The following is a 72,089-nucleotide window of genomic DNA, read 5'->3' as shown; positions in this document are numbered from 1 at the left end:
TCACCATTTTAGCTCGCAGATCAGGCAACGGCGAAGAAGTGTCTTTGCCAGGATCAATACTTTGCATTTTCAGACTCACCTGATTTGAGTTCCCCGAAGTGAAACTGCTGCCAGTGTGATCTCTTCCTTGACTGCTTCTCCCTCGCAGTGGAAATGGAAATTCCTGTGTTGCTCCACCCAGAAATCCCTGATGAGTTTCCTTACAGCAGGCCATGCTCTAGTCATTACAGGATTCAGCGCCAGGAGATTCATTCCGATGGTGGCTGGTTGGCTGTGTGTCCTGGAGCACGGTAAATGACCTCCCTGCTGAAAAAGGGGAGACTACCCACATTGCTGATATTCTTTCATAGCCTTGGTGAAAATGGACTCTATAAACACAAAGGTATTGTCATTAATATTAGCCTTTATTCTTGAAGGAGTCCATTTTCCAAGAGAAGAAAAAGAAAATAGGTATCCTGCAAGAATGGGATGTTAAGAGTAAGAAACCAAATTTTTATGCCATCTTCATTGTTAGTATTTTTCTAACCCCAGTAAGCCTCCTATCTAAAATAAGAAAATATGATTTTGAAAATGAAATGAATGATTGGTAGAATAGTTTAAGGTGAAAAATATGTATGGGATATATTAAAGTTCCAGCAAATTTAAAAGAAATAGGCAGGAAGGAAGGAAAATTATTGCATGAATCATACTCCCTTGGGTAACAGTGTCAGCAGACTTGAAATCATCATGTTGCATAGGACAAACAGATGAGCAAATTGATGAGTAACTGACAAAAACTTTTTTTTTTTTTTTTTCAGAACACTGAACTAGCAAACAGCTCTTTTTATATAATAAAGATGTGAGGTAATCACTACCATCTCTCTGAAAGTCAGAGCTATAAAGAAGAATATAAAAGAGCAGATGGTATGTTGTGATGATGCCCAAACAAATGCAAGCAGCCTTACTACTGCAAGAATTTTTCTTTATGGACCAATTTAATCACAGTGAATGGATTTTGCCCTTATTTCTTTATCGCAGGTATTTCTTGCATGGTTGAGCCTGTTAGTTCTTTACACCGTGTGACTCAAATTTCTTAAGTAGAAGGGTTTGAATTTAAGCTGATCTATTGCTGGGCTTAAGTTCGTTCCTCTGTTAGACAGGTGGGGTGAGAGCCAGCACATAAGCAGTTTGGGTAATCCAGGAGTATTGACTTAGGCCCTAAGAATTTTTAAACTTTTTTAAACTTTATTTTGTTTATATCTATCTTGGTGCGATCTCCCAAGTTCATTTTTTTTTAGTTCCTTCTTTGTTAGGCAGGGAGGTAATGGATCAGCTGTGTTTCAGCCTGCAAGCTTTTATGATTGCTCTCCTACCTTGAGATGATGCCAGCAATTGCCTTCCTCAAGCAGCACTTCAGTTAGCCCTGGAAAGTGTTTGCACAGGACTAGCAGTACGTTACTTCGGTATTACAATTCTAATGTGAAAAACTAACCATATCCAGAAAAAAAAAAATAATGGTATTGCCAAAGCATTGGCATACAAAGATATCTACAAGAAACAAGATGGACCATGAGGAGAAAGAGAGGACAGCAGAAACCAGTGGGGAGCCGGAAGGGATACTCCTGTTTTTTTCTCTGACTTCTGATACAGTATGTGCTCAGATAATCCTTCCTATTGCTCATCTTATTCAACATATGAACTTTAGTTATGATTTCCCAAACAGTGGTGTGGAAACAAAAGATAAAAGGTTCCCAAATTGGGTGTGAGAGCAGTTGCAGCCTAGCTACAATGTGATAGTCCGCTGTCAGTGGTAGAGATGGAAGTGCAAATGGTATAGTGAGAGGAAGATAGAAGACAAATCTGTGTGGCAAGTGCTCCAAATAAAAAAGACAAATTGGTAGTTATGTCTGACCTGCTTTACTTCACAAAACCTTCCAACTCCTTATGTCAATACATGGAAAAGACTGTAATCCTCATTCTCAAAGAATATGACTATTAAAATAGTATCTGCCTCAACACTTAAATACAGAGATGTATTCAGTGTTCTTTTCAAAGACTGCACTCTCAAAGGTACCTCATTTGCAATAGTACCTGGCTTTTATATAGCTTGTGGAATGTCTGAAATCCATTTGCCTTCACTAAGATGTACTGTAAACTATTTATTAACGTTTATTAAAAGCACAAAATACTGAAATAATGCCAAGTAATATCACAAAATACATTTATGGATGTAACTTTATTTTCTATTAAAAAGGCTATTAGACAAATACAAATAAGACAAATACAGCCTTTCCTTTTATGACATTAAAGGCAGAGTATGTGTGGTATAACGCTCTTAGAGAAACAGAAATTGGAAGAGGGACATTATAAACCCTCTTTCACATTTTAAATCTTTGTACTGTCATTTGTGAAACATAAATTCTTAGCTTAATATTCTTGAATGAAACAGCTGCAGAGAGTCTATTTTTTAAGTACATCTACATGATCCATTGCAGCTCACGTGGACATTCTCAGCTGGGTTTCAATGAGCTACCCCTTTGCTGATAGCGAGGGAACCACACGAGCGTGTCAAATTAGCACCGAGTGGCTGGCAAGCACTCAGCTCTGGGCTGTCACAGAACAAATTGTGGCAGAAGCATTTATTCAACGTCTACTAGCTTGAACTTCTCAATGGCTGCTTTCTCCACTTAAATGATTTTTTTAATTTGATACTGGAAGACACAAAAAGATGACAAGTCCCTCCAGATGAAAATACTTCAGTTCTGTCCGAGGTATTTCAGCCCTCAATGTGTTCAAGAATTTTTCTGTTTTCAAATAAGAAATCAACTCAAACCCTTTGGGACACTGACAGTTTCAGTGTAAAGAAGTTCTGTTTTCTCTGCCGAAAGCTGGGAAATGAAGTCTACTCCATGAAGTTTATTGAATTCTGCATTTAGGATGTCCAAACATACTCAGTGCCATTTTCTTTCTTCTAGCAGACATTTCCGTCACACTTTAGTCTCTGGGATAAATGTTTATAAAAAGGTATCTTATCTTGGATTCCTATTTTGACATCAGTTTGAAAAGTTCCTTATAATCTATCCCATTGTAAGGAAGAATAGGAAACCCTATCAGGGATTCCAGCAATGCTTCCCTTTCTTACCCTCCCTCGAGGCAGCAGAATCATCCAGACGAATGACAACTAACATCCATGAATTGACACCTGGACAGAATGCATCCAGCTTTGAAGTAAGAGGCGTTGTCCTCACACTCTTTGTCACTGTTTGTAGTTTAGGAAAGTGGTTGTGGCTTAGCCCTTCTGTAGGTGTGAACTCCACCTTCTGCCAGTGGCCGACGCTTCTGGTTCTGCCCATAGGCTCCAAGCAAACCGAAGATGCAGGAGAGGACCTTCTCATTGAAGAAATCTAGTAAACTCATATCGCTCTCCACTCTTGATCTCAGGATTTTATGCCCTGCCATCCTAGTTTCCTGGAGTGATTAACTTTTCCCCTTATTATAGTTTACTATACTTCATTTATAAATAAATTAGAAACCAAACCACAGGTACACACTGTGGATTGGACACCACTTGGGCTGTGCAATACTGTCATTATTCGACATTAGAATCCTGCTTGTCTTTTAGTTGTATAGGTTGTTTCCTAATTTTGCAAAAGGATAAAAATAACTGATTTATAAAGACAGAATATGTTATTCCTGTTCTAAGAGTTAATAGGAAAGATGAATAAAATAAGGGCTCTGCTGGATCAGACCAAATCCATTCCAGTGCTGTGTCTCTGACAGTGGCCAATAGCAGTTACTTTGTGAAGTGTGTAAGAACAAAAAAACTCATACATCCCCAGCATCCTGCCAGGCACCAGCTGGTGGGTTTTGCTGTGGGACACCCTGATAAGAACATTGGTACTTACTGATAAGTAACCTTTGATTCACACACTTTCCCCAAGATTTTTTTTTTTTTTAACTCATTAAAAAATTTAGTAACAAATAATAAAAAATTGATTTAAACTGATGTTTTGGGTGTTTTGGGGCTGGGTTGGATTGGGATTTTTTTTTAGGAATGAGCCCTTTTCAGTAACATTTTTGTTGATAGAAGTTTCTCAAGTCTAAGCTGAAACTGCTGATCATCATGATCAGACAGAAACTGGTAGAGGGAGCCTCATGATAACTCACAGCTCAAAGAGTGGGACCCTCATTTAGAAAGTGATATAACTAGATTCATACTCCTCACCTGGATCAGACACGAGCTTGAGACACCCCGGGGGAATGCACGTACCAGCAGCCCCTTAGATCTTCTTGGACATCCTGTTTGTATTATCTCCTGTCAAGGGCTACTTTAGCCCCATAGAGAGAACTCCATTATTAGACAACGAGAAATCCTGGTTCAAAGTCTACGCTTTGAATGCCTTGACAAGGTGTACTTGCAGTCATGCCTGTTGGTTCTCTCCAACCTCAGTGAACACTCCAGCCATCAAAATACCCTGGAATGAAGCTCCCTATTGTTTTTTATCTTGACTTTGAATGTAAATTAAGGATACATTTTTTGGAAATGGTTTTAGGAACAGTTGAATAAATCTGAAGTTACCCTTTAGGTATCATACTCAAAATAGGTAGACAGTTTTTTTATTGGATCACTAAAGAAATGGGAAGAGAAATCACTTCAAAATATGCTTAAAAATTAGTAGCATTAGTTTCAATGTTCATAATACTTAGGCAATTTGAAACAAGGAGTCAAGAGATACAGTAGGAACAATTCCATGCTTGAGCTCTGCTATTTTTTAAGATTGCCATACAACTTTCAAGAAAAAAATATGGTGCTGCAAAAGCTTATGTGCCTGCATAATTTTCTTAAATAATTTTCTTTCTTGCCTGATTATAATTATTCACATGCATCGTATTTTGTAAGATGATGTCTGTCAATGTGTACGGTAACTTTTAACCACATGCATATGTCAAGGAAGGACTGTTGCTAGTCTTTTTGTAACAGCTTAAATGATCATTATTCTTGGTGGTGCTGACAGCTTTTTCCTGCTTAACTGTTGAAAATATTTTGGTATTATATGGTGGCTTTTCTCCAGGTTTACAGTATATTGTTTTCTTGTTGCAAGAGGGAAAATTTACATTAACCTTCATATATGGTACTTGACATTTATAGTACAAGTGGGATTGATTACTTTAACATATGAGAAAACTGCAGCCTTAAAATATACAGACTATGAGACAATAACATCAAGTCCCAATACATTATTTACTTTGCACTACTAAATGCTCCACTGCTGGTCAGTTTCAATATTCTTGATTCTGAAATTTGTACCATGAGAACATAAATTAAGTCTTAATGTGCAGGCATTTCTGAATGCATTTGCTGTGTTATTGTTTCAGCTGTGTCAGTCCCACTGTGCAATTTTGCCTGAAACTCGGGGAAAGACATTGATAGTAAAGGTGTTACGAAAAATGAATACATTTTTAAGGTTTGGAATTTTGGATAAGTATATGGCAGTTTTGAAAAATTCTGAGCTGCTTTTCTCAACCAAAATTATGTCTGAAATTAGCCAGATTATTTTTCTGGAAAGAAAAGAAAACTGGTTTGGGATTTTGTGTAATATTTTACCTCTTAGAACTGCACAAACTTTGATGTTATTTCCAAAAGCATGAAAGAACAGAGCTGTATAGTATACATCAAAAATTTTTTGTTTTTTTTTAAATTGTAAAATCAACATGAGAATCCATTTTTTTAATTTGAGAACCTGTGCATGCATTACCTCAGAAGTTCTTATTTCTTTCAATTATAAAAAAATATGGCACTTCAACTAATAATTTCTAGGTCAAAGCTATGCCTAAAATTCTCTTACAGTTTGAGGGCAAAACCTGACACAGACTTCAGCTGTGATTCTCAGGAGGGACATTCCTTAGGTAGTGAAGTGAGCACCTCAATGAAGCATAAGATTTCCCCCATCTGTTCTCTTACTATTTATGCATTTCCCTTGTCCCGCCACCCCCCATCTCCTCCCACCCCCAAATTCTGACAGTAAAATTCAAGTAACTTTCGTCTTAACAACAACCTCTAGCAATAAGCAGTTTTTTGTTTTTTCTTTGAAAATCAAAGGGAATCAAATAAGAAAATTGTAAGAAGGTAGCTAACTGGAGTTTCATGTTGTCATGTTAGAAATACAAATGTTCTGGCTTTAAAAAGTCAGAGAACTAAATATCTTGAAATGAGATGACAGAGCAAGGCACAGCAACGCTATGAAATACAGCACCATCGAAGGCAGGGTAAGAAAGCCACTTGCTCCAGGATGCCCTCTAAGTGGGTGGAGCGTGGGAGGCCATGTCTTCAGGTCCTATCAGATACTGCTCCTGCCCTTCCTGCTGGCCAGCAGGAGGAGTTGCACACCCACAGTGTGTGGATGCCTGGTGGGCCACAAGCCCTTGAGGAATCCAAGTGGAAAAGGGGTGCTAAAATACCTCACTACTGCCAATATACCATTCATGCTTGCTTAAGAAAGCTGTGAAAATGACTGTTGAGCTGCCTGAATAATATTGCTGTACGGCTGATTGTGCTTTGACAAAAGCTTTATTAAATCCTAATGAATTGCTCTTTTATGTGACTTTTCTTCCACTAACCTGGGAAACATCTCACAGAGATTAGTAAACATTATTACCTTTTATACACAAAGAGAACATGTACCAAGTTTAAAGATGTACGAGTTCTCTTTAGGGAGAGAGAGAGGAAGGTGAGGAAGCTGCTTTGCTCAGTTACCAGAAAGCTCTCGCTCCCCATCTGCAGGTGGCCATTAGCATGGGAAGCAAAGGGTCATTTACCTTTTCCTGAGCATATTAGTTAACATTCAACCTATCTTGGAGTAAAGAAACATACCACGCTATATAATTAAATTAATTTTAAGTCACTGAAAAAATGTGTTACAAAGATATTAACTGTGACTGCAAAAAAAACCCTCATCTAAATTATTTTCCTGGTTAATAATTGGTGGTAGGTTACTTACAACCGTAAGTTTAAACATACATGATTAATTAAATATATATATATATCACATTTGACATTTTTGTATTTAGTATGGAATTGTTAAAGTTTAATAAGAGATTAAAAGATGCAATTTACATCTTCACTTCTAACTGTTTATTCTTTGAGAACTGAAAGGATAACAATATTTAATGGGTTTTCATTTAATTTAATTTTATTTGCACAGTTATTGGAGAACCACTTTGCCATACTTGATTTCATTGCATGAAATCATCAAATCCTGATTACAATGATGTCATAAGTATCTCATCTATATTCAGTGTGTCCAATTTCGCCTTTTCTTCCAAAATCAGCTTTAACTGTACAATTAAGCCAGACTCCTTGTACATGACACTTACACCAAGGTTGCCATTGTTAGACAGTCTAAGCACTGTTTTCCACATAACACCTTTAAAGCTTTTACAAAATATTGTTTCCTTGTCATGCAACCTTTTGGGCATAAGGTGTCAAGATTTTCTGCACAATTCTAAAATTAATCACCTAACAATTAACAACACATCTCAACCAGTACAACTATCTAGGAGCAACTATTATGCAGAACTACAAAAAAAGTCACAAGTTTTGTATTTTCTACTCTCTCCCCCCTTTTTTTTAAAAAAAAAAAACAAACAAAAAACCATGTTCCTTCTGGGTCTCTATGAGATATATCTTCTTGTTCTATTTTTGTATGATCTTCAAAAAGCTGTCATCTCTACTACATATCACTGTCGATTTTATGTAAACACATCCATTTTGATAACTTCAACATGTCATAATCTTTTAGAGACAGACGCAGAAAAAGTATAATGAAGAGTATTGTATGATATTAATTACATATAACTGACGTGCATTTAACCTTTTTATTCCAGAGCATTATTCAAATAAGTCTGTGCCAGTTTTAGGAAACCTTTGCCTTTTAAGACATTTTTTCTTTAATTATCCATGACAGTATTATAATACTCACAGTATGTTTCATTTCTTTTTTTAGTGGAAGTGCGTCCTACATAAAAGGTGGCAGCTTGGGTAAGTGGGTAAAATTCCGATTGATAAAATATGTATTGGATTTCCTGAATTTGCAATTACATATTTCTAAAATTCCTGGAACTAAAGAGGAAATAAAAATTTGGGCAATTGCTCAAAAATACCAAATGAGCCCTTCTGGAATGTAGCACTGGATGAATACTAAAATTACATCTTTGTGAATTGTCCGTAAATCAATATTTCTAGTAGGATAAAATTAGTTTATTTTAGATTCTAATTTGAGATTATTAGTACGGATCCAGTGTCTGTATTTCTTTATAGTGAACACACATACTTAAAATAGGTGTCTTCAATCAATTAGACCCTAGAGATTCTACACTTATATGTAAATTCTCTGTTTTCTGTTGTTTTAAAGAAGACTATATTCATTTAATTTACTTGAAATCTTACATCTCTTCTGACTTAAGTCCAGGTATGGATCCTAACAGCCAGTTCAAAACAACAAAAATGAAAAGGAAAGAACAGTATCCTACTTAATATGTCTCTTTTTCAGTGGTCAAATTCGTCTCCCAATGTCTTAATGAATCTGCTCATCTCTCGCAGTCCTACTTTGAGTCATTGATCTGGCCTGGCTTGCCTGCAGGATCACGCAAAAGAGCTATGTGGACAAAAGCTGGTTTGTTACCAGCACAGGTGAAAAATGAAGTAAACATGTAAAATATGAATGTTGGAAAACTAAAATGAGATTTTCCCTCCCTTTCTATTTTCTTTTAATAAAGTCTCATTTTTACAACTTATTGGTAATGCCTCATTCTAATTATAACATGTTCTTTTGTCTTCAGTTACAGAAGCCTATTTCTTTTCTAATGTTTCCTATCTGTGTAATTTGACCAGTTAGCTCCTGATAGTATGAAATAAAAACTTATGGTTTTCTTGCTATTTCCCTGACAAACTTTGTCTACTCTTCCAGAAATCTTATAGACCTGACCTTTTAAAGAAGGTATTACTCTACTACTATTACACTGAGCACATTATTTCTTCTTGTGGTCTTATCGGGAGGAACACAAAGATGCAAGAAGCTGAAACTGATAATGATCCTGTAAGAAAGCAAAAATTCCCCGCTAATCTCACTAAAGAGAACGGGAATAAAAATCTCGTGGGTTTGCCTCTGTTGGTTCTGGGTTTTTTTACTTAATGCATCTGTGTCTCTTCATGATAAGTGCTATTTCATTTTTTTTGAGAGTGAAATGTCACGTTAAAACTTGCTGATTTAGGCAACATTTCTCAATGTAATTGCAATCACAATTTTCTTCCATCACAATTATGTATTTAATTGAAGCAGAGCTCAAAAACTTTGGGAATGCTTTTTGGATAACAGTAGTGAAATTATGCAAATGCCTGAGATAATCACAAGATTTCATTCAAACATCCTTGCTGAAAAATGGCCCATCTCCTTCTTAGCCAGAGAGTACTCAATGGCTGCTTCTGTAGCATCTTTGTTGTACTGTACTAGGGAGCGAGCCTTTCCCCTGAGCTAATCGGTTCAGACTTGCTGGTGTTCGTGTTGGCTTTACCAAATGGACACCAGAACAAACTGTCCTCTCAACAGGTTCCAAGTTTTCTTGCAAAAGTGAGGTTCGGATTGGAGCCTGGATGCAACCTTGCATGTATGTGGAGCACACGATCAGGGACTGACCCCTAGAATAAATCACAGCACCCTGAAGCATCTGGTGAGCTGTTTCAGAATTCTGTTCTTGCTATAGAGCAACCTGCTCATCTTCCCAAAACAACGGTTGCAGAGATGATCTGAGGATGCATAAAAGAAGGCAAGAAACAGTTTCATTGACTGTAATCTGGTTTTATTGACCTGGACTTTGTGGCGGTATTTCCACTGGCTTCAGTGCATCCACACTTCTACTTACTGCACTTAACTAGAGCTCCAGCTATGAGGTTTCAACTCTTCTCACAATATAGAGGGGATCAGCTGAAGGTTTATAATTATGCAAATTGCCTGAATGAAAGCAAAACATGCCAAGTGGGAAGAATATGAACCATACAGGCAAACTAGGCTAATTTAAGCTAATTTAATTCACAGCATTATCAGGAATGCCACATAACAAACAAGATCTCATACAGGCAGCCTCTCTTCAAGTAGAGAATTAGAGCATGTAAGAGCCACACGCAAGTTACAAACAGTCTGCTTGTCACCTTGGACTACACTGAGAGAGGTGGTGTTTTGGAGGCATGAGCGTTTTAAAGAAAACTGTATTCAGACATGACCAATACAATAAGGGAATGAAACATTAATACTGTTGCAAGACTCTAAATGTTTTAAGTATCTGTGCCTAGCAAAATCATTTCCTCTAGAAAATAGCGTCACTAGGGGGTAATCAAATCACTCTTGCAGGTGGTAAATCTGTGGAAGTATCACCTCTACTGAGGTCCAGGGGACAATACACCATTGTCACTTCTGGTTAACAAGCCTGGAAAAGCAGGGAGGCTACAATGTACACTGAGAGACAGCCCTGATCAGGACACACTTATTTTGGAAAAAAAGATGTGAAAAGATGGTCGAGTGGACCCATTCAGCATCTATATAGCTGTAAACTGTAGCTCATATTTTGTATGTTGCCCTCTGCTTTTTCTTCACAGATTTTAATTGTAACATTGTTTTACTTCAGAAAAGCTGGCTGATCATGTGTTAACTGTGACACTGTCCCTGAGCAAAAGAAAAGCTGTGCTAGTCAGTGAATTTAAACTCACATACACCATAAAGTACAATTCAAAGGGACTGTGGAAGTTGAATGCAGGCTGTTCCACATACACTCCTGGACAGAATATTTGTTAAAAGTGAATTGACTGAGATTTTTCCCATAGGTTGATGTTCATCTTGATGCTCATGTCTCAAACAGGATGGTTGGTTGCAGAAGGAAGGAGATTTAAACCATTTTCTATTGGAAAAGTTTTATCTGAAAATTTTCTAGATTGTTAGATAATTCTAGTAAGCTGCAGGTATACTGATCTGGGAGAGACAATCCATGTAAGAGTCAATACATTCTTCCAAGAACTTGGCGTCAGTCCTCTGCTGGGCAGAGCCAAATGAGTGAACAAGTCATTAAAAAGGGAAAGAGCTTTGAATAATTAAAAAAAAAAAAAGGTCCAGGTGAATTCCACAGAGCTGTACACTTAATTGGTGTAGACTCTCATACCACAGCACACAGAGAGTTATTAGGGTGAGCAGCTGAAGGATCAAGCCTCAGTGAAGAACAAAACCCTAGCGTCAGCATCTATCAAACTGTGCGAGCCGAGAATAGCAATGTCTGAAACCATTAAAAAATAACTGCGTGCCAGGACTCTCCAGCAGAAGAAACGCTATGACAAGACCGCCAGCCCTCATTGTGAGCAGGAGAGCGTGGTTGCAAGCAGATCCCCTCTGGCAGCCCACCAAGTGACACCTGTAGCATCCTACCTCAGGTAATACCACTGAATGTCACTCTGTCGTCCCTTCTAATAACCACGCTGTGTATAGAGCCATATTAGCCTGTTACTGCCTCCAGTTCAAGGTTTAACAGAAAGCGCATCCTTACTGTGTGCACGGACTGGGCCAGGAGGAGAACCTTGGCCCCAGGAGGAGCACCTTGTCCCCAGACTCGGTGGCAGAGGCTGAGACAGGAGCACAGGGCTCAGAGATGGCTCCTTCCTCTGCCAGCATTGCTGGTGTCCAGCCATGGTTCACAGCTTCTGGCGGGCATCCCCCTGGGCTGCACAGAGCACTGCTGAGATGCACTTGTTACTCCTCTGTGGGTGCATTTAACTCAGCATACTTGAAACAAACTCAAGGCTTCATCACAAATGTGCTCTCACACCACTGAGAGAGCTGCTGAGGCTTTATGTTCTGCAGTGCTGGGTGTCAGTTCTATGCTACATGAGTAGATGAGAGAATAAAGTTTGCTGGGTCTGGTTGAGGGCACCACCAGCCCTGACAGTCCCTGCCTGGCGCCGCCATGGCCTTTCTCCACCCTACCCACAGCTCAGCACCCCTATCAGCCCCTGCCCCAGTAGCACCACAGCAGAGCCAGTCTTCGGCTCCCCAAATCCTGGTCCCAACAAGCCAGGCCCACTCATGGGCCTATGTCCCATCCTGTCCTCAACCTGTCCCCAGGGAGGTGGCCAATGCCTGGGCCTGGGGCTGCCCTGGTGTTCCCCCCTGCCCCGCACTTCTCTGCTTTGTCCAGCTGCATCACTTAGGTACTAGAAGAATTACCTGTTCCTACAAACCTTGCTTTCCTCATGCCCCTAGTGAAACCTAGCTGTAACAATTTTGCTGGTAACTCATTCTCACGTAACAGTTTTGTCCTCTTCCAAATCAGTTCAAACACCCCTCTGTTGGCCACCACTTGTAACAGCATCCTCCGATCTTGCCTTTCAGGAGGACTGGACCACAAGAGCTGGATCCAAAAGCTTGAATTAATGGCCTGATTTAACTAGCTTATAGCCACAGTCATAAACCTGCATTAGTAGTCTAGAGACAGAAAAAAAAAAAAAAAGGACAGACTATGTTCAGTACGACAAGGAATGAAAAGTGTCTACATAAAATTACTAAGTCAGAGAGTGAAGTCGATTTCCCACCCTCACATCCACAATCATGTTCATAAAATGAGGCCATGAGGCAAACCAAACACAGCTGGCGAATCCAGCTCAGTCCTGGAATTGGAACTTGAACACTCCGGAGAAAAGTATTGAGAGAGCTCGAGAGCTGATGAGAGAGTCACTGATGTTCAGAAATGCAGCGCTGAAACTTCTCAGCAAGAACAAGAATGATCTCCTCAGCTTTCAAGATGTTCAAGTAATCTGCCCTGATCATCCTGCCATCAGTTAATAAACATCTATTTGTGTGCTAACAAGCACCTTGGGCACAAAAATACTAGCTTAGTAGTTTTATAAGAAACAATAGATACCGACATTTACCAAGTAGCCAAATTATTGCTGTTTTGCAGCTTTAATATATATATATGTTATTTAATTTACATAGAATGATAGGAAAACATGGATTGGAAGGGAGCTCTGGATGTCATATAGTTCAACCTCCTACTCAAAGCAGTGTTAGAACAAAATTAAATCCATCTGCTCTGGGCTTGCCTAGTTGAGTTTTGAAAATCTGTAAGGTTGGAGATTTCACAGTATCTTTAGGGGACTTATTTCAGTGATTAACCCTCTTGTTGTAAGATTTCTCTTCTGAAGTCCTGCAGGAGGTCTTCAACAGTTTCTTCAGAAGAAGAAAACTGGAAAAACACAGGAAAAATAAAAGTATTAATTAAAATAAGTATTTCAAGTACATGTTTACTTCCTGTTCATTTTCAAAGGGTAAGAAAACCAAACAAACTCCAAGAATAATAAATGAACAAACAAATTAAATGTTCTGAATCAGTTCTAGCAGTCATTTTATTTGACTGCAAAAAAAAAAAAAAAAGGTTTGCTTATTTTTTCCTGTAAGAAAAAAAGAATTATATTTAAATTATCCAATATTGAAAATCAGTTATTCATGCAATCATCTATACCATTTTGATAGTACTTATATTAACCACAGAACAGTTATGTTGCCTTCTGTGTCTAGGCCCATATCCTGGATTGAGTAATCCTATTAATAATATATAAGTTTTTTATGAGTGTTTTTTTTTTAATACTTCAACTTTGTAGTTCAGACTTACTGAACTGCTTAGGGATCAGCAGAAGCAGGATCATGTTTTTCATATTCATTTTGCAATCATAAGAAACTGAATTAGTAAATCAAAGAATTGGAACAGTTGCAAAGTATAAGAAAACAGCAGACAATGATGTTCAATAAGGGTGAGAGTGAACATATCTTGAAAGATGATATTAGAATTCAAAATTATCTTGACAAACTGGGAAAACAGTCTTAAAACACTGTGATATTTAACTAAATAAAATTGAAACTCCACTTCGACAATCTATTTCAGTAATACAGAATGGAGAACTGGCAAGCTAGCAGTTTTATATGGGAAATATTTAGAGATCATAATGGCCAATACAATGAATGTAAACCCAGTGATATCTTCCTCTAGAGCTACAGGTGAACAGCCTGTAACATATAAAGACAGTCATAGCCTGCATGACATATAAAATAGTCTTTCCTCCCACTTCAAAACTGTTTCCTCTGTTGGAGTGTTGTGCAGGTTTGGAGCTCTGCTCTTCATGAAATATACGGAGGAGTTACTGAGTGGAAGAATGAGAAATCTGAGGCAAGACATGAAAACACTCTTCAGATCTATGAAAGGCTGCTGAAGAGAGAAATGAATGAGCTGTTCTCCCCTTTGGAGTTAGAACAGGCTTAAATTGCAATATAGTTTAGATTAGGCTTAGTAAAAAAATTGTCTAAAATCTTACCTTTCTAGAAAGTGATGCTATTCTGGCAACTTCTACCAGACGCCATATTAGAACCTGTTAAATCTTTCCACTTTTATAGCAGACATTGCAGTATTTTAATTTCTGAAATAAAATCCATTTGTTTCCACGGTCTGATGATTTCGGTCCATACGTCATTTCATTCCTAAGGAGGCTGTGAGTACTCTGATTACTCTGTTTTTATTAGCAATGTGCTATGTGAGACTGTGTAAGTAAACATACGTTGTCTACTCTACACAAAGCAATATAATTTTTCAAACTTCAGAATAAAAACAGGTTAAAATATCACTTTAACACTCCCGGTTTGAAACTGTATTAGTTTTCAGCTTCAACGTTCAGATTTATCATACCTCCAATCCTTTCTAAATCAGAAATATATTGTAATATATTTACATTTTATTACATACTTGCATATGTGTGGATTTAAGGCTCAGAGAAGTTACTAATCTACAAGTAACTTCTGAAAATCGTAACTCTCTCTAATGCTAACTGCAACTAGGACTGACTTAAACTTGTGTGCCTAAGAGTGATATTAACACATCTACCTATTGTACACATATTTTGGAAGATCTAGCAAATGCTGATGCAGTGGAAAATGAGGTGTAAATTACAGTGGGAACTGCAAGAAAGGATCAGCTACCTTCTAGAGATTTCTAAAGGTCTGTGATAAGAAGAGCCTTGCAATGTACCCTTGAAGGCTGCCTCTCTCTGTTCACCAGAGCTGTGGTGTGCCGTATCTAATCAAGCAGTGAGTCAGTGGCATGAGGTTAGTGGAATGCACCACTTGGATATTATTACTAAAATCACTCAGCTTCTTTGTTGGGGCGTGAGTCATCATAGTTACAGATCGTGGCATCTTACAAATTTCTCATTGCTTATTCTTCAAACCCATCAGTTAAATTTGTGGTATGATTGTGATTTTTGTGTTAGAGGGCCATACTACGCTAAAGGGACCCCAAAGCAAAAAAAGTAGAAGAAAACAAAATGTAACCTCACCATATAAAAACCTCACCATTGCTTTTTCCTAGCAAAAAAGTTTCTGAAGTGCATCTGCCTCCTAAAACAAAAGCATAATCTTCACTGCCAATATGACATCAGCAGTGTTGGAAACACATGCTTCCAAACAATAGAAAAGGGAAAAAGAAAACAATTCTCTCCATCCCTACCCAATCTCATAGGAAGACTAAAAATCAACATTCTGTCACTGAGAGTGTGCAGGGTTGCTGAGAAGTCTGCCAAAACCTACTCAGTCAAATCAGTCAACACTTCCCTCTCACAGTGACATTTACAGCAAATCCATGAATTCAGAGGAAAACAGTTATATGAAAATTGTTTTCCATAGCATCCCAAAAAACATCTAGTCCATGGAAGGCTGGAAGTAGAGTTGTAATGGCCAGACCTCTTAACTGCTAAGTGATCAATTTAAAATCATCCCATATTAATGAACTGTTCTGATAACAAAACCTGCTATGTGTCCCATATTAATTGGCTTCTTAAATTAATTGAGTAAAAATCACCCAGAGCATGCAAAACAGACTTATTCTCTACCGAAACTTATTTTTATGAAAAAAATTGCTGTTACACCAGCAATTTCTGATTTTAAACTTACATACACTGGATAAAACCAAAATAAGTTGCAATAGTTTCCATGGAAATAATAAAACCGAGTAGAGTAGGTAAATAAAACAGGATACCTGTCTTGTACTCCCTATATAAAAGACAATAGATATAGCTCTTCCTCCCTGTTCTCAACTGTAATATGTTAGTGGAGATGACATGACTGTGAAATATGATCAGTTAAAAGAAATGAAATAAAGTAACCAAAGCTGATAGACTTAAACTTCTTTTCCCCGAGAAAAGAGAAAACTTTCTAATCTAGAGAAGAAAGTGAAAATGACAATACCAAAAGTGTTATCAAATGTACAATGTGAATGAACTGAAAATACATGAGAGATTGCGTTTTCCATAATCTTTTTTCAGTTATAGTAATTTCACAGATTTTTTTTTCTTTTTCTTTTTCTTTTTTTTTTTCTTTTTCTTTTTCTTTTTTTTTTTTTTTTTTTTGTAACAGCAGGAGATAATGTCACTGGCACTCAGCTGTTCACCAGGAACAAAAACATGTTGCTTTTGGTAAACATATTACATACTGCACCTGGAAGAACCCGCTGCACAAACGAGGTTGCCATCCTCTTCCTTTTCCACCCTTGTTTCCACCAGAGGGAAACTGATTACTTCCTGGATAGCCCTCTGCAGTCCATCAGCTAAAGCTCTTCCTACTTCCCCGCACCCTAGGTGGGATTATATACTCTCCAATGCCCTCTGTGACAATATGGGACTTGGGCTCACTAATAATTGATATTTGTGGCACCCCTACACTGGTTAAATAGTTTATTTACTGGAATTTTATATTGCAGCTCAAGAAGGAAATCATTCTAGCTTTGGTTTGGCTGAAGGATTAGCATTTAACGTCAGTGGTCTAAGCTCACTTGTGAACAGTGAATCATTGCTTTTAGTACAGAAATAGACTTATTTTAATGGGATCATAACAATCTCCAGTTTAATAATTACTCATTCACTTCAAAATGTAATGGTTATGTATAATTTGTTTTAGGTAAAAAGAAAAATCTTTAAGGAAATGCAATAATGTAAAATCAATCTCAAGTTTAATTTCCCTCTGAGCTACATCAGTGCAATCAGCTGAAATTATTTCATCAGGGAGATACTTTCAATAAAGAGTATCAATAAAGAATGTTTATAGACATTTTATATGTCCATAAAATATTGTGAAATATGCAAAAAATATGCAGCAATTTTGTTGAATCTTATACCTACCTGGAGACTACACAGTAACTTCCAGGATAAAAGCGTTAGCTGGCGAATTATAAAATATCATGAAAAACAAAGGTTTTGGCTAAGCTGCTCCATGAACATATTCACACCTTGCTTCTTTTCTTTAAGTGCCTAGTGAGGCACTTAATCCTGACACATCCTGACACAGAGATACTACATGCTTGGTATAGCTAAGCGTAAACAGTTCTAAGTAAGGGTAGACCAGACCCACCAGCCAGCCACCTGCCAGCATTGCCCTGGCTGCCTCCCAGGCATCCAGCCCAGCGACAGGGTCCTTTGGGACTGCAGACCCCTGTGGATCTATCCTGCCTCCTGCTTTCACAGCACTGCCACACGCTCGTGTCTGGAACACGTGCAAATACCTGCTCCACAAATAAAGTCTGACCCTGATGAAATTAAAGAGATATTTTGCCTTTAACACCACTGAGCTCATGATTTTTAACTGAGCTTTAAGCCCATACTTAAGCACAAGCCCTTACTGAGCTTTTCAGATCACCTTTACTGTGAAATACTTTCTTTATAGAGGTCTGAGCACAATATCAACTATATAGGATGTTGTTTCTGTACCTTTTTATACAACCATAATGATGTTATATGGGATTTTCTGCTGCTCTGTCATTCGGGTCAAAATTTTTATCTTCTTTTTACTTACGGGGCTCAATAGTGTCTATTTTGTTTATGATAATAACCACAGCACCCTTAGCGATGAGCAATGAAACAAAGAGTATTTGTAACCAAAAATTTCTCTCCATTTTTGAGTTCTTTTTATCCCTTACCTACTCTGTCTCCGTATTATGCTCCATTCAATCAACTTCACCAACTTACTGTTGTGAGCAAGTGTTAAGTTTTACATTTGGCAAATGAAAGGACTTTGGAAGAAGAGCACAGCTGGAGTGGATATAATGAAACAGCGTTCTTCCGTACCAAAGTGATCTTGATGCTGATGAGAAAAAAAAAAAAACCACACCACAAAACAATATGGTGTATATTTATAACAGTTTAATGAGGCTCTATTCAAAAATCCAGCTGTGAAAATGTGATTAATCTATATACATAGTCTTCCAGTACTAGAAAGTAAGTTCTCCAGAGTAAGGACTGATTTCCACACATTACAGATTGTATCTTGTCACTTAATCATTTCCTATAGACCATACATAAGCATGTAAGTGCACTTTGGAGTTTGAATATGTTGCATGGAAAGCATAGCAGCTACTAATAAACAGCACTTCATTGGTAGGGGGCTGAGCATCCATATAATTCTTGTTCTTGAAGTTCATAAGTTCGTTCTTTCCTTATTTATTTATTATTCCTCTTCATTTTTCTGGTTTTATTTGGTTTGGGTTTTTTTTAACAGAAAACCTTTAAAACTAATACTGAAATACTTCTGTAGGTGGTGCCAGAGATGTTTTGATGGTTTTGCTTGGTTAGATTTAACTGTGGCTTTATGTATGTGCAAAGTTTGGCTTGATGTCATACATTATGTTTACGAATCTCTCCTTGGATTCTCTGTGGATTTCTGTCAGAAGATAAAAACAACTCTTATCCAATCTGGAAAGAAGTGGATTGTCATTCCTGTCCTCTGCACTGTGATTGTTAAAGTGTATTTACAGAAAGAGCCTTCTAACTCTTTAAGCAACAGCATGCACTCTTTTAAATAAGCTTCTAACACTCTAGGCCACCAAAATGTTGGTTTTGTGTCAAAGTTATATAGAGATTTCATTATGAATATAGTAATTTCACTTGTCCCATAGATTTAATCAATATTTTTTGTTAAAGGAAAAATATGCTTTTATTTGAATTTGCATAGTAAGAAACTGAAGGGTCTAGGGACAATGCCTTGAGGACAAGAACAGATATAGCTAGTAGATTCTATTATTATTATTTGTATTCTAACAGAGTTGCTTGGGGCTCCAGACATTGAGCCAGAAGATGGACAAGAACAAGGTGGTGCCATCACGTTATCGGTGAGCAGCAGGAGCCAGAGAAGGCTGAAAGGAGACGGCAGAAGAGAGCCACAGGATTCTGCAAAGGGAGGGAAACTGGGGTCCTATGTGTTAAAAATGCCACATCTGATGGAGCTGTCCTATCTTGTAAGAAGAACCTGTACTCAAGTTAGAAGTAGAAGTCTGAGCTCCACACACAGCAAGCTTTAAGCGTTATGTGCTCAAGCATAAGGATGCAGTTGCGCTTTCCACAATTCAGCAACATTATTTTCTAAACAGTTGCACAGCTTCCGGAGGAGGTGAGGATTGTACCTCCTTTTTCACTCACATCCCTGCAAAATAAACTGTTACTTTATGATTAAGGTCTTCTCTGGAAGGACAGATGTTGATATCCCCCCATTGACTTATATATCCAACTCCCACTTCAGGAACCTTTGTTATTTTGTGGGATCTGTGTCCAAGTTTCCTATTAATAAAAAGGAATTATAGTAATTTCTCACTTCACAGAGTCATTGTGAGGCTAATATTTTAAATATTAGGACATGAAAAAAAAATTAACCTTATTAAAGGAAATTCATATAAGTCACCTAGATAAACAAGAACCAAGTTAGGAAATGTATAATAGACCTGGAGAAGTGAAGTATGCAAAGAACGAGAGAGAAGAAAAGAAGACAGGAGTTCTTTTCATCAAAGGAGGAAGAAAAAAAAAGAGGGGGTGGGGAACAATTCAGTAGATGAAGGAAGCATGTATATACTTCACTTTCTGTCCGTGGGAAAGCAAGCTTGTAATTTGAGTTTTCTGGTTTTCCTTTTGAGGTAGGAAAAGTGAAATGCTTAGATTGTGGTTTCCTCTGCACATTTGAGTTGAAACATCCTCATTCCCCGAAAACTTGTCAACAGTGACAAAGCTAGATATTAAGAAGCTTTTTCATTAGGGGATTGCCTTCTCTCTCTGAATACAGGAATGAAGACTGAGGTAGTGTTTCTATGGATGCTTGTTGCATATTTATTTAAATATTTCATCATTCAACTGGATATCTATTTGACTGGCTTTTCTTTGGGAAAGTCAAGGAATACATCAGCCTCTGCAATTTTATACATTCATTGCCTGTAACAGAGTGATGAGATGGGAATAAATAATAAATAACCACAGCAATGCTAAACATAGACTAGCAAACAGACTTTCACAATGGAGCTTTATCACCCAGAGCATGTAAGTACACTAACAGTTTGTTCTAAGACACATCAGTGAAATAAGATATAATTGAAATGGAAAAATTACAACAACAGCAATCAAACAAGAATAAGGAAATAGTAATCTGTACATTTTACCACTGTGCCAGTGACATCAAAGTCTCTGAATCCAATCGTTTCAAAGTAAGTATGTTGGACTCTTCAGAGAAGGGAGAGAGGCTAGTTATGGTATATTTTGCCCCTTCCGTACCACGGTTTAGGAGAAAATAGAGGCAATTATGTTCATGAAACAGAGCTCTAAGACTCTAGGTTAGATTCAATACTTTGAACAGGAAATCATTCTGGAATCAGGTAGTTTAGATTCAAAAGTAAAACTTGCATTGCAGGACTTCAGCAGACAACAGCTTTGCCTGTACTGCCATCCTCCAGCAAAAAGCTATCATCACCTCAGCTTCCCGTTACTCCTTTATCTGACCCAGTGGAAGAGACACGTATAAGACTGGATTATTCTCATCTATCATTGGTGCCAAAGGTTAGAGTTACAGGAAGCCTGTGTGTGACCCCAGAGATGATAGAATCACTGAACCATTTCGGTTGGAACAGAACTCACAAGATCATCCAGGCTGAAGTCCTTAGAGCAAGGTCAACATTAAATTGGAGTTGCTTAGGACTTTGTCCAGCTAGGTGTTGACAATCTCCAAGAACGGAGACTACATAACCTCTCTAAGCAGCCTGTTCCAATGCTTTATTAGGTCATCAGTGGCACTAGGTAAAGATTTAGAATAATTTTTAAAAGGAGAGGATTTTATGACCTTCATCTAGTTAAAGCACAGTTCTAAAAGTCACCATTTCTTCCCATTTCCTATTCACAATGCACAGGTTTTAACATATAACAACTTGAAATCGTGTCAAGGTTGTTGATAGGGACATATCTGTGGCATGAATTCTACATGTTAATGCTCAGTGCTGATTGCTGTGACTGGAAGCAGAAAATCCTTAGGTGTGCTTGACTGTAATCATCAAAAGAAGTTCTGATTTCTGTTAGTCCAGAGATTAGGTTCACAGCTGCCACTGGGTACCCTGATGTTATTGGTTGGTTTACTATGCCATGGCACATGCATAAGTGTTCTGTCCTATCATGACATCCTAGAAGGTCACAGATTGATCCTTGACTCCCTATTGTGTTTTCCTGTCACTGCACATCAAGAAGTTGTTCTCTGTTCAAAGGTGCAGATGATAGCCACTTCTTGTTCCACCCAGCATTGGAATGGTTACAACAGAAAATGTGCCTGGACCTTCCTTGATGTTGGCCTTGTTAGCCTTTATAATACAAGGAAGATTAGCTCTATTGCTATTAAGTCATATATACTATATTTCACTTCAAATATTTATTTCTGTTCTGGTAGTGATAGTGCTGCACAGGTGTCTTTTAAGCATAAGTGTGAAAACTCCATAAAAGAATGGTGCCTGACCAGTTTTTTCTGCATGTAATCCCAATGGTGTCACGAGGATTGCATATCCTAAAGTTGTAACATCTGTCTCATAAGTCACACTTATAATCTGTAAAGCTAATTATTTTTGTATAAATTTATACTGAGTGTTAAAACATCTAGCAGCATTAGCAATAGCATTACTGTGGCTGACTTATTAAAAGATACTGGGTAAGAATGAAATGTCACAGTCTTAGTTTAACCTCAGAAGAATATAAGTGATAACCAGTCTAGTAGGTTAGCTTTATTTATGCCAGTAGAGTTTACAGATAGTATAGAAACCACAAGAGTATGCTGCTACTTTATGTCTTTGCTTTCCCATTTGGACTGCTGTAATGAGACAAGCCATTGTAGTGAGAGTGATTTGATGAAAACAGGGAAATATCTATTTATGACTTGTATTGTAAAATGTACACTTTATATTCTGGGTGGCTGCAAGACTTGTGAAGCAATACTGTTCACACAGTTCCCTAAATAATTCTCTGTTGTGATGAGCTGACAGACTTAGAAAAGTGCATTACTTGAAAGAGTAAACATCAAGAAGCCTCCAGGGGTTCTTTCACTTCATTCATTTTGCATTATCCCATTTAGCAATTGTAGTTACATCTCTGCAGCCCTAATAACTGTTCTAGTAAAGTAATGTTATAGTTCTAAAAGACATAAACCTACTGGGCCAAACATAATCATATTCAAGTTCTAGGGATGGACACGCAGTTTAAAATGTATGTAATAGCAAGGGGATATGCGCTTGCCAAATAATCAAAGCAGAGCAAAACTGACTCACTTCCTGAAACGAGCAGCTAAGACTTGTGTTTTTAAAAAACTGCATTCTGTACGAAATTATAAATAATTGCAATTCACATTAACATACTCAAAAAAGGAAGTCCTTCTGGCACTACTTGGGAAAGATTTCTTTTAAGGTAACATATCTGTAACTTTCTAGCTTCTTTATTGTCCAGTCACAGTCCAAAAGTGTCATTTTTTCATTTGCTGCTAGGAACAGAAGAGCTGCATTCACCTTTGGCACCTGCACTGAGGCAGAAGTTCTAGAGAGGTTTGTTAAGGACAGTGAGCCTGTGTGGCTCATGAGAACTGGAACCAGTGTTTCTTCACTGTAATTCTGGAGTCCACACCAAACATTGCCATTGTGCTACAACAGAGTCAGAACTTCTGCAGCAAGAGCAGGCTTGTGGAGCTCAGCTCAAAACAGGGCCAACACAGGACTAACTAATAAATAAACAGCATTGGATATGTTGAAAGGGAGTTTACATGTGTATAACTTGGTTTTACTTTGGTCTTTTTGTTATTTTGGCTAAATAAGCTCTCCTTGTAGATTAAAAATAAATATTAACATTTCACAAGAAACTAGTAGTGGAATCTTTCCTTTTCTTTGTTGGTGTTTAATCATGCTCAGCTATCAGGTAAGGAAGGAAACAGTAATCAGATGAGTATGAAAAAGGAAATCAGTAATCTTGGTGGAAAAACCCTGCTAGGAGAACTCCCTACAGTGGATAAAGCATATAAATGCCATCTGAAGCAAGGCAGGAAAAAGAATCACTGATACTCCGGTGCTGGATAAATAACCTTCTGTAAATGTTAGGTTCATTTATCTAGACCAGGAGTCTTTAACTCTTTATTTGCAGGAAATATCACAGTAAGTATTTAAGTGTAGTTTGAAAAACTTAGCTTGCCCCAGTCACCCCTCATCTCATGTTTTAAAATCTACAAGATGCTGAAGCTCTATCAGGCTGCATTAAGCAAAGGATCTGGTCCCACCTACCTTACTAATTAGCACACATAGTCGCTCTCATGAGCTGTATGGCTATTGCAATTCTTGGCTGAAGCACCATGGGATGAATTTTGTACTCTTTTATTTGTACCTTGCCTTCCTCCTTTGAGAAAGAACAGATCACGACTGAAATTGATGGAGTGAAACTGCACAAATCATGACAGTAATTTTAATGGATTGAAACTATATGTTCATTTAAATTAAATTTCTTATGGCAGGGTTTAGTGGGACCAGATATCTGTTGACGTACCAATAGTACTTTGTAGCTGAAAAAAAACATTTTTCTTCTTCTGAGGCTTTTCCAGTAACCTTAAGGAACACTGTGTATAAAGAAGTAAGTTCTATTAAGAATAAAAACAAATCAAAAAGTAGACTTTGGAAACTTTCATTCAGAATAAAAGCTAAAATGCTTCTCTGCGTCATCCAGCATAGCTATCACATCTTATGGTTAATCAGTGAGCACAAAACTAAAGTATTGTAACATAGGAGAAGAACGGTTTGCAATGTTAGATAAAAGCTGGAACACATACATGTACAGACTGCAGCTAAATGATCAAACCTCAGAAATGTCAGCTTTGTTTCAAAGTAGTAAAGTAGGTATGCATGCAGATAAACTCAAGCTTTTTGACAAAGCCTCGAGGCACACTGCTTCAGTATGAATACATAAAAGTAAGCCAAATGCATATTTAGAAGCTATAGAGGTGGTATCTTAGAAAAATACTTAAATGAAAGAGAAATGTCCTAAATTTTTTAGTTCAATCTATTAAACTATTTTTACTCACTGACATAATCATTGCTATTCCTGTTCATACAGAACTAGCTAATTGCAGGTTTTCTTTCCTTTTAACTGATGTAGGTACTCTGAGAGCATGTTACATTTAATTAGTAACTACACATTTATCTAATTTCATATGATATAGCTCAAAGGGAAATTATTAGATATGGATGTAAATGAAAATGCCTTCTTATTCTTTCTACTCTGTTACGTTCATATTTTAATATTATAGCAAAGTGGGGCTACAAAACATGCTTTCTTGGCACCTTTCCTCCTTTTGGGGGTACTATATTAGAGGAAGATAAAATAAATACCCTCTAATAAATCTAAATAACGAATGTCTTTTCTGAACTCAGCTTTTTGACAGAGACGGTTCAGAGCCAGTCTTCAGCCTGTGAAAGGTTTATGACCATAATAATAGATACTTCAAACTCAGAAGGCTATAGAAGTGTTTATCAAGTGTTTAAAAGATGTTAAGCTCTCAGGATTAATTAATTTTTAAATTTTATGATGAAATACAATGAGAAATTGATTGTATGGTACTATAAATCAGGCATCGCTTCTAGTTCTGTAGAAGATTGGTGAATTATTACATTATTCACAGTACTTCTCGGCAGGATGCCCACAAGGCAAGGTACCAAATGGTGGATGATCAGAGAAACACTTTATCCTTTACTAAACTGATAAAATAATATGATGAATAGAAGGAGAAGACTGCAAAATGCTGAGTTACTATGGTGATAAAGGTGATATAAGGACTTCTATAGAATGGAAGAGGATATAAAAGCACAGGGAATGCTTCTTATTAAATATGCACTAGTCAAGCTCTCTGCCTTGTGTTAGTTTGCTCACATGCAGTCTCATATATTCCATTTTTTAATGTCCTTTGGGTAATTACTTATTTAACTCATACAAATCATCTAAGTAAACACAGGTTTAATATAACTAGTTACTGAAGTTTATATACCTCTTGGGCTTTTAGTGTTGTCTGATTAGATTAAGGAGAAGAAAAACATACCAAAAAATCCTAGTTTTCTCAAGTTTCCCCTTAACTCCTATAATTAAGTCAGTAGTATACATATTTAATAACACTTTGCTTTTCTATGCACTTCTATAGGCTTGAGCCATGTTTACTAAATGTATATTTTCATTAGATTACAAACAGGGCAAATGTAGATTTATAATGTGGGTATTGAGCTCATTCTGTAAAGACTGACATAAGAGAACTCTGACGCCATAAGGGGTAAATAAATCTGGCTTTTAATACTAGCTCAGGTTTGAACACTTATCCTGTATATATAGTTTAATTGAATTCATTCTTATAGCCAGTGCATCCCAAATTATATCTGAGGTTATTCTCTGAGGTTGTGTGTATCAGCAGTGGTGTCATACTGCGTATAGAATGAACCAGTTGTCAGAAAACTGGATCATGAAAAACATATATAATCCATTATCTTCACTCACAGTCTACTGAAGCTTGCAGTCTCAGTCAGCAGGCTAATGTACCTGATCTGATTTCTCACCCTTCTCGCTCCCTCCTGTAAACAAATCAAATGGAGCAATTATTAATTTACCATGAAGCAATTCACATATTGTACTCTTAGGCACTGATTCTCATTTCTCCTTTCTGTCAATAATTTTCAATCCCAGTTCTGCAGTTTCCTCTTAAGTTTGGTTTAGCTTTAAATTTACTTTTTCTAACTCTGAGAAATTATCATGCATTTAAAAGTGTTCTAATTAAAAAATTGTCAAGCTTTTATTTATGTCCTTAACAGGATATTGCAATGCCTGCATCTTTCTTGAAAAATTCTGAACTAATATTACAACAAACTTCTTGATCCCCCATATATACCTAAATAACAGTCTCTCTTTATTTTAATAATGAGAATAAGGGCAGTTTCTGAACTACCAATCAAATGGGTGCTTAGAAGATCAATAAAGTGTTATTATATTAGTAATACTGAAATATTAAATACAAAAATAATATGGCAAGATTTATTATATCACTTTTGGACATGCTTCAATGTGAAAACTGGCACCAAAACTAATATATAAATACAGGTATATTTATATTAAACTTTTCTTTGTGGTATATTTAGCAGTTAGTTCCATCATGGTGAAGGAAAGACAACAGATATACACATTTTTGTTCGACATTGTTGGAGACACTGAAGACAAGTGTAGGGACAAAATATTTTTATGTCCTTTTCTTTTTGACAAATTAACATTATCATAACTTCTGGGGTCTTTGTTTCAATCTTTACTTCTTAGCATCTAAACATTACAAAGAAAAATAGCAAGAGAGGTAACTGGAAATTAAATCCTTTTATTGCCATTAATATGTATAGCAACCTAACTTCCAGGTAGAGAAAAAAACTTTATAGAATTAATCAAATCCTTTTTCATTAAATTCTCAGCTCAGACCTAGAGCTGCTAACACCTAATCTATGAAGCTGTGGGTGGGTACATGATTCACAGGATCTAGTGCTAATACATCAACTTTCTTTCCACTCAGTTTGGGAACTAGTGCATTGTATCTCCTCTTCTTACCTTGCATGTAGTTCAATGCATTAGGCTTTCTGAAGAGGTACCACAAATGCTTGAAAACCAAAAGCATTACCTTTCAAGGTTAACTCACTGCAGTAGAGCGCTCAAAACAGCTTTCAAAACTGATTAAGTCTCTGATAAATCAGAACAATTTCGTGTTTTTTAATGCTAAATTTTATAACACCACCTTAACAGTTTATGGCAACAGTGTTATTGAAATGCAATCTGTTATTATGTGGAAGGAAAATGAACGGATGGGTTAAATGTCTAACTGGAATAAGTAACTATTATTTTTTTTTGCATATGATTACCTTTTAACAAATAGTTGCACCGTTGAGAATCTTTTCTGATAAGCAGTCTTGTTAGCCAGCCTAGCTTCAGGCTTCTAGACACTTATTACCTCTTTGTTTGATTGGATTTTATTTTGTTTACTGGGTTAAACTTTCTAATATAGATTAGCAGTGAAAGTGAACAAAAGTAAACAAATCATTATGCTCATGAGATTGTGAGGGACAAACACATTCATCATTTAAAGGACACACAATAGGGTAATGTAACACAGTGTGTGTTGCAGATACAATAGGGAACAATTACAGTTGAATTTCACAAGCATACAGGCTCCCAACTGGCAACCCAACTTCTTGTTAGGATTTTGAAATTACGGCATATTACTTTGCTGTTATGTATTTATTAAAGCATGCTTTGCTGTCATCTTGCTGTCAGTTAGAATTATCTTTCAAATATTCACTTTTGCTGTGTTCCTTGGGGACTCACTCTGGTGTTTGTATAGACATTCAGTCCTACAATTCTTTTATTTCCTTATCTTGATAATGTACCTCCATCTAATTCTGGTGGTGGAATTGATGGAAAGAGTCACATGAATAACCTTATGAAATCATAGATTCATAGAAAACATAGGCTGGAAATTACCTTAAATCATCTATTCCACATTCTTGCTATCAGGGCAGCATCAGCTCTGTCTGAAGTTGTTCCATTTGTGCACCCCAAAAAAATTTCCCATGGAGGTCTGCCTCTCCATATAGGAAATGTGGGCTTGCTTTTCTTAGAGTTTTTGTAGAGGTTTCAAAAGCAATTCTCAGCCCCAGAGAACTTCAGCTATGTATGTTGCAAGCCAATGAGATTAATCTATTCCTGATGGATATTTTCCCAAACTGTTCTAAAACTGTAATTCCAGTCTGCCAATTTTTTCAAATACTTGATTGCCTTTTCACCTAGAAAGATTTCCCTTATGTCTGAAAGTTCTCAGTTTCACAGCAAACCAATAACGGCAATCATGCCACAGTACTGTAAGTCACCACTGTTTCAGAGAAAAGATCTTGAAAAGCAAGGAAGCATTTAGCTTCCAGGACTACTAAATCCATGACCTCCTGCAGAAGTCATGGATTTAGTCATGGATTTAGTAGCACAGATATGGAGGAGAGCTTTGTAAATCTGTTGGCTTTCAGATACGAACATACACCTGCCAAAATACGACAGAGGCCATCCATTCATTCCAGATAGGTCACTGAATATCCATGAAACAGTAACATTTTTTATTAATCACTGACCTGATCTGTATTCCAACCAATAATCTAAATGGGATGGGTCCTACAATTCATTCTTAATAACTGTAAAGGCCCCAGTTCCTTAAATACTTGATTATCTGCAGTAAAAAATATTATAACCTTGTAGGAACACATGTACAAGTTATTCCATTAATACTTTTATTAATAATAGACTCCTTTTAAAAGACAAAAAATAGATGTTTGTCAAATCATTATTGCTTCTTCTTGAAAGTAGAAGTAGGTCCTGTATTTTGAGAGTATCTATTTTTACTTTACTTACGAATCAGATCAACAAGTTCTAGATGTGGTCAGCTATTTTTCTTGCCCTGACATCTGGAAGAAGGAAAATGAATTTGAAGTACAACACTAGTTAACAATTTTAACTTGGGGTAATTTCACTAATTGAGGATTCACTATAACTTGCCTGAAAATTCTTTGGCTTACAGCTTTGATGTTGGGCTTATCTCTCTCATGACCACAGCACACTTTTTGGTTCCTAAATTTAGTAATGTGGCACTTCAGCACAAAAAGTTTCCAGGTTGAGACTGTGGGGAGCTCAGATGTTGCAGTGAAGGAAATAACACTCTATTTGCTGTGTTATTAACCTTCTTCCTTAAGTGTTCTTGACCATCCACTGTCAGAGACAGGGCACACTACATTTTGAGCTTATTCAAGGCAGATATCTATACATTCCTGTGGTGAACATACTTGAAAGTCAGGACATTATTTAGCTACAAACTATGAATGGAGGAGCCTTGGTTAAGGGTTTAAATCTTTTGAATACCTGCCTCTGGTCTTTAGTTTGAGTGACACCCATTTTACAGGTTGGTTTCCCCCTTGCTCTAGGAATATTATCACAGTGGATATTGTCTTTTAATCGTCCCCCAAACCATTCTCTTTTATTACCTGCTTTTATGGCATTTTTTTTTTTTTTAGAGAGTTTTGATTCTCTACGTCTTGAGCAACTGGATAAAGCTAAATACGAGGACTCAATTATCTTTTAAATATATCGATGGTGTCTTCCATTAACCAACTGAGAAACCATAAGAGGTTTTACAGCAGTTTTTCCCTATCTTCAGGGAAGAAGTAATTTGAATTCTAATCTTCCTTCTTTGTACCAACTCGCTTTTCCAAAAGCCAATATACAAAATTCTTTCTTCAAAAATGTTGATTTTGAAACAGAATCAGAAAACCAAAAAGCAGTTTGGACTGGAAGGAGCCTCTGTAGCTAGCCTAATCCAGCCCCCCTGCTCAAAGCAGGATCATCCAGAGCAGGTTGCCCAGGGCTGTGTGCAGTGGGTTTTGAATATCTCCAAGGATGAAGGCACCACAACCCTCTCTGGGTAACCTGTGTCAGTCTCTGACCTCCCTCCATGTAACAAATCTTTTCGGTGGCAACAAATCTAATCCCCAAGCCTAACTATGGCAAAATTTCTGTTGAATTCAACAGGTGTTTTTCCTGAATTAGTTTTGTAGAGTTTATTGTAATGCCCTCAAAGCTTTGCACTAAACACTCATGTAAATGAAAAAAGATTCAATGGTTTAAGGGGAAAGATGAAAATTTGAGAGGGTTTCTTTGTAGAAAACTTGCTCTTTTAGATAACTGAACTACTGAACAGTTGCCTTCAGCTATTCCTTCCTGCCCCTGCAAAACATCCAAGATAGATGATAGGCCTGGAGTAGTGGTAGGAGGTAGGACTCTCATTCCTAAAGCAGGATTACAAAGATTCATCTTCATTGGCTGAAAACCCAAGAATTCTTTCACGGAAAACCCAAAGGTTCAGACATTATTTTTCATTATATGCCAGCGTGAAAGTAAGTTCTTCAAAAGGAAAAGGATGTAAGCTTTATAGAAATGGATTTGTACTTGCAAAGCATGAATGAGCATAGAATGAGCATTTTCCAATTTAAAAATCCCACAGTAATGTTCCTCAAGTCCCAACTAGCTCAAATTAATATGCCTATGACATAAAGGGCAATACCAGACGCTTACAGATAGGAGGCCTAGGTAGCTGTGTCTGCTCCTACCCAGTGAATTTAAAATCTAGTAAGATTCTTTCCCAAATATTACATTTGCAAACAGGCACAGAAACAAAACATTTTTTCACAAGAAGTCTTACAGTTTCAGTTTCATTATCTAATTTTAAGCTTTCCAGCCAAGAAAGTTTTCATCAAACTGATTAAACTGCTTCCCAGTACAACCATTCATTCCTTTTAGAAAGCATACATCCCACGATTATGAGGCTGAGCTCTGACCATATGTACAGGAAAGGCACAAGTTCCCCAGGCTGGATGCAGCCATAGTGGTGATAGCAGATCTGTGTGTGACACTGAGCATATGCCCTGCCTACAAGGTATATGCTATGGCTGTTCTCCCTCCCCTGCCCTGGTAAATCCATCATTACGTTCAAGCCCTTGTACCTCCAGAGGGGTGGTCCACATGGCCCCCCCGGTGTTCACGCCAAGCACAGTGGTTTGCTGCAGGAAAAGCAAGAGGATGTTCAGTCATTTGTGAGGACACTCTGATCCCTGAGCTTTAAGCTTTACATTTTCAATGGCAACAGAGCTAATCCCCAAACCTTATTCTGGTAAAATTACTCTTTACTTCAGCAGGAGTTTTGCCTGAGTTATTTTTGTAGAGATTGGCCTTATGGTCCCAAGCTTTGCAGTAAACTTTACAGTGTGTCTTAAATCAAGCTTCGGGTCACGAGCTGCACCATGGCATCCATCAGCAGAGGTCCATGGAGCTCCCCTCAGGTTGACGGCATGCCACAGGAGCATAGCCATCCTCACAAAGGGAACCAGCGCTGAATCTGCAGCTCTTAAATTAGGTACAGGGGTATGTTTACATCTCTGCTAAAAAATAAAATGGATCAGACCCCATTCTCTGACCCTAAGGACAAGAGACGTGGTATGGCTTGCATCCATATAGCTAAAAGCTCTTCTTCCCCAAAGCAGGGTACCACTGTCTGTACGGCCCACTGGAACAGCCCCAGGCTATCCACAGGCTGAACCTCAGGGAAAATGATGCCAAATGGTCCAAAATGATATCAAATGGTACACTACCATTAAATGCTGTAGATGATACCCATAGCACCAGAGACTGAGCTTACGCCTTACCCATGTTTAGTTCACTAGCACCAAGAAAGCCCAGGAAGGCCCAAATGGTGGAAAACACTCCCTGTGAAATGAAGTCTGGAGGAACTGCTAATATCAGTTTACTTGCACACACCCATGCAGGTTTGTTAGTAAGCTCCAGATTCATTCAGTTGAAGCTAAAAGCTAATTATGTGTGTGTTTATATAAAAGTTATATGTGACATCGAAGAAATTAAATATTCATAATGACAGCATAAAAAAATTTTATTTATGCCTAAATGAAATGTTTAAAAATAAATGAACAATGTATTCTAAAAATTAAATACCTGTTTTCTCCAACCATGTCCCATAGCTTAGTTAAACAATTGGGAATGCTTCATTTTAATTTTGTGCATTGATTTCAGATGGCATTAATAAAATATTTCCTTTTACTGTAAATTATTAATAGAATTTGTTAACACTAACATGCATCTGAAACCTCACAACCATTCGGTGTACCACCTCACCAAGAAATCAACAAGGATATTTCCCAAGGGGGTTAATGACAGGCACTTTTGCTTAAAAATCTGCATTTTTAGTTATACAATAAATTCTAAATTCTTCCAGAACACTCCCCTCTGCCTAGAACCAGCCCAGTCACATGTATTTCTTTGACAGATGAGGTCTCTGTTTTTCATTGGATTAAATAATGCTTGTGGGAAAGAACACTAACTGAACACAATAGCTGTGGCTGTTCTTTTATTTCACTTAACCTGCAATACTTTCATTCATAAGCGTTAAATTGGAATTGCCAATATTAACTTACCAAAGAGCTGGCGGAAAAGGTTTATGTGCTATTTATCCTCAAGGGTCCAATTCAATCACAGCCCTGTAAAATGTCAGTGACCCACTTCATCAATTACTGCAGGCAGGCGTGGGAGCTTTACATTCCTCCTGATTGTACCAGCCAAATATATCTTCTTTTTCTTTATGTGACAACCAGACTGCTAAAAAATATATATATATATATAGTTGTAAGCTTCTTTGCATTATAACAATTAAAAGTCCACTTCTATTGCGCTTAACTTCAGACTTAAGAAAAAGCTGGCCATGAAATGATTACGTTCTGATAGACCTGTTAATAGCAAACTATATGAATTGTTGGGAGAGTTTCAGCTACAATTACGAAATACAGCTGAGAAACTTTGGAAGAACCGTAAATGGTTTAATTTCAGACATTGAAAGATTTTGTAACTTGAAAGTAAGAAAAATATTTTCTGATCAGATAGGCAGGTATTTTGTGAAGCATACAAGCCTCCAAGGGGAAATTCTGTTGACTACTCCCTTTCCAGAGGGTAATATTGTTTTACAGAGATTCATCATATATTATTTCATAACATTTTTTCATGTTTTGATTTTTTGCTTCCAATTTTCAAAATGCATTCAAAATTCAAAAGGAATGAATTCTTTTCAAATTCTGAGTACACTAAGTGAAAAATTACAAAAGTTGAGATACACTTCAGATAACTGAAATATATTTGGTCTCCCTGAGGAATACATTTCTTGAGGAAGTTGCATCAAATAATTTAAATAAAAAAATAAAAAAATCTTGCAGTTAAATAATCTGCTCCTGCCAGCTGGAAAGCAAGCGATATTTTCTTATAATGTATCCCAATGCTTTTTGTTCATTTTATTCTATTGGAAAGATCACACATTTAGATTGCATTCATTTTCTGTAATTTTAGCATCTAAAAGTAAGATGTGTAGTTCAAGTTAATCATTGACACTTAATAGACAAAAAGCATCTCTAGAGGGTTATTCATTCCATCCTATCACAGATGTCATGTTGTCGTTGAGTGGTTATTCTCTCATTTTGGTTATCTGCTGCTGCATAAAACTGATCTCAGAGACATGAAGGATATCGTTTTTTCCATGTCCAAAATTTCTTTTCACATGTGAGTTTCCCTAGTTGCACATGACTATGAAATTGCAGCCACTTCCCTGCACCACATGGAGTGTCTAATAGGTGACAGCAATCAGCAGTATAACCAGCCTGGCCTCCTTTAACCAGCCGTGGAAGGCTGCCCATAAGAAGCAGAAAAGCCCTTTCCTTGATGCAGCTCTCAGTCACTTATGTGAGCCCAAGGAGGCAAGGAGTTCTATTGCTGATGGAGCTGCTTTGAACAGGGGCAGGATGGTGTGTTGCTTCATGAGTCTGAGATACAAAGTTGTCTTAGCACAATGATGATGCAAGACAACAACCACATGCGGAAGTTTCTTCAGTTAAAATATCAGCTTCTGAAAGAAAGTAAATACAAGGCGGGGTGGGGAAGAAAAAAAAAATTAACAGGGATTTATTCATGACTGGTACTGATAAAATATTAGAGGTGGTTTTTTTTCCCATCAGCAGTTAGGCAGGATGTTCAAGAGCAATTGTTAGAATAGAACTACTGTTCATTGACTGGATGAAAAGGTTTCCCTGCTGTATATTTAAGTAATGGTGGGTCATGTTAAAGAAAAAAACAATTGCACATTAAATGCTTTGGCTGTAAGTCAAACAAAGATTATGAATTTCTTGCATATATTGTGAAAAGTAGTGGCATATGTTCTACATCAAATTGGACTGGCTGATCATAATGGGCTCTTCTAGCCTTACAGTCATATCTGTCTATAATACCACTTAGAATATCTCCAAAATGTTTTCCATATTTTGCTAGGATAACTATTTCAATGTCTACTTGAATTCCAGTCATTATTCTTAATAAAAATGTTTAGAACATGGTACTTAAATTACTTTAATAAAACTTTGTATGAACTCTTCAAAAACAGGTGACAGTAGAAAAGCAAGTTTTTTTCTCTAGAACTGAAGTTTAATGTTTCTAATTGCATTGTAGATACTAACACATTTATGTGAAGCAAAGTAACTGATGCAGCTTGGCTGTTTCAAATCTTGGTATATAAGATAATTAGAAGGAATCATTTCTAAAGGTCAGTGAAAGCAAAGATACTCATACTATAAAAATACCTGCCTTTATAAACTATGGAAAGAAGCCCTACCTTGGAAATTAGATGGACACTATTAACAATATGGAAAAAAACAGCATGCCATTGAAGTGTAGGACGTATTTTTAAACGATTTTGAGTGAAGGGAAAGGTAGCTATAAGAGTAAAGTAGACAATCAGCAGCTGAAAGAAAGACATAGAGGAGAAAATACAGGTCTTATTTGTCTTATTTCCTTCTAGAAAGGAAAATCCATGCTAAGCAAGGATAACGATTTTGGGAAGTTTATGTTGGCCATTTTAGTGAGCAGAAGGGAGGTTAAGATCTATCTCTGATTACCCCTCCTTTGATCTCTCTTTCATCCCTCATTAACAACAGACAGTGTTCTCAAAGTCATCACTATTTCTGCTTTTGAAGACCTTTTAGTGCAAAGGGATCGTTGTTGTAAAACATCCATCCCATGACAGAGACAACCTTGCATAGCCATGACTCCTCCATTATGAACGTGATGGCTTCATGGCTGTTCCCACCTGCTCAAGAACACTGAGACACCCGATCTCCTGAGTTCCTGTGCCTGGAACTGAGCCCTGGGCAGGGATTCCCACCCAGCTCCCCCTAGTTGTGGGGTGCAGGCAGCAGCTTAAGTTGCCAGAAGGGGTGAGCTGCCCACAGAGGAATCTGAAAGTGGAAACAGTAAGTTATAGCTGCTCAGCTGACAGGTTTTAACTTGTTAAACAAAGCTGTAATACCTCAAAGTTGTATTACATCACCCAGTTCTCCACTCAATTGAGTGGACTTGTTAAAGATGCACAGAAAATCTAAAATATGGTTAAAAGTTTTTGTGCTGAATATTGGCTTGTACATAAATAAAAATCACCACTAGGGAGCAATTGTCTTTAAATCTCTTTAAATATCTCATTTTCTTCGCTGTTAAGATCCAAATGAAAAAAAAATTGTTTATAAATTCTGGGCTTTGTTTCACCTGATGTACCACACAGGCAGATAAAAAAGGCCAATTCAGAAAACTCAAGAGGGGGCCTGTCTCCAAGGAGAAAACATAACTGACCAAACTACTTTTAAACTGCTTTTAGCTGGTGATTTATGCAAATAGTAGATATTTAATATCCGTTAAACAGGAATAGTAAAATTGCAGGTAGTCTAATAAAAAGTTTGTGGTTAGAGTGAGGTAAAAGATTTGGGCGTAGAATATAAGACGGCAAAAGCAAATATGAGGGGCAGCAGTATAGAGCCTTCGAATGCCCCAGGAACTGGAGGTACCTGAGCCAGCAGCAAGCAATGCTCTCTTTCTACCTAGTCACTGTGTCGTGCTTCAGAAGGTGGTGCGGGTGCGTTACTGCAGGTCTGCTTTGGGATTATTTAGACCTGCCTTTGAGCTACTGTATTTAGAGTGATCGTTGTCTTGACACACTTCCACAACTTCTAGTGTGGCTTATTTAGAGCTGAGAGGAGGATATCTGCTTGATATACCACCAGACTTAAGTCTTCCAGCATGAACTCGTTTGTAATGCTACTGTCCCCACCAGCTGAGGAGACCCATCCTGAACATCAGGGTAATATGATATGGCAAACTTCCTGCAACACTAAACAACTTGAAATTCCTATTTCTTTTGTATTTTCAATGCTGGGAACATGCACTCATGGAACCTGAAGGACTGATTTTCTGATTTAATACTTTTATACACCCTAGTTTATGCTGTAACATACAGAGATGTGAGTAAAATGTATCAGTGAGTAATGTAAATGTGACTGCATATTGTATTAAGGGCTGACAAGATCTACTTTAACTGATGACAGTCCCTTTAGTGCATCCAAGTTCCTCATTGAAGTTTTCCATTGACTAGAATATGAAACAAATTATTGTCATTTTTTTATGTGCCTAGGTCTGACTAAGCATTTACTTTTATTGATCCCAAAGATACGGCAGCAGGAAATCACCAAACAAATAAAAAGAAGAATCACTTCTGAGTGTGTTTCCAGGCACTTGATGAATCAACGCTATTATTTGTACAGTGTCCTAGGAGTACACAGTGCTTTACAGTGGTAAGAGCAAAGGCTTTGACTGTACCCATAGAATCCAGATGAAAGTGAGAAGGCTGAGAAACCTGACACTGATCTCTACTGGCATCAGATAAGCCATAGAAAGAGAAGGCACTCTGTGTGTAACAAATGGATATAGTCTTGTTAGTTTATGGAAAAAAAATATAGCTCCTGCTTGAGTGCTTTCTCAAATAATTTCAAAGCATTCCATCAAGCATTTGAAATTTCATGGGATGCAAAGAAATGTAACAAAGGAATTTGAAAGTGAAAAAACAACTTTTATCACTTCATCATGACAGATGATCGTACAAGATTGTAAATTTATTTGGGTTGTTCGATTAAATGCAAGGAACAAAGCTTTGGAAGATTTCAGTGGGAAGATGTTTTATTCAGAAAAGGTGAAGACCTTTCATGCACAAGGACTTTGTCATATACCGTTTTATTTTTTTATGTCTCTTACAAAAACTGGGTTAGAACTTTAGGGGTTCTCTGAATCCAGATATGGAATTAATTCATTCACTCAGTTGATACTAAGAATAATCCATCGATTATGTTTCTGACATAACTGTTGAACAACAGAAAGGTCATTTGCATCCTTCTTTTTTTTCAAGAGATACGTGGAAAACAGTGATGTATCACTTTGAGATGTTGAAATGGTGTTCTTGTCAATGGAAACTAGCCAGTCCCTCCGAGTCCGCTGTAGGCCTGCACCTATACTGAGACTTGTTGCTATGATCCTATCTTTTAACCAGTAGTTCTAGCCAGGGGAAGCTCTGTCTCCCTTCTTTTACTGTCTCTTCTTAGAGGCCAACGCTCATTTCAATTTTCCATCTGCCTAAATTTTTCCTACCAGTATAGAAAGCCAATAGATGAGTAAAACAACTCTTACTGGGAGAAATATATCAGAAGAGAAGGTCTACTTAACATGCCTAATCTTGTGCTTGTCCATAGCTGAGTTAGAAGATTTCACATGGATTTCATTAAAGCAGAGCAACAGAAAGCACCATGTCTCCTTGCTTGTCCCATTCTGTTCTCTGCTCTGTTGGAAGTAAAGCAGAGTTACGCTCCACGGCTGTAAGGCACCTTTGCCACTCCACTGGCTTCTGAGGTGCCCCATTAAACCCTTTTGACTCTCACAGAAACTACGCACTAGCCGAGACCTCCGTGCCTTCCTGGTTTAGAACAATTATTTTGATTCTTGCACACAGAAAAGTCTGCAAACGACTTTTCCTGAAAGTGAATATAGACAATATGTATTACTCAGGATGTCTTTCTATCTTCATTTGGATTAACTTCACCTTAGGAAGAATTGTCTATTGTAAACCATTAAACATATATCATATTTTTCTCTGCTATTGATCTAGACTGAAGGTGTCAAGCTCAAAAGAGTTCATTCCGCTTACAAAGCTGCAACCAATTTTCATAATACATTTTTACATTAATTCAACTCTGTATCCAACATGAATCATGGATGGATTAGACTAATCTGTCACAAGTTCTTAATGGTGACAGAGAAGAGCGGGTGAGGAGGGAGTCGTGGGGGAGGGTGAGAAGTTCAGTTGTTGGTTATATAGAAATATGAGACAGAGACAGATTAAACAACTGACATCAGAAAAGACAGAAGAGTCTAAAATAAATAAAAAATAATATTGGAAAATAAAAGAGAAAGAAACTTAGCAAAGAAACTCAAGGAAAACAATGTTGAAGAGATGTGAAAAAATAGAAGGCACCGAGTAACATACTGAAGGAATAGAGTGTCAGGACAAAATCATGAAAAGAATGGAAGCTCAAAAAATATGATCAGGGAAGAGAAAGTAAGGAACATAGCCAAAGGAAGAAAAGAAGCTTAAAAAGGGAAGTTCTGACTTCTCTGTGGTATAATTTAAAACTATAGTCAAAAAGTTTCATAAAATGTCTTTTCAACAATGGAAAATAGTTGATTTTTGGCTTGCTTCTTAAAGTGTTTGGTTGTGTTTCTGTGCAAATCAATATAACATAATCTCTTCCTTTCCATCTGTGAAGTTATTTGTTTTTGACATAAACAAAACTTGATTAAGAATAGGATACGATATGATTAACAAAGCTAATTAATTTGTGTCATATATGGGCCCTTCTTCATGGCATAACATTGCAAACTAAAGAATTTTAGAATCTATTTTCTACTTTTTAAAAATGTACAAATAATAGTCAAAGTAAGTTGATAGCTAGGACCACTAAGTATCTGGATACCCATATTCTTAAAAAAGAGGTAATTGTATCATAGTATCTGCAACCCTTTAGTAATATTTTACATAGTTTTTATGCCACCTGGTGGTCAAATATCTAATAGATTCATAATGGGTGAAACACCCTTGTAGCAGCCACAGACTGTCTCGGGTGTAAGACAGATACTGCAGTTGTGCCATGCAAAAGATGGCTGGCCAGGACAGACTTGCACAAGGAAGAGCTGGAATCCACACAAACCATCTCCAGACCAGAGGAAAGAGAGTAGGATTGTGGCTACTAAACTTCCCAAATGACAGTGTAAGTGGTTGCAGGTCTGTCTAGTGCCTCCAGCTACATTTGCGGTAAGTTCTTCTTCATTCTGCTCTGTGCTCATTCTCATTTGTCACTGGGGCTTTACTTTATGTGTCTTGCGCTCCCACAAGTCAGCAATTAACCATAGGTCAAATTTCTTCAGTTTCTCCCTGAACTGAGAGAGAAAACTCTCATAGCAGATGGCATCTTAGAATGTAACACACATGCCTGAAGATGTAAAGAACTCCTTTTCTTCTGTAAATGTAACATGCCTTTTTGGGACAGACGAATTAATTATTTTTTAATAATGGGGTTATCTCCCAAATTCATTTGTCATATGATTTTAGTGCTTCCCCTCCCCATGCTCTGGGAGGTCTTTTAGCTTCACCAAGCCTGGTTTTCAAAACAGATCAACATGGGAAATGCTCAAGGAATGAACATTATAAGGAAACAGCAACTACAGACCGATTCTTCCTTAGTATATCTCCCAGCTCTCGAGACTTCCTGAGTAGTGAGGTTGCATCTGGATCACTATGTTAAAAAATAAAAATAAAAAACTTTTAAAAATCAGAATTTTTATTTACTTTATATCAGTAGACTATTTCTAGGCTACCAGGATTTTTTTTTCTATAATTCTTTGGAGTTCTAGGAATGGCTTTTTCCATAAATGCTCTTACAAGAGCCTAAAACAACTTCTAACCCATGCTCATTGAGCTCCTCCTCACTGGGCAGTAAAGGAGTAACGCTTGCCGTTAGAAATCTCACACTGTCATGAAGTACTACTTGGCAGGATGTGAGAGAGAGGAGCATACAAAAATATTTCATAACCCAGAAGATTTTGCATTTGTGGAATGATAGTAATATTTTTTATTTACATACTTCAATTCAATCTTCTTTAGCAGTATTAGTTTAACCTCCTGTCACTCCTGATAGTATAATTTTTCTTATGTCATAAATGAGGAAACTAGCCCAAAGAGTCTGCCTTTAACTATTTTGGTGAACATAGAAGAGAATGAAAGTTAATCTAGTGCTTCAGTCCCAATCTTGTGCCTTACACACAGGACAGTATTCCAGCCAAGGATAACACACAATTCCCATTTTGCCAGGCTCTTTATCTGACACATACTATGTGTGAACTCTATTAAAACTTGTAAATCTTAGTGACTGAAACAGTGGTGTCAACTACACAGGTCATTGTCTGGTGATGTTAAATTAATGTAATACTTGTCATATGATAATACCTTATTCTACATTCTGCAATAATACATACCACATTCTTTGTTATGTTCGTTTCAGCTAATAAATCACAAACACTATCTTAATCTTCTCCTGTTTGAAAAGCTGGTTAGGTCCTCAACATCAACATCTTCTCAATAAATACCCTGTTATTTGGCATTAGGAAAAGCTGCAGCATTGCCCGAAAAGGAGAGTAAGATAACTGCCTTCTGACCAATCTGGACAAACAGATCTCTCACTGTGTTTGAAGAATCCATCCAAGTTTATGCCACACGACGAAGATTATACACTTTTAAAATAATCTTACTTGTTCAGATTTAAAGAATTTTATTCCTCTTTTCCACTGTCTTTTTGCTTAAGTCATCGATGCTGGACCTTGTCTTTTTGGAGGCAGCTTTCTGCTAGAGCTGTCTCAGTTAAGCATCCCTTTCTCTGATTTTTTGGTCTGTGTCACAGTCACATCCTCGACTTAGTGGTGGATGACTAACAATAGAGCAACAGTTTCTTTGAAGCAGTTCCCTAAATCAAAACAGAGACTTATTTTAATATAACTTAATTTTAATTCTGAAGTGTCATTACCAGATCCATCTTTACCACGGCGCTATCTAAGTCTGCAGAGAATTCAGATGTCAAAATGTCAGTTTGCTCAACCATTTGTTGGCCTTATTGCTGCAGTGGAACTTTATTTTGTCAGTTACCACAGTTGAAAATGGCTTATTTTGCCAACTGTCCATAGAATTGCAGGCAGGTGTTTCTTCAAAAACTCATAAAAGTTAAAATATTATATCAAAGCTTGGTTATTACAGAGATTTATGTATTACAGGAATAAATTTTACATTATTTCTGGCCTGGAACTGGGAGAGGTCCTTGAACAACAAGCATCACCAGATGCCTCTGTGCCTTCTAGTAAGTATGTAGTGTTGAGATCCCAGTAGATTACCTACCCTATTGCTACACCTGGGAGAAAAGTGAGGGGTAAGACATGGAAACAACTATATAGCCTTTTACTTTCTATGTGTTGAATAATATTGAAATTAATAATTAATAATAGTATTAAAATCAGTAGAACTTAATTTTTTCTGCTATGGTCTCAACAAGAATACCAGAAATCTACAAAGATATAGGGTAACAGTGAATCCCTTGTTCACACTTGTTTATCTGATCTAATTTACTTCTGTTTTGTTTTTGTCTTTCGTCAGGATGTATGCATCCTCATGTTTGTGTTATTCAGTACACAAAATTTTCTACTTTATTCCAAACTCTACTAACATACTATGGGTCTGACAGCAAAGTCAATATACCAAGAAATTAGGGATGCTATATCAACATTAATCTCTCTTTATGACATCAAACGAAATGTATATATCTACATAGCAGTTACCCTGAGTAATTCAATGGAGTACTGAGAGGCGTCATTAATGCCTTTGATGCCTCCTGCACAGCATACTTTTTTGTTGATGTTGTAACAAATCGAAATTCTAAATAGTTATGGTAAAGCTGGCTGGTGCCTTTTCATTCGTGTGGAAGTTAACTGCATAAACTGTGATTTGCTTTAATGCAGTTAAGTGTAATTCAGTATTACTGAGGTAAGGTAAATCCTGGCAGTACTCCTCTGGGATCACAAGTAAACTCCTCATTTTGTTTTGCATTCCACTGCTTGTACCACGAAAAAGATCTGAGGCAAAAATTTGGTATTCTTCGTGCCATCATGGAGTAGCGATTTGGTTTTGTCCATAATTTTCTGGAAGTCCCAGAATGTTTGTTGTGTAACATTCACAAGGGAAGAGTTTAATGTTACTGGGGGTTGAAGAATTGAGGCTTAATGCACTACTTATTGCTTTGGTGGGAGCGATTATGGTGTCCTTCATTTTGGTATAATGCCTCTTATACCAAACAACTGAGCAATATGCTGTGATAGGCAGGAAAAGAGCTTAGTCAGAAACTTTGAGTATATCTGTGTTGCAATGGCTAGTCCAGGTAAAACTAGTATAAAGTTTCATAGGTTTTTCATATACCTCAAGTGCCATCAAGTTCTATGCAGTAATGAATGACACCTGCCTGTGCAGTCACGTACTGCTCTTTTGCTGAAGAAATTTACTACGATGAGCTGCTTCTTAGTCCAAATGATTGCAGATACCATGATCTGCATGAAGCCTTTGGTTTCAGTCTCCAAGTTCTACACTTCCAAGTTCACCTTCAGCCTCCTTTAGAAAGCTAAACCTCAACTCTGTATGCAGCGATATCTGCAACCTACATTTGTAGGAGGTTATTGGAAAGAGCAGGGAATTCAGTGTAAAAACTGTAAATGCCTGATGTATGAGCCAAGCCCCTAATGAGGTTCACCAATTGTTCGCTAATGTCAGATTTGATTGTCTGTTAGACTGTAGCTGTCTGGTACTGAGCATTTTTATCAGATTAAGACCACAGTGGTGACTTGTGCCATTGACACCAAGAGTAATAGTGCCACACACATATGAAAGTCAGCCAATTCAACTGTTACCTTGCACAGCATCCTGCAAGAGCTACATAAGGAAATTGGTGGAAGTTGTTAAATCAGTTGCTTTCATCTTCAGCTTAAAAACAGGTTTAATTTTTCCAATAAAAATGTCAAAAAAAAGTTCAGTGCCAAATTATAAAGTTAGAGTGTATTGAAGGGAGAAGAAAGGCTTGAGAGAGAGCTGATATCAAAATATTCACTAATAGGAAAGAGGTGACTGATCTGAGACCATCCAATTCCAGCCTGCAGTTACAGCTTCCTCATAGTTCTCAATCTTTTGTAGTTTAGCTGGAGATGATGAGATCATAGTGAGTCTGCTAGCAAAGCTGCTACACAAGTTTGCTGGTCACAAACTTAGATATAACTTCCCACAGTGGCCACGTAGTATCTCGTCATTCCATATGCATTCTCCTTTCTGCAAAATGGGACCATCCTAATCCAATGTGCTTTTCACAGAAAACACTCAGTTGGCTCCAGGGACACTTTTATAACTCACAGAGATTCAGAATGCTGGTCCTATCCTACTCTGAAGAGAACAGGAGAATAAAACAATCACCTTATCTTTAGCATATTTTCTCAAAGTTCTTACTAAAAATTAAAAATAATTTAAGTATCTCCATTTAATGCATAATTGATTTTGTGTGGGAACACAAAGAATTAGCTATCCAGACAGATCATTGTCCCTCTAAATATTGCAAGAAAGATTAATTGTCTACATGGCAGAGGCTGTGCTACAATTACTTTATTTGCCACTGCCATCCCTAAACTTTAAAAAATGAAGGTAACTATGTTAAGACAAATCCAGCACTACAACATGCCCCAGCTAAAGCAAGCTATTCTGATATCTGATATTCTGATAAACCTATAAAGTTCATCACTGAACTTTAGTTCTTTATGGTTTTACAATGCCCACCATAGCTTTCTCTAAATAACTTCGGGCTAGAAAGAATTCAAATCCCAGGCACTGTTCAAGATTTAGGACCTAGTACCTCTCACATTGACAAATTCATTTGGGTAGTCTCTCACAATCCCAAATTCAATTTCCAGAGGCTATCATTCCAACCAAACATTGACTAAAAGAAAATAGGACAAGAGAAAACATTTGTCCCTAGGCATTGTTCTGCTGAGCAAGTTATGTATTTAAAAGAACTTGGTGCCACTACAGATATAATTCTGCGTGACCCCAATTTCATCTGCATCACTCTGACATGTGTCAGTGTAGTCTCCAACATTTTCCAAGCCCACTTATAACCTATCTCACAGGTTATAGTAAGCACATAGAGAAAACTATTTCAAAGTGAGCCAGGAAGTAGAAAAAGGTGAAAAGACGATGTAGTCCTACTTTGTTCAAACATGAGATGAAGAAAATACCCCTGCTGAAGACAAAAACTCTGAAAGCATGAGATAATTTATGAAGTCAGAGAAGAAAATTACTGGGTACTGTTTTTTGGCTGAATGCTACTGGTACAGCTGATGCCTTGCTTTTAAAATGACTGAAGGTATTTTTGGGGGGCCTCCTAAGGGCTTACATTAAAAATGTCACAAATATACTTGTACCTGATATGTCACATGCAAAGGAGAAAATGTCAGAGAGATGGCAAGCCTATATTTTACCTAGGAATATTTGGGACTTAATAAACATTCCAGTCCCCTTCGCCAAAGTTTTCTTCATCCATTTGAAAATAAGTATCCATCTGTATTTGTGAAGGCTTTAATGAGCAAATCCGTATCCTCATGTGTGTTCAGACTACATTAAAATGATAAATCATCTAAGTGTGAGCCAAGTGATCTGCCATTTATAAAGATAAAACATGTGGATCAATTGGTCAGATACACAAAAGTATCAAATCAGCTCAGAATTCCTTCACGGAATCACAGGACAGCAGAGGTTGGACAGCAGCTCTGGAGCTCGTCTAGTCCAATAGCCTAAGAGCAGGGTCAGCCAGAGCAGGATGCCCAGGACCACATCCAGCTGGGTTTTGAATAGCTCCAAGGATGGAGACTCCACAACCTCTTGGGGCAAACTGTTCCAGTGTTGGACCTCCCTCACAGGAAAAAGTTTTTATCTTACGCTTAAAGAATATTTCTTGCGTTTCAGTTTCATAGAATAGCCCAGGTTGGAACGGACTTTGAAAGGTTACCTGGTACAAGGTTTTGTGGGTAAAGGAGCTTAGATGAGATTATCTACCACCCTGTCCAGTCAACTCTTGTAAACCTTCAGTGATGGGGACTCTACCACATCCCTGGGGAGAATGTTCCAGTGATTGATCCAGTCACTGTAAAAAATTTCTTTCTTATATCATGATGAAAAAACTTGTGTGCCCCTTTTCCTGTCATTGGATATTGGATACTACTGAGAAAAGTGTCTTTTTTACTTCCCACCCCCTATCAGATATTTACATACATTGATAAGATCCCCCTGAGTCTTCTCTTCTCTAGGCTCTATCTAGGAACAATCCCAGGTTCTCTAGGAACAATCTCAGCTCCCTCAGCGTTTCCTCATGTGAGAGATGCCCTAGTCCCTTCACCATCTTCATGGCCCTTTGCTGGACTCTTCAGTGTGTCCATGTCTCCCCTTGTACTGGGGACCCCAGAACTGGACACAGTACTCCAGATATAGCCTCACCAGTGCTAAGCAGAGAGGAAGGATCACATCTCTCAATCTGCGGGCAATGGTCTTCCTAATACAGCCAGCAGGCTGTTGGCACTCTTTGCCGTGAGGGCACATTGCTGGTTCAGCTTGGTGTCCACCAGGACACCCAGACTGTTTCCTGCAAAGCTGCTTTCCAGCTGGTTGGTCCCCAGCCTGTATCGATGTCTGGGGTTATTCCTACGTAAGTGCAGGATTTTGCACTTCCCTTCTCTGAACTTCATGAGGTTCCTATTGACCCATTTTTGCAGCCTGTCCAGGTCCTACTGAATGGCAGCCCAACCCTCTGGTCTACAAGACACTCCTTTCAGTTCTGAATTATCTGCAAACTTGTTGAGGGTGGTCTCTGTTCCACCATCCAAGTAATTAACTAAGACATTAAACTGGACTACCCCTGGGGAACACCACTGGTCTCCAGCTGGATTTCACGGTGCCGATCACAACCTTTTGAGCCTGACACTTCAATTAGCTTCTAGTTCATCTCACTGTCTGTCTTCTGACTTTTATCAGTTTGTCTGCGACGATGTTACAGGAGACAAGTTTGCTTGAAGGTTGCACTACTATGGAAAACATAAGAAAGAACCTTCTCTTTCAGCCCAGAAGCTACAAAATCATAAAACCAGTACTTGATGTAGGTGTATTCTGTAATTCACACTTCAATATCCAACAGGAAAATACGAGAGAAATGCAAATAATGCACAAAGTTGCATCAGGTGTAATAAAACTTCCTTCTGTTTGATGGAGTTCAGCATCCAATCAGGTATTACCTCCCAGCCAGGGAAAGCCCCCTTTGAGTTTTCACCTGACCACAGCAGCAGGTTGAGCTCCGGTGATATGGTCTGAACAACAGGTCTGGTTTATTGCCCTTATTTAGGCTGCAGTAATCAATGCAAGACTTCCTGTCGGGTAACTCTGAATGGCAATGGCAATGACCACATGATTTACATATCAGTTCTCCTGTTTCTTGACCCTCCTTTTGCCATCCCACCCTTCTTCCATCCCAACTTCCTTCCAAATAAACATTTCCCTGCTTTCCACCCACTGGTCCCAGTTTTGCCACGTTCCTGGTACAAAAGGCTTATACAGCGTAAGTGATATCGTGTTCCAGGTGCTGCTGGACTTGCAAGAGTCTGCCCCTGTGAAGGTCCCCAACACTCCAATTGCCTATGAAGTATAGCCATTTTTCACAAAAAACTCTTTAAACACCTGTGAAATCCAGCAACAGTCATGACACTCTGAAACTTTGGTCAGCTTCACGCACTGTTATCTGTCACGGGCATCAATGTCTCATTTCACAGCCAGTAGTTCTCCACATCTTCAGTTAGCTTAACCTCAACTGAAGACCTTATCAGAGGCCTCATGAGCTCTAACAAATGCTAGGGAGAAATTTCCACTATTTTTAATGCAAAATATGAAGTGAGGTCTGTAAGAAAGAGCAATGATCTTTCTGTGTCTCCTATAAACGGATATGTCCAGTTTATACCCACCTCTTAAAAACTGTACAAATCCATCTTCTTAATTTAATTCAACTAATTTCTACTTTCCCATGCTTAAGGCAGAATTATGAGGAATAATTAAGAAGTACTTTGTACTTTGTTTCAAAAAGCTCAGCTCAAGTTTCAGAGAGTTCTGTTCTGCTCCATTGACCTCTTAAAATCAAAATTAAATGACACAGTGCTATAGGGATTTCTCTACTTGGGAGTGTTGGGGTTGGGGTTTTTTGGTGAAATTTAATGTGCTTGCGTGCAATTGCAAATGGCATATCTTGCTCCATCCTCTTCTGCCCCGGTATTCCTGTGGTTATTCTCATTTTATCACTCTTTTTTTTTTTTTTTTTAATTAACTATAAGCATTTTTCTTTGCCAGATGAAAAACATTAAAATATTTCCAATAAAAAGACAGGATGAACAATTTTTTATTTATGATTATTTCTTGAACAAGAGGGATGGGAAAAGAACTGAGAGGCACAGGAAACGCGATCACATATATCTCACTTTCTTAGAAAACTCAACTAGAAATGACATAATGTATTGCCATTGCAGCTGCCTTTCCCCCTTGTTTCTGTATTACTATTTTTTAGATCGTGTCTTGTTATCCAAACTATTGCTGACATTAAAATACATGCTATCCATATTTTCTTGTAGCCAGAACTAGGACTGAATGAATCATTCCTATGACTCATCACAACTTTTTTCTTTGCACACCATGTTATAATGTACTGAAGGATTTAACACAAAAAGTGGAGTTGTCTCACTGTTCTGATAGAATATTTCTGCTAAAGATTCAAATTACTCTCTTTCAAATTATTTTAGCTTACTTTCTTCCTTGGATTTGGCATAATTGGCAGCAGAAACAACAGCAATTAAAGTGTAAAAGCTCATCTTTCAATCTTCGCAGATAGCCCTGTCCCTTTATATAGAGTGATCTTCTAGTAAAAAATGACAAGGGTTATCAGTATTTTTTTTACACGGTTCTAATGCCTAAATTAATGCCTGAATTAAGCATGCTGTCATATACCTGCACCAGAGCAGCATCTCTCAGCATAGTTATCCAAGCTGTAATGCCTCCAGCCCAGTATACAAAAATCATTTTCTATCTTTTTCTGATGAAAGACTATATGGTGCACCTGGGACCCTTACTAATAGTGGGATTTGTATTCTGCTCTCCTGCAGATACTCAGGAAAGCAAAAGAGAAAATAAATCACCTTCAACCACCTGGATAACTATAGAAGATCTACTCAGATCAGGAATCCAGGTCCCAGATCTCATATATTCCCCGTGGCTTCATGTGTAACATTATCATACTCAGCTTCTTACTCAGAAGGATATTCAACAGGAATTTCCCTCCAGAGGGATTGCTCATGACAGCATGTGAGATAGCAGATATTTGAAGAATGGTGAAGAGGATTAATCTGTGTTGAGTATACAGTATGACAAAAAGGAAGTGCTTGGGAGGAAATCTGAGGAAGTCGTGAAATGGTAGGAGGTGGTGTAACATGCTAGTTGTTTCCCTCAGTGCACGAATTACTAGGGCCAGTCACAGGAAAAGGGTTAGTTTAAGTAAGCAAACCCTCAAAGGTATTCAATGACAGTTTGCAGTAGCTTCTTACTACAAAGATGCCAGAACTGTCCAAGAGCGGTAGGTGGTAACAGGCCATGCAGCATGTGCTGGGAAGGAAGTGAAGGCAGCATTTGCAGTAAGCCTTGTTGCAGGCAAGCCACAGTGTTTTAAAACCCACTGTCTTCTGAATAGTGTACATGCAACTATGGAGACTGCTATTATTACCTTAAACTTTGAAAATGGCAACCCATTTGTTTTTTTGTCTTGTTGTCAGTGTGCAGAGCTAACCTGGTAACAGCTGAGAGTGTTTTGAGAAATAAAACGTTGTTCAGAGAATGCTATCCTATGAGCACAGTCTTTCTTTGAGATGTCTAACTGAAGGCAAAAATCTTCTTAAGTAAGTTCATATAAATCAATCTAAAGAAATTCAGTTCTAAATAAAGTTCCTATAAATAAATCTAAATAAACACAGCTGTAATATTTCAGAGAGTAATGCTCTTTCTGTGCCTCCTTAATGTATGAGACAAGCATACCAGCGTCAGAGGTTAACCCTGTGCTGCTGGAAAACAGCAGGTAAACCAAAGGTTTGGCAAAACATCTTAAATCACTTTTCCAGTCCCATAGTGCCCCTTCTATTGGCAGTTCTGCTACAGATCTGCTATGGAATACAGGCAATTTTGGCCTTTTGAGTGCTTTTTCTAGGAGCATGTCTATGGTGCAAGTTCCCCCTGCCAGTGCTCCAAGCCAAACAGCGCCTGCACTGCTCCAGCTGGTGCTGTGCTGGATCTAAGCTCCGAGGAGCAGAAGACATTAGATGGGGCTTTCAGCCACAGTAAGAGGGCTGTGGAAACAGCTAAATCTTGATCAGATCTGCCTATGAAGTCATGATGGTATGTATCTCCATTGTATGATAACACCACGGTCTACAGCTCTCGCTTGCTATTTGTACTGCATGATGGAACTCAGAACTTTGTGGAACAGCTAACCATTACTGTCACGTCAACCATAAATGTTACTCTGATGTAATTCATTCTGTTCTCAGAATAAAATGTTCCAAATGATAATATGTTTGCTGGTTTTAAATGTCACCAAAATGTCCATAGCATCTTGAACAAGCATTTAGATATCATTTTCATTCATTATAAAATAAAGGAAGCTTTCTTCATAATGATTTTGAGGTTAGAACCTGATCCAGGTAATAAAATTGTAGATGTTATTTGTTGATTTTGTAAAAAAATAAGGCATATTTTGGCTCTGGAATTGCCATAGACTTTTTGGCAATCTTAGTATGTAACATCCAGAAAGCTTGGTCAAAATTCCTGGATATTGTTGATGTTAGGCTGAAGATTCACTACACAGATTAGTACTTCTGTCCTACCCAGATAAAAAACTCAGTCTGCTTGGAAAACCAGGATCTTCATGGGTGGAGAGAAGACATCTCACAGGAACAATGTAATAGTCAATAATATCAATCCAGCTACCTCCTGCTTAGGCGACAGAACAGTTCATTTCTAATTAAGCCTTTTTGTTTTCTCTATAAGGTATTATATAACATTAAATTACATTATAACACTGTCACAGTGCAGGGAATGCACTATGAATTTTCAAAGACCAAATAGCTGAGTGATTTCCTTTAATTTCCATAACTTTCAGAAAAGGTCATTGTTACTTGACACTACAGCTCAGTTAAAAGGAACAGTTCAAACAGGTCATCCGAGTAAGCATGCTAAGGGAAGAAAGTGCCCTGATCATTTGTTTGAAACTTGCCAATACCATTTCTGCGTATTTCTGTCTAGTATTCCAATACATGGGCAGAATTAGTCATAACAATAACACACCACCATCTCTCTTAGCTTATAGCCAAACAATCTGAAAATGTGCAGTTGGTCTCAGTAACATGGATCACCTTCCAATTAAAGAAACAAAAACATGCAGACTTCAGAGTAATTAAGATCAGGTCATTTTTAAACCCTCAATGGTTTCCAGAGACCTCTTGTTCTCTGGCACCCATCTTGCTTTAGTTGTTTCTCAGGGTTGGTAATGTGCTCAGAGGTTTCTTACACAAACATCTAAGAACATTAAAGAGTTCCTGTGATGGAATTACAGAGGCCAAGAATGGTTTCTTCTGTATCTGAATACAGACAAGAGAAAACTCCAGAGGGAGAACACCAGGTGATGCAGAAGTCTGAGAAATCCTGAAGGCAGAAAATCCCTCTCCCATGACCTCATGGACTGTGCACCCCTGAGGGTAAGGTTTGCTAGATGCTTTTGCCTTCTGGATGCGTAAATGTCAGAAATTACTGCAAGATTACCTATCTTGTCTGCAGCTCCTATGTAGTGAAGGAGGGATGTGCCAGCAGAGTGGAGTAAGACTATCAGAATTTGATACTGAGCCAACGCATTAGGGATGGGATGGTTGGTAGACGCGCCTCTAATCCTGTGAAACCCACCAGCTGCCAAAAATACCATGACCTGAACGTTAGATATTCCCAACTCCTTATCTGGTTTTCCATAGAGAGGATCATATTGTGTGCTCTACATTTGAATTTCAGCTTTCCCCAGCTAGGTATTCAGTTATAAATTTCATATTTCTGTCAAACAGAAACAAGGAGAAAAATTAAATTAGACAAGAGAAGGATATATGACATCTGAAGGGTAAATGCTTGAGGCAACTTAGTTAACTTGTTTCTTTGATTTATTAAATAAATCAGCTGGTATTCCTAATCTAAACACTAATTTTACTATGCTTACTCTTTCTTACATTGAGAGGTTTACTGATTATTCTGAAATACCTCCCCTAAACCTCCCTAAAGGTTTAGAAAGGCTACAGGGAAATAAATCAATGACAACATGCCAAAGTCCATCACAATGGGTGCTGTTCTAATTCATTTGATACAGGTCAGCTCAGATCATGCAATTGGAAAATTGACATTGATTTAATTAACTGCATTATACTGTATTGTTTTAAAAGGAGATATTTTTTCCATGTTTTACATATACATTTTATGGCATACCCAAAGCAAAAAGTTACAACTGGAACATAAGAAAAGAATACAGCAAAACTGACTCACTGAGTAAAAAGCTGCTTCCAGTTTAGTTTGATTCAAGAGAGGTAGAGATGAGAGATAACAGAATCAGATAGTAGCAGTGAAGCGATTGATTTTTCTTTCAAACTTAAAACACACAGAAAAAAGGACAATACAAGAGATGTGAATCTAAACCCACAAAAACCACAAGGGGAAAAAAAATTTACACATTTAATCAAAATCTAGGCAAAGAATTAGTAACACTAACTGTGATGTCCAGCTGGACTTTAGACACCTGTGTTCTTCACTTATTTTAACACTGTTCATTTGATGCCCAGGTCTGATCCCAGAGTGTCTGTTGCCACCTTAGTTTCCTTAGCACTGGAAGAAATCAGTGAGAGAAGTAAACATAAAAGTGTAACGCAACCTCAGCTGTGAAAGCAAAAAGCTTATCTCAGCCGGGGAAGAGCCATGTGACCCTCTAGTTGGATGGTTTCCTTCAGGATGTGTCCATCATTTCTGTGCTGTGAGTAGGTACTAATACAGAATCATAGAATTGTTTCAGTTGGAAAAGACCCTTAAGATCATCGAGTCCAACCGTAAACCTAGCACTGCCAAGTCCACCACTGAACCAGCACCACATCTACGCATCTTTTAAATACCTCCAGGGATGGTGACTCAACCACTTCCCTGGGCAGCCTGTTCCAGTGCTTGATAATCATTTTGGTGAATAATTTTTTCCCAATGTCCAATCTAAACCTCCCCTGTCACAACTTGAGGCCATTTCCTCTTGTCCTATCACTTGCTACTTGGGAGAAGAGACCGATCCCCACCTCACTACATCTCAGACTCCAGCTGAACACATGCTTTCACAGTGGCAGCTGTAGCCAGGAGCAGTGCAGACCACAACTCATGCCCACAGAGCACATGCAAATGGTTTGGCATCTACCTGCAGGGGCAGAAATAAACTTGTGCTTTAATCCACAGTATAAAAAGGGACAATGACACTTCTGCAACAGAATCCACATGCTGGTCAAAATAAAATGAATGGATTAAAACCAGGACTCGAAACAACCACTATGGGTGGTTCAAACCAACAATTTATGTTGAATATTAGATTCTCCCCCAAATATTTACTGGTTCTAATTCTATATTCTTTAGTCCCTTGAGAATCTGGGGACTATTTTGCTGTGGGATCCCTTTTGTTTGAGAATGTAAGTGAGCTAGCCTCAGGCTAAGATTTTTTCAACACCTGCAAAATGATATTCCCTTTTTCTATTCCCTCTCTAAAATAAGAATCAGGAATTGTTATTCTCAGTGTCCCTAGGGCTCACTCTCTCACAATTAGAGAGAATGAAGAGACATAAGAAGCAGACTTATAGTATTTAGTCTTTTCTACCACGAGTGTTTTGAAATAAATTAATTCAAAACCAAAATGGAAATTGTGGCATGGCTTGAAGTACCTTTCTCCCATCTGTTTTCCTGAATATTTTAATTTTTATAAGAATTTGCTTGATTTCCTCTTATAAGGTTTTGTAATTTTAAAATATTGGAAGTATTCAAAGCAACATGTACAGCAGAAGAAAAAGAAATTTATACCAAATCTAACACACACCCCTCAAAAAACAAGGAAACAACTGCTTTTCTACTGATTAAAAAAAAAAAAAAGCCCCACAAAGAAACAAAAAAATTAAGACTAATATTTTTCAGTCACCTTCCTCCTTTTAGCTGCATATACTCATCACACACACACACACACACACATATAGATTGTAAACCTGTATTTATTGGAAATATATATCAGGGAAAGTTGAATTTTTTTAAATCAACATTAACACTGTTCAACACTAATGAGACGGGAAATAAAGTAAACAAGAGAAATGCATAAAATCGTGAACTTGATTTTGATCTCAAACATACAACTTCAAGCCCAGTCTTTTTAAATTGATAGAGATGTACTCCAGATTTATACCATTTTAATGGATCTTTAAGGACTGATGATTACTGCAGCTAATTACTCAGATTGGAACAATCAGGATGCACTACAGTCGGCAGCATGAAGCAGTCCAGTCTTGGCTTGGCTAGAGACTGGGCTCAAGAGTGGAGGTAACATAAACAAAGACCATTCAGACTTAAATTATTTTGCTGTTTAACTTTCTCCTTGTTCTCACTGAAGAGAAGCCATTTTAAGCAAATGAGGAGGAACGAGTGCCTGAATGAATTTTTGGGAGGCATAACAGATACATGCAACAAAATGGAGTTTTGTCCAAAGAATTACTTTGTTGTCAGATCGGAAATGCTTTTATTGCCTCCATAAAAAGCCTCAGGGTTGTTTAAGCCAATATGTAACAACTGATGCATTGTAAAAGTTTACAGACTGCCAGAAGGACAGATAGATTTCAGAGCGGCTAAATTTCAAAAGCTGTAAAAATAGTATGTTTAAGAAACACATCAGCTTTGAGATAAGAAAGGAATCACTGAACATCTGTAGTCTATGCTGCCTACGTGTCCAACATTTGACAATTTTTATAAGATGGTGATGCTATGGAAGAAAAGGAGCTGATAAGACAAAATGGATAAGACCTATTTCTTTGTTCTAGAGGTGCAAAGACTTCAGACAGCAAAATAGCATGCAAGACAAACTAACTCTCCAGTGCTTTGCAGGCATGTAAAAGAAAACTCCTGCCACTACATGGGATGTTATAGAAGCAGACGAATGATCACGGAGCATGAACAGGTCCGTTCCCTGTCTCTAGATAGAGGATCCTGTTCAAGACTTGTCTTTTGGGTTGTTATCCAGCTGGTAGATAGCGCCTCAGAAACAGCAGTTACAAGATCCAATTTTTTAAGTTGCTGGGAGGCCATTAGGGGGTTTTTAGTGGAGACATTTTACAGAGAGTCTATATAGCCAGGCTTCTATCTCTGAGATTAATGTGTGCTCAGTTACTGACTTCAGTGGGAGATGAGGCTGCTAAAGGAGCTGGGAAACAGCCCCGATCCCCCAAAATTGCAAGGATTTGGCAATGTTTCATTTCTGATACAGAAGGAAAATGGGATTTCAAAAAAATTAACTGAAAAGGTCTATTCCCCTAAAGACATGATTTCAGGGCACCCAGTTGTGTTTATGTCCTTATTCTCTGCAATTTGGAGTTTTGCTCCCATTGCTCAAGCAAGCAACCTGACTGTAAGAAAGCTTGAAATTCTGATATGGGTTAACTATTTCTTTCGGAAGGTTCGGATTGGATATTAGGAAAAATTTTTACACTGAAAGGATTAATAAACTTTGGAATGTGTTGCCCAGGGAAGTGGTTGAGATACCATCCCAGGAGGTATTTAAAAGATGGGTAGACATAGTGCTTAGAGACACGGTTTAGTGCTGGTTTTTTATCAGTTAGTTGATGGTTGGACTAGATGATCTTAAAGGTCCCTTCCAACCTAGACAATTCTATGATTCTATGATTCTTTCTAACTTATTTTGAGCATCCCCAACCAAAAATACTATTTTAGCTTAATTAGCTTAATTTCTCAAAAATGTTTCAGACTTAATGAAAGATTTTTTCCATGTATATAATGTGGGGATTTGAACCGTTTTGTGATATCTTTAGTCTTCTAGAGAAACGTTAATTTCTTTACCACACAGAATTTAGTATCCAAAGCCCAACTGAAGGTTTGCACAACCTCTGTATGTAACAGAAAACATAAAACACAACAGCATGATACAAGAGACTTAATCAGAAATTTTTTTCTTCTATATTCCCTAAACAAAATAATCTGTCCCATTGTTCACTTTTCTGTGAATCCAAAGGCTTGTGTGAGGAATTTAAGAAATCACAGGGAACTGTTACATGACAAGCCAAGTATTAGGAAGGTGTGAGGTCTGAACAGTTTCCAAGTAATTAATTTCTTTACAAGAAAATAATGTTTTGCCAATGAAAGAGTTTGTCATGACTGCACTGTGTTTCAAAAAAAACCCAAAAACCCAGACTCCTTGTTAGATATTAACCTTCTCTTATTTAAATACAGGGCAGCATACAGGATCACCAAACGTATTGTTTAGGAATTCCTAATAGTTAATGTATTCAAAGTCATCTGAATTAGTTGTAAACTGAAAGGTTAAATTTGTATGGCTATTAATGATTAGTAGCAACTGTGGCAAATGCTAACTCTGAATAAGGGGAAGAAACAGCATTGTCATGATCTCTGGTCTCTTCTTTCTTTGTTAAAGGCGGATCTGCATGTTACAAGAGATAAGGGACACTCCTTCAACTGCACAGAGAGGAGGGAGCAGCAGGGTGGTAGCAAGAGAACCACCCTCATCCAGGGGCTGGGGCATGGGCACGGGCACGCACCGGCCTGCTCTGGGGATTGACACCCAGGGTGCTCAGGGGGCTGGTTAATCACAAGGCAGACAAAGAACAACAGAGCCCTGATCCATGACTACCTCATATAAAGGTATTTATTGGTCAAGGAGCACTTGTACCCTCCCACTAATACCATGTGTCAAGAGCGCATCACCCAGCTCATCTCTTCCACCCCAGTTGTGGCCACTCTTTCCCTATAAAAGTTCTCCAACAAACCACTGCCTTTGTTGGCACAGCTTAACCTATAGAGAGGGGACAGAAGTGTATCTTTTAACATGGAATCTGAGACTGCTTTGGCAATTCTGAATCCTCCTACGTTGTGGGAAAGTTCAAAGAGCAGCTCTGATCACTATGAAGTTGACTTTCTAAGAAACTTATAGCAGAATTAAGGGAAATAAGTATCAATTATGGTATTTAAAGGAAAAGAACAAGAAAAAAATATCTGGAGAGCTTTTTTACAGCATTTGGATAGGGGTGATGTGAGAAGAGGATGATAAAGAAAGCAGCCAAATTTGTAACAAGGGACAGAGGTTAAAAGTTTCCTTTCAAAATACTTTCAAATTTCAGCTAAAGCTTATAAGAGATTTAAGGATTGGAGTGAAATCATGGAGCTCCAGCTGACTTCATTAGAGCTGCTCATGTGAGGAAAGTGAGCAGGATTTGGCCATAAAACAGAAAGCCCTTTGGCCTTGTTTTCATTGCCAAATATTTTCTAATTGATACTGCATGTAAACTCTGCCCTCTGCTAATACACTAAATAATCAATGCTATCCAAGCCCAGGGCTCATTTTCTGCCTAAGATGTGATTTTGTTTGTCTCACTGCCACAGGGATGATGAGGGAGCGGGAAGCGGTTGTGCCGTTGGACTGCTCCTTCCTCATGCAGTGCCGTGTTTGTGTTATTCCACACTCACTAATGGAGAGGTCGCAGCCCTCTTAGCTGCAGTCCCCTGGTAAATCCCCACCCAAATGTAATCCCCTGCACCTTGAAGAAGATGGGATTCCTCTGCTTTCTCCAAACATTGCATTATGTCCCTGCAACTACCAGCCAGCTTTAAAGACAGACTGATTATCCAAATCCTTACAAATTACATGTGACCTTTGGAAAGCTACCTAATTAGGGAGAATGTACTCCAGGGCTTGGAAATCCACAATGTCCTGAAGAGAAATGGGGAATACTTAGGGCATCTCCGTTAATTTTGGTAAACTGTAGTATAAACTCCAAGACAGGATTTCCTGGGTATTTTGTTCAACTTTTTTGATTAATATTCTTTTTTTGCAGTACTAAAAGCTTACTAAGGAAACATGTTCAACTTCACTGCATAATGAAAGAGTAATTTCAGTACACAAAATCCATGACTTAAGGCTAGTCTCTAAAGTCAAATGCTGTTTCCCAGCAGTTGCCTATTCTCTACTGGTATTCCTATATGTTACAAGACCAGATGTATGAAGAAAAATACCTTAATTTCACACTCACATTTCAGAAGCTGTCCATACCATCTCAGTGGCACAATGCTTGGTGGTGGTCCTTGAAGCTGACTCTATACTGACCTTTTTGTGTCTAGGAAATAGTGAAACTATTGAAGAAACTTACCATTGGAAGTACTGATAATACCTAATGACTCATGAAAACAAAAGATCTTTCTGTTAAGATTTTCCTCACTTGTTTTCCACTATTGTTGTGTAATTTTGCAATATTTACATTGGCTTCATAGGTGAAGTCAAAATTTAAGGAACTATAATACCAGAAAGAGTTACTCTTAAATCTAACACTATCTCCTATCAAACAGAAGCAGTATCACTCTTAAAGCATCTTTGAATTAATTTTTGTTTGAAGTGGGGAAGATCTTAAAACACCCTAAATCATGCAAAGTTGGTGAAAAAAGCCGTTCTCAGATATCAAGAATGTTGATGCATTTTTCCTATAGCAAGTCATCCTTGTAGCCAAAAATATGTACCTTATTTCTTACCTAACTGTGACTTTCAGCCATTACAGTTTCCTTATGTTTTTTCATGCTACATTCACAATGTTGTTTGCTCCCACCTTGTGTTGCTCTTTGATAAGTTAAACCAACTGAGCGCTTTGAGTGCCGCACAATCACGTCAGCTCATTTGTTTTCTAATCATTCTACTACGAACACTCTTCAGTGATAAACAGCCTATACAGACAACACACTCCAAAACAAGACAGAAAGGGGGGGATTTCTCTGACTCAAATTACAGCCCAGACGGCTCCCTGCAAGGTAGTCACACTAAGTTGTCTTTATAGTCAGTGGGGAGAAAGAGCCTCTTTTCATGTGTGATTCACTGGATACTTTGTACATTTGAGATGAGATGAATAATACCCTAGAAGTGCCTATTTGAAGATAACCACATCATTTCAATGAATTCTAGTAGCATTAGTGGTAGCATTAGTATAAACTACATATGCAAAGTTCTTGATCCCACTCAATTTCCTCAGTTTCTATACTCAGCAGCTGTGTTTGCCTGTTTGTCCAGAATGTTCCCAGAAGACTTCATGTTCTGCTGTTCATCCTCCATAAACCAAAGTCAGGATTCAATTCCCCATCCATGTATATGTGTTACATCTCTCACTGTAGTATATGAATTTTTATTACACAAATAAATATGGATAAAATGTATAGTATATTTAATATGTTTTACAAGATTTAATATATTTGACATATTTTTTGCTTGTCTCAGAGGAGTCAAATAGTACCATCCCAATGTCTTTCAATTCACTGTTAGTGCTCCCCAGGCCTTAGTGTTATGTATACAACCCCTTTGATAATTTTAGGTTTTGTTGCAAGTCAACAGCTAGGTTTGGCAATGTATTCTCTTTAGAATGTGAACAGGGATTCCACATCTAGTGTTAAATTAGAATCTGTCTGATAGGTCTCAAAAAATAACATTTTACAATATGTTACATGTATGTAATTCCTGGTTTGTTAATAGTGAATTCACTATCAACATCCAAATTGTTGATTTTAAGGATACAGCTGCAACAGTACTATCAGTATTATCAGCAAATCTAGCAAGTTAATTGAGCAAAAGAGACAGAACAGAAATATTAAATGAGTCGTATTGTCTCTTTTCCACTAATAGCATCAGGGTAGGTCTATGATTTCAAAAATCATTGAAGGAATTATGGGTTTTGGCTGTAAAAAGAATTGGAACGAAGGTAGTACAAGTCTACTGACTTCAGGGAACCAGTGCCAGACAAAACTACTTGCCACTGTGAAAAGGGATTCTATTCTTTCACATATTTGAACATATAATGCACACACATGCATGGGCAGACAAATACACAGATGTTTCATGTATGTGAATATGTGTGTTGAAGTCTCTTATCAAAGTTTGTTCTCAAACTACAGCTAAGGGCAGAGAACTTCTCCTTAGTCAAGTCTGATACAGAAGATACTGATTTCCTCACACTATATATGGAGTTTCTCTAATTTATTTTATATGCATAGTAGTGATACACTTTATTAATCATTGTATGCATCCTGTAGATTCCATTCTCCAAATAAGGCAATATGTAACATATTCATAGGTCTTCTGAATTTTTTTGTGGGTAATCTAACAACATTGGTGCATGACACAGCTGAATGTTAATATACAAAATGCCCTGAAGAGAAGGTGCTCTGCCAATTAGTTTCAGTATGCTTTCATTACAGCAAAAGAGGTTTTGTTTCATTCAAATTAATTCAGATTAACAATCCCTCCAGAATCTAAACCAAGAAATGGTTTAGAATAATCTTGTTAGTATTTTCTTCCTTTGAAATGTCAATTCACCCAAATTGATACAGTTTATCAGAAAGGCAGACTTCTGACAAATTTCCATTACCAGTATTTGAATTGGCTTTTTTAAAGTTCTGATGTGCTCTGTTACAGTATTTTCTCAACAAAAGATAGTATTTTTTCCTGGTTAAGAGAACTTATAGCAGCTAAGAAAAATATTTCAAAGACCCCCTCAAAAATAAACATTTTTCAAAATTAGTGGAAGGAAACAATTCAGTTTGATGCTATTTTAATGTTCATCTATGTGTGTGCATTTTACATATGATATACATAAAAATTCAAAAGTATATGTCTGTGTTAAATCAGATTAAAGGTGTTGAATAACAAATCCTTAGGAAAGAGCATAAAAACAGGCAAACAGTTGTATTTCTTCAGACTACCTTCTGAAATTCAGTCTCATTTGTGACTACAAAACATTCAATAAGCATGGATGACTTTTCTTCCAGGACATAATCTCTGGTTTTGAACATATGCAAACTTTTAGCTTCTACAGCATCTTATAGTGAAGCATTTCAAGTATAGCTATGCATTTTATGCCACCTGCAAGCTTCTTTTCATGCACACAACTATTTTTTCAGATGAAACAATGAATAATTGCCTACTACGTTCTCAGCAGCTCCCATCATAGCTAGGCATACATATGTTTCCTAGGCTGAAAAACCCTTGAAAACCCTATTTATTGTTTCTTATGCAAAATCTGTTCTTTATCTTTTAATTTCATTTCTTAAACACTTTTGACAGTTCAATTTTTCATCCTGGTTTAGTCTGGGAAAAATGTATGAAATATAAAAAAAAATTCTTTGGGGATGGGAAAACAATTTTCTGTCCAGCTCTAGCTTTCAATTCTTTTTTACTATCAAGAACAAAGCATACAAAATCCACAAGCATGTATAATACATCTGGAAGCAGGTACTTCCACACAGAGAGTGACTCAGACAATGAAATAAATCTACTCTTCCTGACTTCCTCAGGTGATTTGTTGCCACACAAGCTTCTTCTATTTTATTTTCATTAAATGTATTTACTATTAAAAATTATTCCCATCTGTTCGAGTTGGGCTCCAATTTGTAGTGCTATAAATTAGAAGTACCTTTGCAGAAATCAATATGATTTTTGATTTAGATGATAAACTTGGCTATATTCTACTGGTTTCATTCATGCCTGCTGGAACTCTATGAAGAGTAAAGTCTGCAGAAAAAAAGTGGCATAACCTCAGAAGTCAAGTCACTATTATGAGTCACAGAGTTTCCAAAGGGCATTAATACTTATAGACACCCAGATTAAAAGGTGCAATTTTAGAAAATATTAACCACATCTTCAGAAGATGAGCTCATATTCGATTTTTTATGTATACATATTAAAGAAAACCAATAGTATTTTTGGAAATCAAATGGTGTCATGCATTGATTCTGTAAGCTTACCATTCTGCTCATACCAAAGCCTCTAATGCTAGTAACCAACATGATTCTGGATGTGTTATATACCATCTGCATAAAAACTAGAAGTTTTTTATACTTCTTTACATAAGGATAAAGTAAAATAACTTAGCCAATTGGTTGAAAGGGAATACCTATAAGAAAATAAACTGTGAAAAAAAGGAATGTATATGCTTTCTCCTGATACCTTTAAACCAAGGATATTTGTTCCTCCAGAAGCTATGTTTCACCAATAGTACACAATAAGAGATCAATATAACAGTGACTATGTAATATGTGATCATTGTCATTTAAGACATTATACAGGAAGAGATATTGACCCCTTTTACCTTACCTTTTTTTTCAACTTTGAGGGCTTATCCATGGGATAAGTTGTCATGGATGTCTTCATAGAATATGATGGATTGAAATGTGCCTCAGATATGGAGCCACAGACTGAACGACAAAAGCAAGAAAAAAACATCTGAATTGAATGCACAAGAAGACTGCGGAAGAAACGAAAAGGAAGGGGCATTAGATAAACCAAAGAAATTATTATTCAGCAACTATTTTTTAGTTAAGCTCAATTCATCGACAGCTTATTTAAAAATATCTATTTTTTGCCCTTAATTTAGGACTACAAGAGAGTACTGTCTAACATATAAGACCTACAAAATTTAGTAATAAAATACATTATCAGGAATGTTAGTGGTGGATGCAGCTTTCCTACCTTGCTCAATTTTGTGTCACAAAAAGTATTCAAGGCAAAGACCAGCTCTGTAATTGTTGTTAAGCCTGGCCAGCATACCAGAAAACAAATTGTGCCTGATATGTTTGTATACTGACTTACTTCTACAAGATAAAGAATATAATTTCCAGTAGTCCTCTTAATCATCTGTCAAAAATTTTACTATTACTCTAAACCAAAAAGGTAGCATATATTGCAGGAAGAAAAAAAAAAAAAGAAAATATAAAACACACTAGGCAATTTAATGCAGACACGGTAATAGTATTTTTACTGTATCAACTGCCAAAGGAATCAATTAACATTTTTACTGTAAAGTTCCAGAGACAGCAGAAGAAATATCTTATCAAAATACTGGGGGAAAGTGTGCATCATTAGAATTAACATGCAAGGGAGGTTTTCATTCTGCCTAGCATTTTGAAGACAATTGCAATGTTCCAGTCACACTCAGCCACAACACTTGCTCTTTCTCAGTTAGAAGGATTCATCTTTTCCATTTGAAAAGTCTGTAATTTGAGAGCCAGTTTTGATAGCTTTCTTCTAGATCTGACATCCAGACTGGAACCTATTTCTTCTGCATCAAGCCTCTGGGATACAGATTTTCTTTTCTCTGTTATACCCTTAATAGTCTTGTTCAAGCTTTTATGTTCTCATGTCTCAATTCCTGAAAGCTTCTTTCTGGTGAATTAGTTTTGTATTTATTTGTAAGGATTTAATGCTGAATATGGAAGTAGTACAAGAGAAAGCAGAATGGCATGTGTTTGACAATTTAACAAGCTAAGAGGAGAGGCTGGCATCTGTGATGGTGTTCTCTCTCCCCAACCCTCTTCCTCCTGCTTAAGCCATAACCAACAGTGGGGGCCATGATGGCTGGACCCAGCTTATGCTGAACTTTGGAGGACTTTGGGGGACAGATCATCGAGTCCAAACATCAACGTAACACTGACAAAACCAATCACTAAATCATGTTGCTGAGCACAACGTCTACCCCTCTTTTGAATATCTCCAGGGATGGTGATTCCATCACATGCCTGGGGAGCCTGTTCCAATTTTTGACAAGTCTTTTGGTGAAGAAATTGTTCCTAATATCCGATCTAAACCTCCCCTGGCACAACTTGAAGCCATTTCCTCTTGTCTTGTAGCTTGTAACTTGGGAGAAGAGACTGACCCCCACCTCTCTACAGCCTCCTCTCAGGTAGTTGTACAGAGCAATAAAGTCTCCCCTCGGCCTCCTTTTCCCCAGGATAAACAGCTCCCTCAGCCAGTCCTCATAACACTTGTGCTCTAGACCCCTCACCAGTTTCATTGCCCTTCTCTGGACTCACTCCAGCACCTCAATGTCCCTCTTGTAGTGAGAGGCCCAAAACTGGACACAGTACTCAAGGTGGGGCCTCACCAGTGCTGAGTACAGGGGGATGATCACTTCCCTAGTCCTACTCACCACACTATTCCTGATACAAGCCAGGATGCTGTTGGCCTTCTTGGCCACCTGGGCACACTGCTGGCTTATATTCATTTAGACATAAACCATTGACCAAGTCTGAGACTAGGAATGGATCCAGCTGCACCTAGACTTCTGTCTGAGAAGGAGTTTAGAAAACAAGAGTGTCTTCTCTGGGTCTTGTGACTCAATGGGAGGGTCTCCCTGATGTGTCTGTCTGACCCTATCCTCTATGCAGTGCATAATCAAGTGTACATTGCCATCGAATATTGTTAAACAACTGTCACATTGACCATTGAACTTTGCTAACTCACTGTTTTGTATCAATAAAATGTATTGTTGCTTCTCTCTTACGAGTGAAGTGCAACACTCCATCCGCAACAGCACCATGGGGTTGAAGTGGGGAAGGAAAGGAGACAGTGTCTTGTGGGTAAGTGGCAAATAGATCAGTTAAGAGAGGACAGGACTGTAAAATGGTATGACCACAAAGACAAAACTGTATGTTTTCTTAAGTGGACAAGTGTGCAAACAAACAGATTAAGAAAAAGATCTTTACACTAGTCTTGCTGGTTGACATAAGGAGGAAAATCAAATGTTACCTTGTCTGAAAAACCTCTGCCTTTGATGTAATCTGGTTTTTCATATCTGCAAGACAATGAAAAATCCAGTTAAGTTCTTGATGTGCAAAACAGTAGTTTTCATGGTCATGAGGTCTCCTTTCACCTTTCGTCTTTGTCTGTATCGACTTCTCTCTGTCTTAGCCTGAGGCTGCAAGACCCTTGTGTATTTTACTTGGTTTCACAAGGAAAATAACCTAACGGTCTAATTCCCTGACAAGGTTCTTTGGTAGTACAGTTAAGCATGTCATGACATTAACATCCGTTATCACATTAAAGTCACAATGACGTAGTGGAGTGAGCCATGTATCCATCTCCCAAGACATAATATACTGCATAAGTTCAAAGAGCCATTTGATAAAATAAGCAGTATCACAATAAAACATGCCAATATGAATTCAATTAGAAATAGTAGAGATCCTGGGAATTAAAGTTAATACTAGAAATATACCTTGGAATTACCTTTTTTTTTTTTTTTAACAATTCAGTAATAATCTATAAATTCAACCTCTATTTACTTTGATATTCACATGTATTATTTTACCCATCATTTCTTGTTTACATTTTCATATGCACACATATTCCTTTCAAAATCATAATATGCTGGGTGGTAGCATATGATCTTGAAATACATATTTTTAATATAAAATATGGCTAAAATGTTTAATAGTAGCCTAAAATAATTAAAAGGCCAAATGAAATGGAGGCCCATCAGAGCCATTGCAGGGGGTGGGGAGGAAAAAACTTAGATCCTTGTTGTGTGTCAGAGAAACCTCTGATGAAAATCTTGCCTGTTTTCACTCAGGATAAGCAGGAAAGGCTTTCACAAGCCAGATGCAGAAACCCTTTCCTCATCCAGAAAAACTCAGTTTCCATTTCTATATCATGTTGTTCATATTGTGTCTCCACCAGATACGCTTCTCACAGAGCACTGGACCACGAGCAAAGTGTGAAATTCTGAAAGCTGCTGTAAAACAGAATTGCCATCCTCTGGTTGGCTATTCTGCCTGCAGAACATACATAACTGAGAGGGGCAAGGGAAGCACAAGAGAGAAAGGATGTATTATTGCACTGCAGGTCTTTCTGCTAATTATAAAACCATTTTGTGGTAGCTTGCATTTAAGAAATTAAAATGTTTAATATGTCAACGAAGTGAGCAGTATTTTACTCTAGGTTTCAGCAGGACCACTTTATTGATGGAGTAGACTGCACAGTATACAAGCACCATATCCCTGAAATATATTCAAATTTGAGAACATCTTTCTAGGTAAAATTAGCTCTCCTTGTAAGACATTTCCCTTTTCTGGACTGCTGTTAAGTATATTTAGGCAGCACAATATGGCACAGTGATACAAATAGCTGAATTACTGTTGAGCAACCTAAAGCAAAGACATGTGCAGAATTAAAAGCTCAGCTCCTGGAAGCAGGAAAGACAGGTTAATGTGTCCCTGCCTCTTCTCACAGCATCGCACTGGGGACAGCAACACAGCTACGCCTTTTCTGGTTCCAGAGCTATCAAGCATTGGAACAGGCTGCCCAGGGAAGTGGTTGAGTCACCATCTCTGGAGGTATTTAAAAGATGTGATTAGCGATATGGTTTAGTGATGGTCTTTGTCAGTGTTAGGTTGTTGGCTGGACTCGATGATTTGAAAGGTCCCTTCTAACCTAGACAATTCTATGATTCTATGATTCTAAGTTCAGAGAATACAAAACACTGTATGCAGGCTAGAGTCAAGTCTTGAAGGCAGCGAGTTTCATTTTACAGACATCTTTTTTCAGTTCTTGTACAACAATAAAAAAAAAAAGTGAGTGAGGATGACATCATTTTGTGTGAGCAAGTATTTAAATGTTGTAAAGGGCTTCTCGCACATTTGTAACTAACTTACTGAAAATGATTGGAGAGGTGAGTTGAGAACATTGGTGGAGAGGTAAGATGAGAGACAGATTCCTCAATTCAATTCCACATCAATTCCTCTCCAAACTGCAGCAATGCTTTACAAAAGCCCTTGCATAGACTTTACAGCTGCCTGTAGAGTTTCTGCTTTTCCCGCTACCTGTCCTCTATTGCCTCTCACAAGGCTCCTTTTAACTGCGTGTCTACTCTCAACCATGTTAGAACTTCATAGAATTTCATCAGGATAATGTGCTGCATTCCTCCTCTGCAAAATAACCTCACTTAGAAGGCCAGTAATATTATTATTAAGAGTTTTGGCTCTAAATACTATTTTACACTGATGAGAAAAAAAATATGAGAGAAATACAAAGGAAAAAAACCCTGAAAATCTGAGTAGTCGTAGAGCATAGAGCATGTAAAAGAATATGAAGGACAAGGATATATTTGCTGCCTTCAATATTTATTTGTTTATTTATTTATTTATTTTCTGGCAGTCACAGCCAGGAGGTGACTAGATCTACTTCGGTAATGAAATATGTGGTACTTTAGGTCAGAAACACGGGGTGAGGAATGAAGACATAACTTGCATGTCAGGCTTTGAATTGCTACCGGTGGTTAACATCTACGAGTGCTCAAACATGGCCCAGAGGTGTACCCGCTGCTTCCATCCCAGACTGTTTTGCTGAAGCTTGTAACTTGTATAACACTTGCTTAATTTTGAGTGCTCGACCCTCTGTGCTACTGACCATGAAAACATATGCTGGAAGCAAAATGACCAGAAACACTCTAGATTGGGATCCATATTCTGTCATTTGGGAAGGTTTCTGTGTGTGACAGATCTGTACAATGTTCTAAAATGATACTATATACCTAAATAACTGACAATCTGTTCTCAAAAATGTGAAATCAGGACTTCTCCTTAGGGCAAAAGACACATTATTCAGCCAAATGAAAATGAAAGCAGCATGTTATAATGTGCAGGAGTAAAGCACCACTCAAAATTCATAAGGCCATCACACTCTAAGCAGTCCTGTTTAGCCCTGTGTTTCTACAGAGAGACAGCTGTTTTCAAGGTCCCACTGGAATATTTTCTTCAGCAGGACCCCACAGAAGACTCTGTAAATGGAGCATACATGTCCTCACGGAGCCTGCAGCTATTCAAGTCATGGCTCATAACAGACTGTGAAAACTCAAAGTCTCCTGGTAGTGATACCTTCATGCAAAAACACCTTGGGCTATTTACTATCTTTCTGCTGTGTGACCATTAAGGCTACAGATCAGGTGGGCAAGAGGTTTTAGGGGAACACAGCTGAGATAGCTGACTCCGGCTGAACAAAGGGATATTCTACACCATGTGATGTCATGCTCAGCAATAAAGAGCTCAGGGAAAGGAAGATAAAAGGTGTTGCTTGTGGTTATGGCATTTGTATTCCCAGGTAAATGTTACAGGTGCTGAGGCCCTGCTTTCCATGATGTGGCTGGACACCTGCCAAAGGGAAGCAGTGAATTAATTCATCTTTTTTGCTTTGCTTACACACGCACCTTTTGCTTTGGTGAACGGAGTGAGGTAGAGGCTGGGTGGGTGTTTGGCTGGTAGACAGGGTCAACCCAACACAAAAGCTTAAGAGATTATCCGTACTAATCATGTTCACTGTGCTTTCACTACATTAGTAATGTTTCTAAATAGTCAATGTTCTCTTCCAAAAGCTAACACCTACCAGTAGCATGGCTGTTTACCCTAATCCGATAGTTTTAAGATAAACACATCAAACCTAATGGCTCAGTAGTTGCTTATTTTTTACCCTGTGCACGTGACAATAGAATCTGGTTTGTGCAAACACCGTTTCTGATTTTATATTTTTTTTCATTGGCCCAGCAATTCTAAAGTACCTACATAATCAATGCAGCAATCAAAATATTTTGCAAAAGTCATCCCATGTATTTTGATAATGCTGATGAGAATTGTAAAAAGGGTTATCTTCATGTTAGGCTGAAGCAATTTGACTTTGTTAAAATGGAGAGCTGTTACATATATAGACTTTTCAGGGAATTGCTTGTTCCTCTAGAATTAATTTTACAACACACTTTTTCCTCTATGCCAGCTTTCTATCTGATTATCTGGAAAATGTAAAAGATAACTCTCTTCAATCCCAATGCTATACACTGGTATGTCATATGAGTAAGTCAGAGATTAACTTGCAATCATATTGCTATAAAAAAAAATACCTTTTTTCTCCAACTTTTTGCACAGTATTTTTATGCTGTGAGAGATAGTGCCATCAGCTTATAGCTTTGGCAGGCCTAAACAGTCCTGCCACAGCAGCTGATGGCCATCGCATGAAAATCAGAAGCCTTCTGGCTCATGAGAGGAGAGTTCAGTTGCTCATGTATAACCATGCAGATCTTGATCAGGATTCCAAATGCTTGAACATTTCTTTATTATCTATTTATCTTATATCTACTCAACTTCTTCAGCAATAAAGATCTAAAAATGAAACATGTGTGTCCATAAGATTACTAGGGGGGTTTAAGTTTGTTCTTGGATTTTTGTATCCTTTTCTTTCTTAGAGTAACAGAAGATATGGAAATCTTTTCTGTATTTTATAATTTTTTTTCATTTTTTCAAGCTTTCCCTTCTTCCACTTCATATTTCTGCAAGTATTTTGACATAAAGATGGAGATATGCTCCCCAGAGATGATTTATAGACAGTTAAAATAATCAAGAAATTCTCAGTTATTATAATAGTTATCTGTACTAACAAAAATAATTGTACCTATGTAGCTTTTACATATTTTTGTCCCAACAAGCTTTAAAAGACCTTTACTTTAAGTTAGTAAATCTATTGTTTTGTAAGAATTGCCAGTGTAAAACCACATACACTTCATTTGTAAGTGCATCTCCCCAGAAAAAAATGTTTTAGAAAATAATAGCTTGGAGATTAACTTAAAATCTTAGTCATCAGAAACCATGTCACCTAAAATGAGTAAACCTCAAAAACAAGAGGGGAAGCTGATGAGTTTCTAATCTGTTTAGTTTTTGATGTATGTGTTTTTATTTGAATAACAATGCTCACTGAATGTGATTTAGGCACCTAAAGCTGCCAAGGCTTCATGAAAATCCCATGCAGATACTATTTTAAATCTTTATCGATTGACACGTTGTGAAGTGCATAGGGCTGCCCTCTGGAGACCTCCAAAGCCCTCCACCTGTGGCTGCAGAGTGATAACAGGACTAGCTCACTCAATACTTAAAAACAGGCACAAACAGAATGCCTAAATTAGGTGGGTTAGGTCACACCAACAAATAATATCTTCAGATACATCAATTTTCAAAATTATTTTGTTGTTTGTTCACACAGTGCAAATACCCAATGGCAAACAGAAAGCTGAGAGGTGTTTGTTGAAAACACTCAAAAAGTACTTGGAAATAAAAAAGTACCTGACTGGCTCATCAGAGGTTCATCTGCCACAGGAAAGCTAACCTTTGAACAAATATTACTAAGAATGAGTTATTTCATCAGGTGTAGCTTGGAGGTGGATTTCATTTCAGGTAACCGCCTCAAAGTGATGATAATTATCTGGGCCTTATTTGCCTGTCTAAACGTCTTTGGTCTGCAGACAATAAACAATCTAGAAAAGAGCCATTGACACATTTGCAGTACTTCCTGCATTTATCAGGGGTGATTCATGTTTTAAGCACACTTGTATGTAGGGTCTAGTTTTACTGAGTCTATTCAGTCATTCAAATTTACGTTTGTCTCTCAGTTACTCAGTGACAGGAATATATATAGCATGGAGTCCTGAAACATGCTGCCTCATTTTCCTCTACATTTATCCTTAGCCTTTTCTTTTTGCCCTACTTACTGGCCCTTTTCCCCTTGCCTTCTATTATTCTTTACAGGGCTAGATACTTTGATTAATTTTTTGCTTACAGTTATTTGTTGTGAAAACTTCCCTTCCTTCTCTTCTCTCCCATTACCCAGTAACCTAAATCTTCTTTTTTTCTTTTTAAAATTTACTTTTATTTTGCCACAACAGAGATGCCCAACCAGCTCCCTCCACTTTCAGATTCCCTCTGTACCTTTTTATAGCCTTCCTGATCCTTCTGCTTCTGCTTGGACTCAATCCTGCTCTCCTAAAATTTCTTAAGGGGCTGGGGTTTTTTTGTTTTGTTTTGTTTGGGGGGTTTTGGTTGATGTTTTTTGGTTTCAGGAGGAGAAATGAGATACCTGTCTGTGACATCTGGGCCATGCAGAAAGTACATCCCATTCTTCCTGTCCATTTCTCAATGGATTAGAAAGAATAAAACCCTGTGTGTTGGGAAATGGAACACAAACCTGAGAATCATTTGCACAAGATATTAGCAGACTTTTTATTATCACACTGTCCCTATTTATCAGATGGAACATAACCGTTTATCTGGTGGGAGCTATGCTGGGCAGCACTTTCACACCATGGGACTTCTTAGAAATATGATAGGATATATAGCCAGGTGGAAGGAAACCCTAACACAGGATGTCCTGCTGAATGTGTGTTATAGGAATTGGACTGTGTACTGAGCAGTTCCTTGGTATAACTGGGAGAGTAAGGGCAGCGATTAAGACTGGTTGCCAAACAGGTCCCAGTTGTGCAATAAAACAGATGAGTTGCTGGAATTCTCTTATGTCATTCTTGCTGCTTCAGTCCATGGTATGAACAACTGGATGTCCTGGCAGTCATTTATTTCATTTCCTGCTCAGCTTAGCTTCCAAACTGAAAAAAATCTGAATTTTGGAATGAAATTGAGACACCAAAATGCAATGCAATGAATTGGAACTCAGATCGACTCTTTGCCACCTCCTTTATCTACAGATAGAGAAGGCAGATTTGGGAACTACTACCTATCAATCGTAACATCAGGGTGCGTATGAGCCAAGCATTCATTTTTCTGTCCATCCATTACACTAGTGAGGTTCAGGCAAAGTACAGTACTATGACAAACTGGCTAGTAACAGCTGTGAAGTACAAAATCTTCCAAACAAAGCAAGCATATATAAATACATGGCATATGTTGCCTTCTGTGGAGACATTAGCTGGACACAGGGGGAAAAATCAACTTGGCCCCAAAACTGGTTTGTTTGTTTAAAACAAATTAATTCTAGATTCTCAATCAGTCAAATTTTAATAGTCACAACAGGGACCAGAGCTTGTTAGAGAATGAGAGTCACTTGATGTATTCCGGGAAAGTTGCTCTGGAAAACTTGCCATTATGAAGGGCAAGGCCAAAAATTTAGAAACAAAGACACTCACAAAAACAAGCAAAAGAAAAAGAAAGAGGTAGAAATAACAGAGATATTATTTCCATTTGACAAACTAATCCTTCAGAGAATAAAAAAAATCCATAAAGTTTGCTTGGTCTACATGTCAAGAAAAAGGACGTTTGAATATTACTGGAGAAAAGAAACTGGGATAATTCTTATCCAAAATGTAAGTTTGATTGGTTATTTCCACTATAGGTTGCCATGCTTGAGGCCCTGGAGGAAGGAATGGAAGAGGAGATACTCTGAAAACACACAGTCAGCAAGGCAAAATAAAAGCTTGTGCTGAGCCCTTTCCTTAAAGAAAACAAGATAGACTTGTGCCATGACTGATTTACCAGAGGGTTGTCTAATCATTGTCACAGTTGCCCAGATAATCATTAAGCTTGATGTTCACATCAAACGGTGTCGTAGTGACTGCTTGGAATTCCTTCACTAGACCAGAAAAGGACTTACAGTACCTTGTAAGTTAAACTTTTGCTACCCTGCTTATCCAGAGTTGAGATACATGCTGTGTGTCTTTCAGGAGGTTGTGACATGTCACTCAGTTGCCAAATAGCTTCCTTAGAACAAAAATACAGTCTATTTAGCAGTAAGACCTACTTAAGTAGTAGAAAACAAAAGTAAACAAGTTGTGTGGATACTTATCATAGTCATCATTTTGTCATGCCCTTGAGAAATTTTTCACAGTTCAGAGGTCAAAACTTATTTTTCTCTTTTGCTCTCCTCCCCAAAGGAATGCACCTCCTAAATCCACACAGAGAGTGTTTCCTTCCACTTGGACTTCGGCTTTCTTTCACCAAATCAAACTTTATGGTCTGGTTGGAGAAGCTGGGAAAATAATG

This window comes from Numenius arquata, chromosome 9 (genome assembly GCF_964106895.1).
Source record: "Numenius arquata chromosome 9, bNumArq3.hap1.1, whole genome shotgun sequence".
Lineage (NCBI taxonomy): Eukaryota > Metazoa > Chordata > Aves > Charadriiformes > Scolopacidae > Numenius > Numenius arquata.
Note: the sequence above shows the minus strand (reverse complement) of the source record.